This window comes from Microtus pennsylvanicus, chromosome 8 (assembly GCF_037038515.1).
Source record: "Microtus pennsylvanicus isolate mMicPen1 chromosome 8, mMicPen1.hap1, whole genome shotgun sequence".
NCBI lineage: Eukaryota > Metazoa > Chordata > Mammalia > Rodentia > Cricetidae > Microtus > Microtus pennsylvanicus.
In genome coordinates this window covers 56825632-56896091 of record NC_134586.1, presented here as the reverse complement: position 1 = coordinate 56896091, position 70460 = coordinate 56825632, and the positions used below count along the sequence as shown (strand labels likewise).

The following is a 70460-nucleotide window of genomic DNA, read 5'->3' as shown; positions in this document are numbered from 1 at the left end:
GAGCCCTGGATCCCCACCTACCAATCTAAGAGAAAAAGGAGCACGCAGACTCCCTCCCCTTGTGGGGCACTGGGGAAGGTCAGGGAGGTGCTGGGCCTGTGACCTCAGTGCCCTCAAGTCAGCCCAACCTGCTGGCATTCCCAAGGCCTTCCTCCCATCCTGAAGAATCAGGACATCACACGGTCTTCCTGCCCTACAACCACCGATCTGTGGAGGCCCACTGAAGAGATTACAGCTTGCCTTCTACAGACACCCTGGGCCTTGAGGCCAGCACCACTAATCCCGACAAAGGATAACAGCCACTAATTAATTCTCCGAATCTGATGGCGGCATAAACGCCAGCCAGGCTGCCCGCCTTAATGAGTTTAATCGACTGGACTTGATGATTTTATTTGAAACCTAGGGCCGCAAATTAAGCTCTTAAAAATGTACTTGAACTTGATTGGCAACTGTAATCCCAACAAAGTCAGTTTAATCCCTGGGCTGCTCGGGCAAGAGCAGCCTGCATGATGCTGCTGGCTCGGGAGCACCCACAGAAGCCTCTACCTCCTTAGTATAGCAGGCTGCCCTTGGCCTCAGCCCTAATCAGGCCTACTGACCACATGGCAAATCCGTCTGCCCTTCAAACCCCGGTCAGAGAGACTCCTGGAGCCTTCCTGAGTTCTCGAATAGCTCCAAGTGCCACCCCTCTATCTACAGCCACTTCCTCCTGACCCACTGCTCACTGGGAATTGGAGATGGCCAATTTGACCCCATTGGCCCCACACATGTATCCTGTGGCCTCATGTTCTTCTGGGGCAATCTCCCTCAGCTGCACCCACAAGGTCCCCGGGAAGTTCTGCCTACCCAGGATTCTTCCTTCAAGCTGGCCTTTCCTCACAAACAGCCTCTTGACACAGAAAGGCTGGTCCCAAGCTGCGGAAGGTCCAGCACATCCCAGCCCAGCTCAGCACAGCCCAGCTCAACCCACAGTATCTGTCCAGGTGGCTAGTCTTTTAAAGGTAGGCTTGGACCACTGTGTTTGGAGAGTGCTGATACACGGTCCAGCTTTTTGATCATCCCACCTCCATGGCCCACCTCTCCACACAGCTGTGCCATGTCCTTCCTTTGGTCTCTAAGGACTCGACATGTTTATCAGTGCCCAGCCTCAGCAGTAAACTTTCCAAGGCCAGCCCCTGACCACAGCCCTGGTGGCTCTGCCACCCTGCACCTACCCTAGTCAATTGTCCTGCTGTTGGCCTTTCCCCAGGTAGCCTTCACTCCAGACTTGTAGGAGGAGGTGACTGAGCAATCCAGAGGGCGCAGGACACTGTACTTATACTACACTGCTTTCTACGCACACACACATACACACACATGAACACATACATTCACACACAAATACATCATGCTAACACACATAAACTCACTTGCACACATACATGGACACACATCCACATATGTTTACAGGATCCTGTGCTCTGGCCATAGAACAGCCTGCCCATCTGCTTCTCTGGGTGGTTTTCCCATCCGATTGAACTGGCTCTTTTTGTTGGTGAGACCTAAAGCAATGCTACCTGCCCACAGCAGGCACACATGAGGACTAGCTGAGACCAGCTCAGACAAAGGAATGGCATCTCTGTCCTCACAGTAGGGGCACATGTCCCCCACAGACCACCTATCCCAGAGCCATCTAAGTCATAATTAGGCTCTTAAATAACCCCAAAGCTTCAGGCTGGGGAGTGAACCTGTGATTTGGAGTCATGGCAGTCACAGGCCTGGGGGACCCTAAATGTGCTGATCCCTGTGCCCACTGCATCCAGTACCCACATTGCCATCTGCATTGCCCTTCCACCCAGGAAGCTGGGGCTACATATTCTCTGCCCCTCCCAGCAGCATGCACACTAGCAGCATCTCCAGCTCCTACCCCACCTCATGCCTGCAACATTCCGGACAGTGTATGGGCCTGAGCAACAGCAGGATGCCTGGACCCCAGGGCTCCTCACGCCTGTTACCAGAGGCCAGGGTTTTGATGAAATTTTCAGATGCTATGCATCTTTCAGGAGCAGGGAGGCAGGAAGACAGTGTGTGTGGGGGGGGGGGGGGGGGGAGTCAGTGTGGAGAGGGAGAGTCAGTGTGGAGAGGGGGAGTGGGGAGTCAGTGTGGAGGGGGAGTCAGTGTGGAGGGGGAGTCAGTGTGGGGAGGGGGAGTCAGTGTGGAGAGGGGGAATCAGTGTGGGGAGGGGGAGTGGGGAGTCAGTGTGGAGGAGGGGAGTCAGTGTGGAGAGGAGGAGTCAGTGTGGGGAGGGGAAGTGGGGAGTCAGTGTGGAGTGGGAAGTCAGTGTGGAGGGGGAGTCAGTGTGGGGAGGGGGAGTCAGTGTAGAGGTGGGGAGACAGTGTGAGGGGGAGACAGTGTGGAGGGGGGAGACAGTGTGGTGATGGGGAGTCAGTGTGGAGGGGGGAGACAGCACAAAAATGGGTGCTCCCTGGACACTTTCCATTTGAGCATGTTTGAGCCCAGTAGCCGGGACAAGCCAAAGCAGAGAGGCTCACTCAGCCCTGCAGCCCTGGCTGTCTCTGTCCTAGACAGGGCAAGGCCTCTCCTGCCCATACCCTGCACTGAACAGCACAGAAGAGGGGCAGCTTCTAGCCACTGACTGCTGGGCCCATCCAAATCCTAACCTAAGATTCTGAATTTCAGAGGCTAACTCAAGACAGAAAAACAGAAAATTAAGGGGCACAAGGAAGGGAGGAAGCCCTTCACCCTGGGACCCAGTTGCCATCCTGATGACTGAGCATTAAGAAACTTCAACATAACCAAGACAATCAAATTGTCTATAGGGATAATGCCTGCTTTCCTTCAGGATAACTCAAGCACGGAGGTCAAAAATAGGTTCTGCTTACCTGGGGACAGAAAGTTTGTCACCTGGAGTTTGACTCTGAGCGTTCTCTTGTCCCCACACCTAAAGCAAAGCACACAGCCCTCGGATAATTCCACCCTTTAAGGAAAGAGGAAAAGTGAACCAGCTCTTGTTTCTACACTCAGTCTTAAACTTGGTTAATCTTTAAAGCCTTCTTGTAAATCACATCCTTTGAGCGAATGACTTAGAAAACCCCAGGATCAAATGAAACCATTTTAAATATACCTAAGTGAGCCTTCCAGCCTTGTAGGCTGTAGACTGTCCTTCTCCTATGCACCCTCTAAACACGGCTCTGCAGACTGAAGTGTGTCCTCTCGTCATCTCTTTTCCCTGCTTAACAAACTCACTGACTCGCTTCACTCTGGCTTATCCCCAAATTCTTTGCTCGGGTGTAGTCAAGCATCTGACTTCACCCCAGTGGAGGTCTCTAAGGTCCAAGGGGATTCAAATCACTTGCAGTCATGCTGGGCTGTGGACACTGGCCCATCAGCAGACTCACAGCCGGTCAGTTCCAGAAGCCCGTTGTGGTAGAGGATGCAGGTCATAGGGTCCAGCTGCCCAGAAGGGTCTGATTATTTCAGGAAGCTCCCCCCATTCACAGGAAGGAAGAACTAGAGCCCTGTGGCTTTCTGGCTCATTGCCTCTGCGTTGTCTTATTGATTGGTACCCCATCGATCTCCCGTAGTCTCACGGCAGTTGACCATTGGTCTGCTTTCCTTCCCTTGGCGGCTTAGCCCGAATCAGGCTGGGTTGCGGCTGTGTTCTTCAGAAGGAGGGGTGAGTTGAAAGCTCTGTGCTTGTGTTTCCTCTCCAGTTTGCAAACTCAATTTTACCCCTAGCATCTCAGTCCTCGTTCCTCCTTTTCAGTCTCCAGTTTCATCTCCTTAGCCCTTGGTCCTTTGCAGCCTTCCCCCGGCAGCTGTAGGCCGCATCCCTTCCATCGCTCCATCTTCAACCCCACTTTCCTATCCTTCCCATCTTCTACATGCGAAAGCTCCCCCCTTTCTTAAATCTTGAATCTCTTCTTTCTAAATCCATGTCAAACACAGCAATGTTCGATCCTAGGTCTTGCCGAGTTCTTAACTTCCATCTCTGCAGGGGCCTCCATGATTCCCCTCCCTGGCATCTTTCTCACATGGACCCACCTGTGGCTGCTTTGCACAATGGGAGGGTCAAGGGAAGCTGAAGGGGATGGTGGCACTGGATGCCCGGCCCAGGTAGACAGTGCCTGCAGCTTTAGGGAGTACTCAGGGAACGTCTCTGGAACTGTTATCCTCTGACCCTGCCTGGTGCATGGTTCATGGGACCCCAAAATCACCATATCACAGCGCACACGCAGGAGCTGTCCTTGGCCCAAGGCCCAGGCTCTCCTCCTGCAGGTCAGAGGTCACCAAGGACAGGAGATTGGTTCATGGAGCCTCTGACACTGCAGAAGGTGTCAGGGGTCCCAGAGGACCCCCTACCCATCACTGTACAGCCTCTGGCTTCCTCATAGGTTGTCCTTCAAAACCTCAGAGCAAAATTCACTCCAAATGAAACAGCCCTGAGCTCCACTTTCAAAGTACTTGGGAAAATAAAATAGAAATAAAGAGGACCCGATTCCACCTCTAGCTCATACTGCCGGAGAAGGACGGCACACCAGGCCCAGAGGAAGCCAGTCATCTGTGGTGGCGAAGTCATGACCAGAGCATGGCTTCCAGGCTACTTGCATGATAGTGTCTGTGTAGTCGTGCACATCTGAAGAGGGGGTGGAGGAAGTGAGTCATAGGGGTGGATCTTTGGTGGTGATAGCCACACCTCCGATTCTGTCATCCCTGTTTCCTGGGCCTTTGTGTAAACAGCTTCTGCCATACCTCCCATCATCCAGTCCAGCCGCTCCTGCTTCCCTGCCTCCATCATCCAGTCCAGCCGCTCCTGCTTCCCTGTCTCCATCATCCAGTCCAGCCGCTCCTGCTTCCCTGCCTCCATCATCCAGTCCAGCCGCTCCTGCTTCCCTGTCTCCATCATCCAGTCCAGCCGCTCCTGCTTCCCTGTCTCCATCATCCAGTCCAGCCGCTCCTGCTTCCCTGCCTCCATCATCCAGTCCAGCCGCTCTATTTACCTTCCCTGCCTCCATCATCCAGTCCAGCTGCTCCTGCTTCCCTGCCTCCATCATCCAGTCCAGCCGCCCCGGCTTCCTTGTCTCCATCATCCAGTCCAGCCGCCCCGGCTTCCCTGCCTCCATCATCCAGTCCAGCTGCTCCTGCTTCCCTGCCTCCATCATCCAGTCCAGCTGCTCCTGCTTCCCTGCCTCCATCATCCAGTCCAGCCTCTCCTGCTTCCCTGCCTCCATCATCCAGTCCAGCCGCTCCTGCTTCCCTGTCTCCATCATCCAGTCCAGCCGCTCCTGCTTCCCTGCCTCCATCATCCAGTCCAGCCTCTCCTGCTTCCCTGCCTCCATCATCCAGCACAGCCGCTCCTGCTTCCCTGCCTCCATCATCCAGTCCAGCCGCTCTATTTACCTTCCCTGCCTCCATCATCCAGTCCAGCCGCTCCTGCTTCCCTGCCACGTGGACTGTACCCCCGAAACTGTGGGTCCAAGTAAACCTTTTCTCCCTTCAGATGCTCTGTCAGACGTCATCACAGAGCACAGTAACTGATCGCATGGTGTGACCTCTTTCTGTTCCATTCCTTTTTGTTTTATGTTTTTTCTTAAGAAGAAATTGGTTCCAGGTATGGATGTAGAAGTGTGTATGTGGAGGTGTGTCTGGAGGAGGGTGTGCTTGTATGAGGGTGTATGTAAAAGTGTGAGTGTGTGTGTGTATAGGAAGGTATATACAGAGGTGTGGGGGGTGTATAAAGAGATGTATATGTAAGGTATGTATGTGACTATGTGCATGTGGGGTGTCTTAGTTAGGGTGTCTTAGTTAGGGCGTCTTAGTTAGGGTGTCTTAGTTAGGGCTACTGTTGCTGTGACGAAACACCAGGATCAAAAAGCAAGCAGGGGAGGAAAGGGTCAATTTGGTTTACTCTTCCTTATCACTGTTAATCACTAAAGGAAGTCAGGACAGGAACTCAGTCAGGAACCTGGAGGCAGGAGGTGATGCAGAGGCTATAGAGGGTGCTGCTTGCTGGCTTGCTCATCATGGCTTGATCAACCTGATTTCTTAGAGAACCCAGGACCACCCACAACTGACTGGGCCCTCCTCTGTCAATTACTAAGAAAATGTCCTGCAGGCTTGCCTGTAGCCTGATCTTATGCAGGCATTTTCTTAACTGAGGTTCCCTCCTCTCAGATGACTTTAGCTTGTGTCAAGTTGACATAAAACCATGTAGCACAAGGGGTACGTATGGGGATATATCTGTAGAAATTCATGTTTGTGTGAGGGTATATATGAGTATGTGTATATGAGGGTAGGTGGGGGATATGCAGAGGTGAGTGTGTGAATGTGTATGGGGGTTTATATGAAAAAGGTGTGTATGTGGGGTGTGTGAGAGATGTATGAGAGCATGTATATGTGGGGACATTGTGAGGATGTATGCAGAGATGTGGGGGTGCATGTGGAGGAATGTATGGGTATGTATGCGTGGGTGTTTAAGGGTCTATGCAGGGGTGTATGTGCGTGAGGGGGTGTATGTGACAGGGTACACCAGAGAACTCATGTCCACACACAGAAAGAGGCAGGAGAGAGCCGAAGCAGCCCCAGCCCTGGTTCCAGGAATGTGCAGATACATCTCTGCGTTTATTCTGGGCCTCTCGTTGCTGTACAAGGAGCATCTTCCTAGTTTTTAGTAACAGTCTTATTAAAATCGAATAAAGCCTAGGGGTCTCCGATACAGGTTCTCCCAGCTCCCCCAGGAAGCTGGGGAACCATCTGGGTTCTTCACCAATGGTCTTCACCCAGCTGGAGTGTGGGAGAGGGGACCTAGGGACCCAGCTAGAGTGTGAGGCATGGGAGAGGGGACCCTGGTTCATCTGCAGTGGATCACTTCAGCTAGAAGTAGCCAACCATCCAACTTTGGGTCCTAGAAAAGCAGAGACGAATTTTGTCAGTATCTGTCCCTAACCCCTCCTCAGGGGCTCAGGACCCCCTGCAGAGAACAGTCCAACCCTATGGCCAGCCTTGAGGGCCTTGTCCTGGTATACAGGAGAGTGGGTGGGACCGTGCCCTCAAGGCCAGAGACTGGGGTACCCACGTCTTCCAGGTTTCTAATGTCAGTGCCTTTCTCTTAGTGACCTCCTCTTCCAGGGCCTCATCCACTGAGCTGGGAAGACTGGGATGAGTGGCCTAGGGAGCTCCGCATTAGACATGCTTGAGCTGGCTACAGGCTGCCTCCTACGGTGTGAGCATGAAACTCGGCCATCGGTCATGAGAGTGGAGGGCACAGATATTTTGAAGGCAGAGGCCCAGAGTGGCCTAAGGGAAGGGCTGAGAGACAGGCCATTGGGTCCAAATCTTGGCTCCTCTCTTCTTTCCTAACTGTGTGACCTCGGGCGAGTTGCTCGGCTCTTAAAGACCTCAGCTTCCTTTTGTGTAAGCAGGTTGGTAATAGATCCACTGTGACCAAAGGACACAAAGGAAGTTCTCAAACATTTGCCCCTGTGGTCCATGTTTCTCTGAGGAATCCAGACCTGGCACAGGCCCCACAGGTTGAGGCTGCAGAGGACCCTCTCTGATACAGACACATGGACCCAGTAGGAACACGGCTGGCCCCAGTGTGTTTGTTTACTATGCTATTCTGTTATTTTTTCTCCTTGCCGTGGTCAAACATCTGACCAAAGCAACTTAAGGGAGGAAGGGCTTAATTCAGCTCGCGGTTATGGGGACAGTCCGTCATGGCTGGGAAGTCACAGCAGGAGCATGAGGTCACATTGCTTCTGCAGTCAAGAAGCAGAGAGAAATGAACACTGGGGCTCAGCTAGCTTTCCCCTTCCTAATGAATCCAGAACTTCTACCTGTGGAATGGTGCTGCCTGCATTTAGGGGGGTCTTCCCCCATCAATTAATCCAAACTAGAAACTGCCCTCACAAACATGCCCAGAAGTTCACCTCTTAGATCCTAGAGGCCGACAAGGCAATGGTCAGCCTTAACCATCGCAGCTGTATAGCAAGTACCCTTCACACAGTGATATCATGTCTGAAGACCTGGTGGTGTCTTCACAGGCAAGAGTCCATCGCTATGAGCTGGCTCCCCCTGTGTGTCTGCCAGCTGGGCTGCGCTCTTAGCCAAGCCTGGCTTCTCAGTTCCCCACCAGCCTATGGTTTGTTGACAGGATTTGGCTTCTTGGAGGGCCAGTACCAAATGTCCCCATGGTCTTGGTGGCAAGAAGGAGGCACCCTGATGAGTCTCTAGGGACTGGGAAGCTCAGGGCATACCAGCTGGGGAATCCCCTACGGCTGCCCTTCACCACCCTGGCTGCAGGTGGAGCCTGACCAGTATGTGAGTCCCACAGGCACAGAATACCCTGGGCCCTGTCAAAGGCAGGTCACGATAGCCTGCTATACCTTGGCATTCCTGGGGGCCTCTATCAGAGAGCCTTGACTCTTTACTCGTTGCAAATTTGCCTAGCAACTGTTGCCAAGCAACAACCTTCAGAAAGAGAGGCCAGAGAACTCAGCTCTGCTCAAGGTTGGAAGGAGGAAATATATAGGTCAGTGGGTGCTGGGCTCGGAGTCCACATGGATTCCTCTGTCCAGGCCATATTGGGTGCCAGGCCACGCCCTGCTGTGGGACCCTGACAAAGTCACACGGCCCCATTGGAATGTCAGGTTCCATCTGTTGTGGGGATAGATGGTGTCTGAGCAGGAGAGGATGGTGAGAGTGAGGGAGTGGGAGCCTCTAGGCCCTGGAATGCTGCGGCCACAGGGGGGAACTTGAATTTTATCAGGAGACCAGCTTGGCTGGAGTATCCCTACTTCTTTCTCATTCAGGGCTCTCAGTGACCCAGTGACGCTTAGGGTCCATCCTTGCCTGCACCCCCAAGACCCTTCACTCACTGGTGTATCAGTCACCCATGGGAGAGAGAAAACAAGAAACCGGATACATGAGATAGCACACATTACAAACAGAGTTGGACCAGAACAGGGAGATGGAACTATCCGGAGCATGAGCGTTATAACCTTAAATCAAGTAGTTGGGGCTGGAGAGACGGCTTGGCAGTTAAGAGCACCGGCCGCTCTTGTAGAGGACCTGGGTTCAGCCCTCATCACCCACCCAGCAGCAGGCTCACAACCACCTGTAACCCCAGGGCATCTGACACCATCCAAAGGCATCAGGCACACATGTGCTACACATACGTACACAGAGGCAAAGAACTCACATTTTAAAAAAAATACATTTTTTTAAATAAGTAGTCAGGGAAGGTCTTTTGTAATCGAGAGCCTTGAGGGATGCCAAAGGAAGGAAAGAAAGCAAAAGCCATGGGTATCTGGGGCAGGGGGCACAAGTAACAAACACTAAGGAGTACGTAAGGTTTTGCAAGAGAATTGGAAGGTGACTTCTAATTCATGCTTGCTAGGAAAGACTGCACAGCTGGCCAAAGGACAAGGCAGGTATAGATGAGCCCGCACGGGAGGTGTTCCTGGTAAGCACTAACTGCAGCAATCAGCATTCAGGACACAGCCGGTGTCCCCTAGAGAGTGGTGGCTGCAGCTGCCTTCTGATGGGGTGACAGGAGAGGCAGGGATAAGCAGGACTGGGCTGGCTGGAGCTAGCTGAGCAAGGGTCAGGGGGCGGGGGCGGGGGGGGGGCTCCTGTGACAGAGACGGGAGGGAGCACACTGGCAAGGAAGCCCTTGTCCCTAAGGGGGCTAGACAGGAACTCTGGAACCCAGTGTGAGGGAGAAGGGAATCTGGCTGGGTTCCTGACAGGGCTTGCCAGACTGACCATGACCCTGTCTTTGAATGAGATGCAAACCGAGCTGGTAGCTCGTGCCTGTAACCCCATTTACTCAGCACTGGAGAGGCTGAGGCGAGAGAATCTCTGTGAGCTGGAGACCAGTCTGTGCTGTACAGTGAGTCCAAACTTGGAAAAGAGAGGGATCTGAGACAAACTTCCTGTGCTGACAGCTCATGCGTGAGCCCCCTCCCCGCCCCTGGCTCTCCTTGCATTGGCAGGGATTCCCTTCCAGAAGAGCACATCCCTGTGGCTCCTGTGACTGCATGACCAGAGCAGCACAAGGGAAGCATGAACACACAGAATGCTATAATTGTCTTGGTGCAAGGAAAACTGTCTGATGGCTTGCTCCCAATGGCTATGACATGAGGGGAGTATGACAGTGGGGAGACACTGAGAAGCCTGTTTTCCTCTAGGTTGTTTTTTTTTAAATCAGGGTATTTTAGCACAGGCACAGAAATAAAACTAGGCCACCATAGTGTACGACTTAAGGAAGAAGGCAATGAAGCAATGGTGCCAAGCAGTGAAGAAATGCGAACTCCCAGCTAGAATGATATACCCAGCCAAACTGTCCCCTGCATGTTGCTCACACCAAGATTCTTAAATGCTCAAGTCCCTTGCAGTAAATAATCTCATATTTATACATAACCCATGCAAATCCCCTTTACACTTCAAATCACCTCAAGATCACTTATACTACCATCATATGCATTTACTTACATGAGATGTAGAGGAGCTCATATATGGAGTACTTATAATGGCTTGTGGTGTAGTATTTCTGCTGTGTGTGACCCTAGTGCTGTGGAGGTTGTCTCAGGTTGCACTGTTCCTTGCAGGTAGCACTATTTGAGGAGGTGTGAAACCTTTAGGAGGCCAGGCCCTGACTGGAGAGGGTGAGTTGTTTGGGGTAGGTCTTGTTCTTCAACCTGTCTCTGCTTCCTCATTCATTCAGAAGGGAGCAAGCAGCCTCAGGCTCCTCCAGCCAAATCTTCCCCACCCTGATGAACTGTGCTCTTAGACCGTGGGGAAAAAAAAAACGTTTTTCCTTCAATTGTTTCTTGTCAGATATTTGGTTGCAGCAAGGAACAAAGTAACTAATACAAAAGGCTGAGACTGAGGCAGGAGGATTGTGATGAGTCTGAGACCCATCTAAGAACAGCTGTATAGATGAAAAATAATATCCTAAAATGTAAGATAAAATACTTTGAGACACGCAAGGCTTCACCAATGCTGCCCCCAGCCACCATGCACACTCGTTAAGGAGCTCCTAGGAAATGTGCCTGGCCGACACAGGCACCATCCAGGAACTACAAGCATGGGGACCCCAGGCCCTGAGGCTAGAACATAGGAATGAGGTTAGCATCCTACCTAGGATGCTAAGGGAGACCCAAGACCACAACACAGTCAGCTAAGACACACGGGATCCAGGAGGGATGTAGGCAAGAACAAAGTTAGATGTGTGTTTGAGTAAGGGTGAAACAGAGCCAGCTCCCCATATGGGGCCAACCCAAAGGGGGAACAGTGTAAGAAAAGAAGGTGTGGCTTGAATGAGAAATGCCCCCATAGGCTCAGATACTTGAGCATCTTGTCCCCAGTAGGCAGTGATGTTTAGCAAGGTTTAGGAGGTGTGGCCTTGCTGGAGGAAATATGCCACTGGGGTGGGGTTTGGGAATACATAGTGTCTTCTTACTTCCTGTTCTCTCTCTCTCTCTCTCTCTCTCTCTCTCTCTCTCTCTCTCTCTCTCATTTTATGTGTATAGGTGTTTGTTTGCATGTATCTGTGTACCATGTGTATGCAGTGCCCTTAGAGGTCAGAAGAGGGCAACAGCCTCGGGACTGGAGTTACAGACAGTTGTGTGCCACCACGTGGGTACTGGGAATCAGATCCTGGTCCTTTGAAAGAGCGGCCAGTGCTCTTAACCACTGAGCCATCTGTTCAGTCCCCGAAGCTTTATTTTTTTGAAATTGTGTATGTTTCTTTTTTGTGTGTCCTCATGACTGTGTATAGGTCAGACAGCTTGCAAAAGCCAGTTCTCTCCTTACGTCACACAAGGCCAGTGATGGAACTGAGGTCCACCTTGACAGCTGCTTCACCTGCTGAGCGGCGGTGCCAGTCCTGATGCCAGGTTCCTCAAAGGAAAATTACAGCCCTGATGTTACTAAGAAGGGCTGGCAATAATTTGACCCCACTTCCAACTTAACAGAAGAACAGCACAACCCTGACGGTTCTTCAGGGCCTCCTGTGCATGAGCACATATCCGGAGAGCAGAACCCTCAGACGAACAGCCCTCTGAGATGGCAGCTCGACGCTTAGGTTTGCATTTCTGCAATCAAAATGGGCCAGATGGTCCTCCCAGGCTAAGTGGAGCTAACCTGTGCTATGACACATGCGACTTTCGAGGCTAGACCATAGCGGGCACTGGAGGCTTCCTCGAGCTTCCTCATGGGCCCCTGCCCTGGAGAAGGCAGCTGCTATTTACTTAGGATGCCTGAGCGGCTCCTGTGGGGATCGCCTACCAGCAGGAACAGTGTCCTGGGCATCAGCTACAGCAGAGTGAGGGACTAGATTTCAAGGAGAGACCTGGTGACCCAGACAATCAAGAATGGTGACAGCAGCCATGGTGGCTATGGGAGGGTGCAGACAGAATAAGGCCCAGCTGGACATGTCAGTAGGGATGGCAGCCCAGTTCTGTAGCCAGCCTGTGACATAACCTGACACCTGGAGACCTGGGAGGGGGCTGGGGTGTCCCCATTGCTCCCTTCTGCAAGCTCTGTACCGTCTAAATCAGAGCTCGCTCTCCTGGCCACTGGAAGTTCTGACCTCTGCAGCTGACTGATTCTGGCTGTGTTTAGCCAACACAGCTGAGCAAAGCCATGTATACCGAGGGGTCACATACCAAAGATAGCACAAGGGAACTGAGATGACCTGGACCCTCCTGAAGGACTGGGTCCAGGAGAGTGACAGGTCGCAGCTGAGATGACGACAAGGACTCACCCACCATTAGTCACTGGGTGTTCCAAAGCCAGACACAGCTGATGATGTCATTTTAGCCTTGAAGTATGGGCACACCTGGTCCCAACGGAGCAGGAGGGTTCTTTCAGAATTAAGATAAGCATGCATGACTGAGCCAAATAATGAGTTGGTTGTGGGTCCCTGGGAGCTCAGTATACACTGGGCAGGCGGGGGGGAGGGCTCAGTATCACTGGGCAGGCAGGGGTGGGGGGGAGCTCAGTATCACTGGGCAGGCAGGGGTGGGGGGGAGCTTAGTATCACTGCGCAGGCAGGGGTGGGGGTGGGGCAGGGGCCCACAGGTGCTATGTGCAAAGACTGGGTATTCCAGGGCAGAGCCTGAGGGTGGAGCACTCATTTTTGCCTTCTGGGATGTTTCTGGAACCCTATGTAGGTAGGGTGCAAATACCCGGGGTGCAGATGGAGGGGAGTGGCAGTTTGGGAGGGTATGCTGAGTTCTAGAGACTCATCAGGGAGGAAAAGCAAGCCACAGGTACAAGGTCACCTCGGGTGGGGAGGGCCCAGTCAACAGGCAGGGACCCAATCTGCTACCCTGGGGATGTATAGGGGCTCATTGTTTTCCGTCTATGTGTAGTCACAGACCCCTGCTTCCTGACCCTGCATTGATTGCCCAGCCGTGGGGATGGACATCCATGGCACATGGGAGGCATCCCATCCTGCTGGCCAGAGTCTCAGTATCACTCCAGGGCGCAGCAGACGCCTGGACCTGGAAGTCAAAGAGGAGCTGAGTGCAAGTCCCAGGGGCCATGCAAACTGACAGTCACTCACAGCTCTCCAAAGAGGCTGGGAAAATGTGAACAAGGCAGGAAAAGCCACTTCCAGGTCCACAGCCAATGTCACACCACATAACCAGGGGCTTCCAGAGTCGGCTGTCCTTGCTCAGCTGCCTCCCAGGAGCAGTTCCTGAAGGCCTGGGGGTCTTAGTGAGCTGACTCTGTGCTACCTGGTGGCCTGGCTGCCCAGGCGGAAGAAGGCGGTGCTTAGGCAGATAGCTGGTGAGATACACTGAAGAGAGTTGAGATCAGCAGCCTCACAGGAAGAATGCGGACACTCCAGGCCTTTCTAGCACAACAGTAGTCCACAGAGCAAGGGCGTTCGTCCTAGTCCCTAGGCCCTGATGCACATGCCACGTGCCCTGACAGGCTGGACCTTCAGGCAGTCGGTCCATGTCATGGCTTGAAAGCCAGGGCTAGGAGCATTTGGGATGCTGAGCATCACTCAAGCCTGGAAGACTCAGGCTGAAAAGAGAAACCTTAACTACTTTGGGACAAACTAAACATAAGCAAAAAAAGAAAAGAAAGAAAGAAAGAAAAGAAAAATGAAAAAAAGAAGAAAAAGAAAGGAGAATGAGTAAGGGAGGGAGGAAAGAGAAAGAAAGGAAAGAAAGAGAAAGGAAGGAAAGAAGGAAGGAAGGAAAGAAGGAAGGAAGGAAGGAAGGAAGGAAGGAAGGAAGGAAGGAAGGAAGGAAGGAAGGCAGGCAGGCAGGCAGTACCTTCAGTATAGTCTGGAAGGAATAGTGGAGACGCCTAGTTCTGTAGTGCCCCTGAAGCTTACAATTCCAGGGTGTGTGGCTCCTGGAGACCACTTAGGCTGACTCCCATAAGTGGGGCAGCATGGTGGCATTCCCCTGCCTCAGGAGGCCTCGGCCTGCATACTCTCAGCTGGTGCTGTTTGACAAGCACTGCCGGGGAAGCAAAAAGAACACTGTCCAGATAAAAGCGAATTTAAGCAAAAATAAAAAACAAACCCAAGAAACTCAAGTCCTTACTTCATGTAGTCAGACACCCATGAAGTGGCCCAGCAAGCCTCCTGCAACCCTGCATGGACAGTTCACAGCTCTGAGTGCTCACAGGACACAGCTGGCCTTTTGGCTCTCTGACTCTCCCATGTATGTTTAGGGACAGCCGGGGACAGCCGGTCACAGCACATCTTGGGTGGCCATGTCTGGTTGGGGTGGTAGGTCTCTTTGTAAGGTCTCATGTCCTCCAGCAGATTAGGGCCTCCTAGTGATCCCAGATAGACTAAAGCATCATCTCTGCCACACCTCAGAGGTCAAGTCAATGTGACCAGAGGTGGGTGTGAGGGACTGAGTCTCCATGCGAAGAGCAGTACAGGACAAGGTGGGGCGAAAAGATTAGGCCCTTCTGAGCTTGAGGAACAAAACCCTGAAGCCCATGGAGATTTCTGCATGGGAGGACCACCTGTAGTTTGTACCCAGAGCTGCCGGCAGGGTAGTGTTGGCAGCTGGTGTCATAGGGAAGAAGCCAGTCTTGTGAAAGGTGTGCCATTTCTCCAAAATGACCTCTTTAATGCCATGGTAGTGTTGACAAGTGATAAGAATTAGGAGGTAGGGCCTGGATGGAAGAGGTTGGTTGCTAGGGTCATGCCTATGCAGGGGCTACTCTGTGCCTGGCCTCTCCATTTTCCCTGTCTTTGCGTCTTGGCCGATATGAGGTGAGAAGCTGTGCTCTGCCGTGCTCTCCCTCTATGATTCTTGGCTCCATCCCAGCCTTGTAGCAGGAACAACTGGATCAAAATCTCCAAGACTGTAACCAAAATAACGTTTAAGTACTTACCCTCAGATAGTTGGTCACAGTGACAAAAACCTGACATACACAACAGCACATCGTAGTAGGAGCCTGCAAATCCTGAGCCCCATTGGAAAGGTCAAGCTTAAGGGACATGGCGATAGCTCGGTGCATTTGCCTGGTCACAAACGGGACACTGTCCACAAAGAGACTAGCATGTGGTAATTCTTCATGAATGTATTTGACAAGCATGTACTGAGTGGCTACTGTGTGCCAGATACCACCCTCAGAGCAGAGGACATCTGGGATGGAGACAGACTAGTCCCTGTCCCCACAGGCCAGCAAGATAAAACAATAGCAGTGTGCGGTGATGGGGGAAGATGGCGGTATGTCAAGGCTATTTGGAATACAGTGGCTGCCAAGAAGGTGACGCTGATGAGAAAGAAGAAACCTGATGTCCTTTCTAGAACCCAGTGGCAAGGCCAAGGATTGGAGACTTTTACCAGTCCTCAGCCACCCCCACCTCAACTCCTGTGGGTCAGTGAAGATCCTGCATTGAGTGAGGAAAATGCCCACCCCTCCCTACGGGAGATGCTGTGAACCAGTGACTGTGAGAAATGGGAGCTTGGAAGTTGGCAGGAACTCCAAAGTCATGACCACCCGCCCGAGCGTTGAGAGTCTCTGCCTGCAAGATTTAATGGGACCCTTTAGCAGCGTGCTGAGAGCATGCTGGAACCAAGTGGCTCTGTGCTGGCAGCTTCCTAATCCAGGATTAGCCCACCATGGGATAGAGCCATGGGTTTTCCCTTTGTGTTGATGTCTGCAAGTGAGTCTCGGTGGCCCCTGACTCGTGGGCAGAGGCCTGAGGGGACAGCCTCAGGTGTAGTGTAGTGCTGTGTGGTGTCTGTCTGTCTGAGCACGCTGAGGTCTCGAGGTGGGCCATATCAGCTCTGAGCAGACACTGAGGCCCAGGTGCTATGTCTGGGTACAGATTGTCATTTGCCTCTCGGGAGGGACAGCCACCCTCTGTAGACCAGCTTCAATAGTCAGCCGACTTCTCGGGCTGAGGTGACAGAGGGTGAGAAGCAGATGGGTGCTGGCCAATACATGGGCAGTGGAGATGGGACATGCCTCATGTCTTAGGTCCCAGCCCTTAGAATCAGCTTCCCAGCTGGACAGACCAAAGGGGCCCTACAAGTCTTTCTTCACAGACTCTGCCCCTGGTCACAAAGCAAAGCAAATCAAACCTGCCACCTCCTTTCCAGGGAAGAAAACTGTCTGCGGGTGACGCTGGTGAGCCCCACTGCGTGGAGCAACTTCTGTCTGCCGGATGTCACATGTCTGCTAGACATGTAGCCGGCCCTCAGAGGAGGGAAGATTGGGACCCTGGGTCTGTACCCTCGATTGCCCCTGCCTGTGGCATCCTGGGTTAAATGTGTACATAACCTGCTCAGATGGGTTTGCCAAGGTGGCTTCCTAATCAGCTGTCACTTCTCTGATGTTGTCCCACAGGGAAGCAGGGTCAAACCTCAGACTTAAAACTGCCTCAGTACCATACTAAACAAGCCCTTTTTTTTTTAACGGTCTCTGTTTTGAAAATGTGTTGGTTCCAGATCAGCTTCCCAGGAGGAATGTCTGCTACCTTCCTTTTCTTCTTCCCCAGATGGCTTAAGGTCATGGCAAAGCACATGGGTCTCCTGACACTAGGAAAGAGAGCTTAGGTCCCTTGTCAGCTCCAGAGGAAATGTCACCTTGCACAGCTAGACAGGCTGAGCACTGCACACCATGAGTGATGTGAGCTTAGACTGTTCTCTCGGGTGCCATGTTTCATGAAGCTTGGGTACTAGGACCCCAATTAGGAGCAGTGAGGGATTGAGGAAAGGATAGACACGCAGACATGTATACAGTAAAGCTGAGATCAAGTGGAATCCTGCTACCTGATCATATTTATTAGGTATGAGGGGGGCGGGGCTGCTAGTCTCTGTAGGTGTCTGTAGGGAGCAGTCTCAGGCTGCAAACCTCCCTGAGCGGGGAGCTGCAGTTGCTAGTCTGCACACACAGATATTCATTTATAAACACTCCTACTTGGGCTGCTGAGGAAAACTTTGTGCTCCCCTGGGGCCTGGTCCACATGGGTGATGACTCTGCTGACACCCACGGGCCTGAGCTTTGGAGTCCTTGGCATAGCCATGCCCATGTCAGCAGGCATTCAATCAGGGCTTCCTTGGCTCGGCTCTCTACACGGTAGGGTCACAGCTTTTCTGTCCCTCAGCTCCTAATGGTCCTGACTGTCAGTCACTTGTTCCTCAGCCCCCAGCAGCCTCCTCTCCTCTCCTCAGCCTCATCAGGAGAGGAAGGTCTCTCTTGCCTGACCTCTGTCCCTGCCCCTTGAGCTCAATCCATGAACTCTGCCCATGGCACCCAAGCAGCTTAAAGGGTTAGAAGCTCTTCCCTTGCACCCTTCACTAGGCTGCTTCAAACAGAAAGCAGCCTGTTGGACTTTTTCATAAGCTTTTCCCCCACTCCCACTCACACTAACCTTGAGTGGGGCTTAAGTCCATCCATTTTACTGTGTGAAAGAGGCCAGAGCCAAAGTGCAATAAGGGGATGGCTTGGTATTCCCACCAGGCTTGGCTATTTCCCCACCGCATCAGTGGACGGGAGTGCATCTAAGTTACTTATTAGAGAAAAAGGGTTCATTGGTCTTCTAAAATTAAATTCACTATTTATGTATGAGCAGGTTGGGGGGCACACAGGGATGGAACTTAGGTCATCATGTTAGGTAATAAGTGACTTCACCAGCTTATGGCTCTTTCTTGAACTAAAATTATTTGTTTGTCTTACCATTTCTATTGCTGTGGAGAGACACCATGATCATGACAAATTCTCATAGAGGAAAATACTTAACCAGAGCTAGCTTCCAGTTTTAGAGGTTTAGTCCATTATCATCATGGCAGGGGACATGGCAGGGTGCAGGCAGACATGGTGCTGGAGAAGGAGCTGAGAGTTCTACATCTTGATCAGCAGGCAATAGGAAGTGTGCTGTGTTCCACACTGGGTATAGCTTGAGCATATGAGACTTCAAAGCCCTCCCCCACAGTGACCTACTTCCTCCAACAAGACCACACCTACTTCAACAAGACCATACCCCCTAATAGTGCCACTCCCTATAGGCCAAGCATTCAAACACATGAGTCTATGGGGGCCATACCTATTCAAACCACCATAGTGTCCTTCCTCTGGTGGTCCTTTCAGCTGTGGCCAATGAACAAAAAGTGGGAGGAATATCTCAGTTCTTCATGGAGCCTTCCAGGGCCCCAGCCTGGACTTATGGGCTTCAGTTTGTATGGGCACCGGGTGTGTTCAGTTCTCTATCATGTACATATGACATGGAACCACAGTAGGCAGCCTGGCAAAAATGAGGGGATCAGGAAAGAGAAGCACACAGGGTCACAGAAGCAGTACGAAAGACAGCTTGAGCTCTGACTAAGGATGGCAGTCAGACCCAAGCTTCAGGTAAGCTAGCAGACTGATCCTGAAACCATGGTTCATGGACAGGAAGAGCCAGTTTCTGTTTCAGCCCAAAGATAGGAACATAGTCTCTTGACTACAGATAGTACAAGAGCTAGGAGTCCCTCCTGAAACAGAGAGCCCCATGGTGAGGAGCTGGGTGGGCTATGTTTGACAGTCGGGAGCCACAGCTGATTGGAGCAGGCCAGGGACAAACAAGAGACCCCGCTGCCACCATCTGACAGTCAGATGCCTTCTTACCTTCTTACCTCTCAGCTGCTCAGGTAGCAGGTGAATGAAACACACCCATACACACAGGTACGCACTCATGCACAAACTCTGGCTGGTGCAAACCCACACAAGAACCCTGGAATGCAGCAGGCTGTATTGGGCGGCCCCCAGGGAAAACAGTTCTGGGCTTTCGATTTGGTTCTAAGCCCCCAGTATCCTTGAACAAGCTCAAATGGCTGGCAGTGTACCAACGGTGAAAAGCTGCAGGGGGATTCCCACCTTTCCTGATTCCTTTGAAACATGAAGAGAAGGGGGAGAAGTGATAAGACATCCCTCAGCTTTTGGTGGGCTTTCTCTTTTCGGTTTGATAGCTCTTCTCTGATTGGTCCCATTTTATATCTTATTTGCAAGCATGCACAATCAACTAATCAGAGTTCACCTGGTCCAATATAAGAGTTAACCAAGCTCTGGACAATCTCCTTGCAGCATGTTTTGAAGAAAGAAGACAAGAAGGCTCCAGAGCCAGGTCCTGGCTTTTGGGTCCTCTGCGGAGAAAGAAGGAAGACTGCCCTCGAGATTCAGAGGAGACAGTCCTGTAAGAGGCTTTCATGTCTGAGGGCACCAAAAGCCCTCTGGAGTTGCAAGCTTGCTGACCATCTCCAGGCAGTATCTTCAAGCCTGCCAAGGACAGGGGAGGCCTGTAACCTCTCTTGGTTGGCACCCTGCTGTCACTGAGGGTCTCAGGGTTCCCACTATCCTATTACAAGAATCTTCTTTAAGCATCCTCGTTCCCCCCTCTGTCTTTGCCCCATTCTTGGAGGCAGGGTGGGACAAGAACTCAAATAAGAGAACCAACTGATCATCTCAGTTTGGCACCGATGACTGACCAGAGAAATGATTCCACCCAAGTCTCATTTAGTGCGCTGAGTTTAGTGGTGTTAATGACAGCTGAACCACTGAAAGGCCTGACCTGGAAGGGGCGCCCACCCTCAGAATTTGCATCCCTGGAGATCCCTGCACAACTTTCAGGAAGTTCCACTGGCGAGTTTCTTCCTCGGAAGTTGCCGCTGCTTGTTTGAGCTTGGGAAGGGGCCTCGGGGATATTATATTTTCACGAGTCTTAGGAGCCTCCCCTTTCTCTCCAGAAGGTAACGTCACAATGCCAAAGAAGTAAGGCTTAGGATTGTGCCAGCTAGGACCTGTGCATGGGCACAATTCTGAATGATTGCAAAACTCAGGCTCAAGTGCATTGACCATTCTCGTGGGCATGTGCCTATGCTCAACCAAGCAGAGTATCTCCTTGAGGCCAGATTGGTTCAAGCAGATGCAGCTGTCCTAAGGGTGTCTAATAAAATCTCCACTTGGACACCTGCTGACCAAAGGGGCCACTTTCCTACAACGCAGCAGCCACCAGAGGCCTGATTTGGGGAGATGTGGAAGACAGGAAGAAAAGGAAGAGGAGACATGAGGAGGTGCTTATGACCCCACAGATTCATCTGGATCCAGCCAAGAATGAGGTCAAATACTCTTGGACCTTGGTAAAAAGTCAACGAGCTTTCTCACCTACCCCACCATGTTACAAACAGAAGGGCATCTTTAAGAGACATGCCTGGGTGTCCTTGGGGTGGATTATGAACATCAGGCAAGTCTCCTAGGAACAGGTGGTAGCTTTAGTTACCTGCTTGGGTGGAAGCTTCCTTCCACCTTCCCAATGTTTGGGAGCTCTTGGGCACTGTCCTTGCAAAGCCCCAGGACAGTCTAAGAATGAGTACAGGCCCCACCTAGGTACCCTGGGTCTCTCGGAGCCAGTATCTCACCTTTGTCCCCACCTTTGTCCCTGATCTCCACCAACATCAGCAACACTGGCTGATTGCTACCAGCCTGGGCCACACTGAAGAAACACCCATCTCCAGGGTTTGGGCCATGACCAGATCTGTATTGTAGCTTGGGTCCAGCATATTGTCTGTGAGAATCTCACTTCAGGAGACCCAGATGTCCATCCAGATGTGGCCTGTCATCTCATGGATAATCAGAGAGCAAAGCAGCCACCTGCCAGAGATGTCGGCCACACAGCATCCCCAGGGGAGGTAGCTGTGCTATTTTGCAGGTGCTTCCCATCAGCCTCCAGTGATCAGTCCTGTGGCCACCAAGAGTAAACCAAGTCAGCTTCCTGCTCCCCAAGGGCTGGCATCCCCATTCCTCTGCAGGCAGCCTGTCTTCGCTCCTGCCTCATACAGGCTTCTCCTAGGTCTTCACATTGGCCCTGCTGCCTTGGTCACTCCTGCCTTCCTCATGCCTCCGGCCTGGTTTTCAACCCAGCTCATTGCTTTGTCCTCTGCTGGAGCCCCCAGGAGAGATACAGCAAAACACCCTCTTGATCCAGAGTTGAGGGCTGGCCTTGAGCCTCTGCCACCCAGACCCCTTGACAGCCCTGCTCAGAGCCACCACAGCTCTGCCTTCTATAAGATGCATGGCAATCAGACCTTGCTTGCCCTAATCATGCTTGATCACCCCGTGCAGGGGCACTGATTGCTGCTTTGAGAGGTTACCTCGCTCCTGGGTGGCAGGGCTGGAGCCCTTGGCAGCCTAACGAGGGTAATTGAGGCAGAGCTGATTGTGCCAGAAAGTCGGGAGGGCTCAAGAGACATAAACGGGCCATGTCACACCCCAAACAGGACCACATTTGCTAGATCTGGTTCCCATGCAATTTCATGGTGATTACATTGACACCCCGGCCCCCGCTTTAAAAAAAAAAACTGAACAGGCTGTCAGGACAGACCAGCTGGGAATGGAGGAGCACCGATTGTGATTTATGGAATGCCACTGGAGCCCAGAAAGGACTGGAATGAGAGAGAGAGAAGCAGGCAGGCGTGCTTCAGAGCCCATGGGGACCAGTGTGGCCTGAAACCTCTGCTCCTTGGCCTTGTGCAGTGGATGAACAGCACAGCAGGCATCAGACAGGAGTCCTAGGTATCAAGATCCTCCTACGGGGGTGGAGCACCTCCAGCGATGGAGAGCTGCCTCCTTCAGTGCTATTGCACCCAACTCCACACAGCATTCTTCCCTGGTGAGAAGGGCAAAGATTGGGCACCTGAACCAAGTCATCCAATCCCATAAAACTGAATGAGTTTGCCCATGGGCTGTCCCACCCAGGCTCCTTAGTGCAAGGCCATGGTGAAGAGAGACCCCTGGCACTAAGGAAATACTACCAACTCTGTGGGCAACTCAGGAACCTACAGCTCTGGGTTGTGCATGCACTTTTGGGTCATCCTGAACCCTGGGACAGAATCTGCATTGCAGGTGATCAGGGTCTCAGGGGTCCTGCCTCACAGATGGATCTGGTCCCAATGAGGATTTCCCATGGTCCTGCCACACAGACCACCAGGAGGTTCCCCCTGTCCTTGCCTGGGTTCAGATATGAGGGCATGCTGTTTGTGTTTTCAGCTTAGATGAAACTGATGTGGCACACGGGTCTATTAGGTTTTTGGGTGCACTGCCCGTGTGTTTATACCAAGCCCCCAGTCTGGAGCACAGACGTTCCAGAGTGCCTGCTGCCACCTATGAGGTACTGCCCTGAGGATGTGACAAGCTCCTATTTCTGTGGTACCTTTTAGGTCCCTGCCTCGCTAGAATAAGACCCAGAGCCACAAGCTTTAGCAAAAATGTTTAATCTCTCCTTAATGTGTGTTTATTTACAAGTACTAAATCTGAAGAACCGTAAAATAGGAAATAGCCGTATATTTACAATCTGATGGCTGAGCATGTCGGCTCTGCCGCTTCCTGGTCTACTCAGACCGTCCAAATGACCATTTTTTTGGGTGGGGGGTAAAGGGAGTGTTCTGCGGCATTAAAGGACAGCTAATCATGGGCTTCACCTTAAAAATAGCTTTCTCTCTCTAAATATATCTACTCTAGCTTGTGTAGCACCGATGTGAGCCACCAGATCCAAACTGGGGGAACTGGAGTAGGGGGTGGTGGTCAGGCCCCTCTGTGCCAACAGAGGGAGCTGGCCTGTGCCTGGAACTCAATGCTGTGCCTCTTGGGGACACATCAAGGCCCTAATCCCTGCTGCCCTCGTCAGCTGTCCAACCATAAGAGGGTGGGCTAGCAGGAGAGCACAGGGCCAGCCCAAGGCATGTGGAAGCCAGGCACCCAGGCTCAGCTTTTAACAGCCTAGGCACTCCTGAGTCTGGGTTCAAAGGGGGAAAACCAGGCAGGAGGTTAGGGCTTTGAGGGACAGAGCCCACGGCAGGACGGCAGTACCAAGAATGTTAGGGCCAGGCTGGCTGGAGTAGTGCTTGGCCACCCCCTTGGGCCTAGGACTGTAGAGGTTGGCTCTGAGCATCTACCACCCAGTGCACAGTGGGCTCCAAACCCAGGCTATATCTAAGCTGGAATGGCGCCCTTTGCAGGGTGCCACAGAGATGGGTGGCTCTTGAACACCAAGGCCAGCAGATGTCAGAGTCCAGTCCAGGAGTGTCAGAGTCCAGTCCAGGGAGGTGAGGCCTGGCCCTGATGGCTGTGCCGAGAAGAGGCCTGGCGAGACCAGCTAGGGCAGCTCGCATGTAAACAGATACGCTAAAGTGCTTGCGAACAGATGCCCTGGGGAGGCTGCTCCAGGTGACCTCACCACCCACCTATGACACCCACAGAGGTGTGGTGGCCTGGTAGGGTAGAGTGAGGCTGGCCCATTCTAAGGGAGCCTGGGGGCCTTGGGCAGGGTGGTAGGGCTGGATAGTGAAGGCGTTGAGCCTAGAAGCTGTGCGTGGTCCAGGCAGAGCTGGAAGAACTAGGGGCTTCTATTTGAAGCCCACATCCAGGGAAGACTTTAGGGGAAATTGAGACTCCCACCCAGGCACAGCCCAGAGGCATCAGAAGGAAGAGGGTTATATCCAAGGGAAAAACCCCAGGCAACAGGGGCTACTGAGAAACGTTATATCCAGGTTGGCTAGACTTGGCTCTGACCCCAGTATCAGCCCAAAGAGTGAGCCACAGAGACACTTGACCAGAGCTCAAGGCCTAGGGTACCCAGGCCCCTTGACAACCATGGAGGAGGAGCTCCCTGAGTCCTTGCACCTGCCCCATAGCAACCTAAAGGCGCAGCTCTAATCTGACGTCCAACCTGTCCCATCTGGCTCCCCAGCTTGGAATGTGAGGGAGTACAAGGCTAGCAGCCCATGGACATGGGGTACGTTGTCCCCAGCACTGAGGCTGGGCCTGGCCACATTTAGCTGTCCCTTAAAATCCATTATAATCTTTAGTACCATCGAAAAAGTGAACTTGAAAAGAGGATAGGCCGCTCGCTTGCTTTTCCATTGACTAATTAATTTAAAAAACATTAAAAAAAAAGGGTCTAACCACCTCTAGTATTCAACACTTGCAGTTCGAAAAGATCAACTCAGACTAAACGCTAGCACAGTCATGCAGGTCCACAGCCTCTGTACCCGAAGTTGGGGCACCCGGTAGCTTGGGCAGGGGTTTCTTCCGTCTGTGGGAAGCAGAGGCCACATCAGATGGCAGCTCCAGGACCCTTGGCTTTGCTCTCTTCCACCCGGGTTCCTCCTGAATTGCCTTTCTGTGTCTCCTCCCTCAAGTAACTGTACAGCACCCCACTGGGGCTGGGGCCACATATATATATATACATATACATATATATATATATATGTACAGGGTCCATTAAAAATGTGTTCTGTTGCTCGTTGTGGGCAAAGGTGGACACAGCTGACCTCCGGTCCCTTGGGTCACTGTCCATGGCCAGCAGGATAGCAGAAGTACCCTGCCCTACCCCTAGGGCAGAATGCAGCAGGATTTCTTGTTCCCTTAAAAAGCAGTACCCAGATGTCCCACTGCGGGGGGCCAGGACACTGCTGAGATGCCGGACTGGAAGCCACTGGGGAGTGTCAGGAGCAGGAAGGAGAGAGGGTGGTGGGACAGCGGTCTGCTACCCTCCTGAGCTCCACAATGGGCAGAGCAAGGAGCAGGAGCGGGGAATAAATAATGGGAACATGCACTCTGACTGGAGCCCCAGGCCCAGAGGCTCCCAGAGGCACAGCCCTGAGGACAGAGAAGGGTTTGCCTAGCCGTTGTCCGCATGTCACTCAGGAGTGGGGTCTGCAGACCCTCCATAGGAGGGGAGTAGAGCCTCTCCCCAACAGAAGGACGTGGCACTCCAGCCTTGGCCCGCGCAGAGCACGCGGTGAATCTGAGGGTGGTGGCAAGCACGGGGTGCTGGAGTAGAGGCTAGTGGGACAGCCCCAGGCTGTGGCTCTCTTTGCCCAGCCCTGGGTATCTCACCTCTCCCTCAGACTCTGCTCGCTGGTAGCAGCTGGAGAAGCCAGGAACTGCAAACTGGTCCAGTCCCTTGTCTTGGTGCCCTCCTTCGGGAGGGCCTGGCCTTCTATCTCGGCCCCTCAGAGGCCACCTCTCTCCCAGGAAGGCCACCAGCAGCTCTTGCCAAGCAGCAAATATCCTTGGGCAGAACCAGCCCTGCTTTGCAATCCTTGCCCCAGGGCAGCAAGCCCTAGGCACAGAGGTGGCTCGGCAGGGCCCTCACATCCACAGCAATAAAAGTCAACCCTGCACGGCAGGGAGAGGAAGGCGAGGGCCAGGACCCAACTGCAGCCCCCACACCTGGCACTCGGTATAGGTGAGCCAAGGGCTGTCTCCTGGGTCCCCCTTGCTGCCCTCCTGCTCTGCCTCCTGCTGGGTGGTCACTTCTAGGGCTCAGCTGCTCAGGGCCATCGTGTCCACCACCTGCTCCAGTTTGCTCCGAAGCCGCTGCCTTCGTGCCTGCTCATCTTTTTCCAGCGCTACCAGAATCTGTGGAGGACCAGGGTGGGACAGGATCAGGATTAGGGCTGACTACCCACACACATGGGCTGAAAGCTCTAGGAAAGCCTGCCTGGGTACTGCAAATGACATGCTATGCCTAGTGGGGATTTGGGGATCAGTCAAGACCTGACTCTATCAGTTCCTAGCTGTGAAAACATTTCTGATCCTGAGTCCTACAGCATTCCAGGGTGAGCCCCCGAGATCATCACTTTTACCCGTATCCGCTAGGCTCTGATTCCTGACTATGGCCTCTCCCACCCCACCCCGCCTTCCTGGGCTTCTATAGGAGTGCCCCACTCCCTGCCATCGGTTGTGGCATGGTCACTGCTCTCTCCTGTTGCTGGATTTCTTACGGCCTTAGGTTGTCTTCTTGAGGATCACACCTCTACCTAGTCATCAGGCTTCCCAAACCCCAGTCTATGTGGGAGCCCAGGCTCAGTGTCCCATCCTATGCTCTCAATCACTACAGCCTATGAGCCCTTCCATGCCTGGTTTGGTGCCTAGAGCCCTTCTGAGCCCATAGGTGGCTACCCACCTCCAGAAAGGCTACCAGGCTATCCACCTCACTGGCTCAGCCCAGACAGCAGACCTCCCTGCTTCTAGACCTATAACAATCCATCTAGCTCAGGAACATAGCCAAGTCCAAAGCCTCCACACCCAGGTTACCCAGGCGTGTCTACATCTCCTGTCTGTCCCCAGATGGGCCCTAAGTTTAGCCATGTGGACCCTAGTGATCTTAGCCAGCCAGGTCCATTCTGCCTTAGCCTTGGCACTGTCCACACATGCCCAGTCCTTAGCCATTTGCACCCATATGCTCTAGCCCAGAGTAGAGACAAGTCACCTCAGAGATGAGCCAGGGACCTATTCCTTGGTAAAGGACAGGAGCTTCCTAGAAGACCACTCCAAGTCCGACAACACTGACAGCTTCTGCCTAGCCCCAGAGATATTACCTAGCCCAGTAAACTGTTATAGACCCACAGCAGTCCACCCTTAGAAGGTACTGTCACCTTAACTCCCCACCCTGCTCCCAGAGACTCTTCTGTGTACTCATAATCTCTGCTCTCCTTATAGTCCCAGACACAGCTGGATGGTCAGGTACAGAAGCCAAAGCAAGTATTGGGCCAGTTCTGAGATATAGGTGGAGCCAGGAGTTGGGGTGGGGGTGGGGGCTCACCTCGTCCTTGTACTTGGCAATGTAGGAATAGATCTCATGCAGGGCACTCATGCTGTTGAACTGGCTAAGATGCAGTCGGGACTGCTCTGCTAGGTAGGCGCTCATGTCTTGATCACTGATGGCGGGCATCTTGGCAATGTCAGCATAGTACCTGACAGTAGGTGGCAGGGTCAACATGTGTGGGGTTACAGGGCCTACCCACCCACCAACCTCTGGCCTGAGCCTGCACAACCTCTGCTGGCCACCCACCTTTCGACCCAGCTCTTGTAGTTGGGGATGTCCTTAGCATAAAGCAACTTGTTGGAGGGTGAGTCTTTGCCCAGCTTGTGCTCTGACGTGGAACAGGAGTCCATGAAGGTCTGTGCCACCACGGAGAGACAGGCATCCGTTATGCTGTTCTTGTGGATGTCAAACACAAACTGTGGGTTCTTGATCACGTTCACCCAGAAGCGCAGGGGCAGGCTGTGGACAAGCAGGCCCAAGACTGCTTAGAGGGACCCCTCTGCACCCCACTTTCCTTCTGTACAGCAGGTAGAAGCATGGCCAACCATCCCATAGGCCTGACCCTGTCCTCCAGAGAATGAGTAGATGTCCACATATCCAAGTGGGGCAGGGGAAGCCCCTTACCCCACAGGCCAGACAGGACAAGCTGCCTACAACCTGGCAACTCCCAGAGCATCATTCCACATGTCTAGCTTACGTGCAGGGGGCATTGCTGACATCTGCACACTGGCTTATATCCCTGCTTCTGTGCTCAGCCCCTGACTGAGGACCGTCTTAATACCTACCCTCTATGCCCCACAACACCTTAGACAGCCTTGGTCAAGCACCCAATTATCACACGTGCTGTTCAAACAGAAACTAGAAGTGAAGACTGAGGTTGTTGGTGACCATAGGCATGTGCCAAAAAAGTGGTAATTCCACATGGCTGAGGCAGCTGCTCTAGAGTAAATCTAGAGGATTCCATACAGCAGAGCGATCCCGGCCAGTGCTGCCACACAGCAGTCCCTCCTGTGCTGGTCCCTGACAGGCAGCACTGATGGAGCTGAGGTTTAAGCTCCCACAGTCCTGGAGGGAGGCAGCAGATAAAAGCCAAAAGGAATTGTGAGAGGGAAGAGAAGGGGCACAGGGCTCTGTGCTGAGGCCAGAGCCATCCAGCATAGCATGCTGAGGGACAGGAGACTAGGGAAGCCGATGACTGACTGGACTTAGAGGCCAGAGCACAGCTCCAGGGAATAAGGAGTTGACAAGGTATGGGTATGCTCTGGTGGGAATCCTCCAGTAGGGTAGGGTCCTAAAGAAGGAAGGGTCTGGAGATAGCATACCACCTTGCTGGGGAGGAAAGCCAAGGGACCAGTCTTCAGGCTAAGTGGCCTTCCTCTAAACTTGTGAGTTATGGGGGTGACAAGACCGCACATGGGCAGAGCCAGCAGGGTCAGGGCTGCACACAGAAGCCTATAACTATGCCTGTAGGCCAAAACCAAAGAATATTGAGCGGCAAGAGGCTGTGGGGCCCATGGCTAGGCTGCAGGCAGCTAAGACTGGTTCACAAGCGTAGGTGGTCTATGCTAGGAAAAGGTAGGTCAGGGATGACACAACAGTAGCCATGGGAAGCACAGAAGTGAACCCACTGGAGTCCGGGGTGGCCTCAACTCTTACCTGCTGTATAGAGCTCCACACTTAATGCCACATGATCTCAGAGTGGTCTTTTAGAGCCATCTCTATCCCCAGATGCAGCATTACACATCACTGAGTAGAGGCTTATGCTAGGAATATCATTTCCTCTATGTTATCAATTGGCTCGAGCTCACTAAGCTGTTTCTTGTATGGCAGCCCCTCACCCAAGCAATTCCTGTAGACTTAGAGTTGTAGGGTTGTGACAGGATGCAGGGCGATCCTGGCACTGTAGGGCCTGGCCCACTCTGCCTTGCCCATAGCAGTCCCATCCCTGGTGCATGCCCATCACCAGTCGCACCAATTGCTCTTCCAGGTATGGCGCACATCAGAGTCATGGATCTGGTGTTTGTCGGCCTGCTCATCCAAGAAGTCAAACATGTACTTGATGGCCAGAGGCAGGGCAGAGCCACGGTGCGCTGTGCTGAAGATGGTCTCAAACAGGTCATCCACGAACTTCTGCAGTGTCCCCTGCAGGGTGAGGTACTGAGTTTCAGAGCTGTCCAGGGCACCAACCTCCTAGATGACCTTGACAGGTCTGCAGGAACTCTGAATTTGGCCTACCTCCATACACCTACCTTGGTGGCCAGCAGCCTTGTCAGGTAGATTTCAGAGACCATCTTGCTGCCACGATCACCCTCGCGTTGGTCCAGGTGGTCATGGTTCTTTACCAGGTGCCACAGTTTTGTGCCACTTTCCAGGTCTGGCGTGATCATGGGTGTTCGTGAGCGTAGGCTGTCGGGGCTACTGGCTGTACGCAGCATGCTCTCTGCAGGAATAGCCTGTCAGCTGGCAGGGCCATTTCCCTTACCCGTGGCCAGACCTGCCCCACCCAAACAGTTTTCCCTCGGGTTCTGGGGCACCAAGCCTCCTTCCAGGCATGTTGGGAATAACCACTGTGGCCACATGAGCAGCAGGAGGCTGCCTGGTTACAGTCTATGGGGAAAGACACTGCTTCAGAATTGAAGGGAAGGCCAAGAGTCCAGTGACAGGCCACAGCACGTTAATCCTGACATCCAACACACTATGGCAGAACATTAGGAAGAAGGCATCCAATCCAGGTCCACCGCCCACCACCTGGCCGCAACCCTGCTAGACCCTCACCGTATCTGCTGAGAGACTTAGTGAAGGTAGAGGAGTTGGAGATGTTGTAGGCAGATGTCTGCTTGGGTACTAGTGCCACCGATGAGCCATCTGTCACCTGTGAGCAGATGTCAAAGATATGAGTTACCAGGGTGCCAAGATGTCCTGCCTAACATGGGGGACCTGAAGACACCCTTCGTTCTGCCCCTGGAGGCAAATCATGCCACCACTCTGAGTCTCCCATCAAGACAGTTCCAGAGCATATAATCCCTTAGGCAAGGCACAGTCCACACCTGGCTGGGCATGTTCCAGTTTAAGGGAAGTTTTCCCTCAAAAAACTTCCAGAGTTGGGTGGCCTGGTCCCTGGACGGTAGGGTCACCTGATAGTGAGCCAGTGTGTTCAGAGTTGGGTGGCCTGGTCCCTGGACAGTAGGGTCACCTGATAGTGAGCCAGTGTGTTCAGAGTTGGGTGGCCTGGTCCCTGGACAGTAGGGTCACCTGATAGTGAGCCAGTGTGTTCAGCCTCTTCCAGTCGTTGTCAATCTTGGTGGTGACGTCCTCGTCCTGAAGGATGATGCGTGCCATGCGGCCCTGGCGCCACTCTACAGGAAGTAGGGTATTGGAGGTGGCCTTCCTTCCTTCCCTCCCTCCCACCCAAGCTCCTCATTCTGCTGGTACACAGAACGAAGGAGTGGGGAAGCCATGACAGCAGGGAGGGGCATGCTCTGCACTTGGGGGAAGAGCCTGCATAGAGTAACAAGCTGAGGCCCCTCCATCCACTGAGAGCTCCATTCACTGGCTCAGAGGTGGTACAGTCATGGGCTGGCCTTTCATCTGCTACCTGGATGAGCCTAAGAGGTAGACCTTGTTTCACCCAGATCCAGGTTCAGCCTTTCCAGCCAAGTCTGCCACAGGATCCCCTCTCTCAACTTCCCCCAATGCAAAGGCCTGTCCCCTCATCTCTGACAGCCCTGACTTCACAGAGAATATCAAACTCATGGCTTGCCTCTTTTCCTCCATCACTTTACCCTGGCCTGCAGACCCCAGTTTACCCTGTCATCTCCCTTGCAGACTTTCTGTTGGATGCCTTCTGGTAAGCATCCCCTACCAACAGGACAACTGGCACTAGGGGATTGGCTTCTGATCTGAATGCACAGGGACACTTGGCCTGCTACTCACCCAGGTCCATGTCCCCAGCCTTGGGCCGCTGTGAGTAAGGCACACCCTTGTATACAGCATCCAGTAGTTTCTCCTTGACCTGTGTCACGGTGTCGCAGTTCAGCCCCTTCACAGGAACCTCAGGCGCATTCTCATTCTCGGGGTTCACACAGTTCAGGGTCTGTGTGTGAGGAGGGTGGTATGGCAGCCTTAGCCCCACCCCTTGCTTCTGCCAGTCCTGCTCACTCAATTCAGTGTCATTCGAAGGGGAAGACCCAGGACTGGGGGCTCACCAGGGTCTTGTAGTCAATCTGCTGCCGGATGAGCTTATCCTCACTCAGAGAGTAGCGGGCCTCCCCTGTGATGGCATCAATGGGGCCCTTCTCCATCTGCTGCTTGATGGCACAGTACAGCATGAAGAGCGGCTCCCCAGCACACTCCTGTGTAGATGGTAGGGTGTGAGCTGGGGCCAGGACCTAGTCAGCCCTTTAAGGGCTATTGAGTTGCTTCCAACAGCTCCATCTCTCCTCTCATGAGGCAAGCCTGTCTCTGAAGCCAACACCGGGTGAGGCAATCTAGTGAGCAACAACCCCAGTGTCCTTGTGACACAGATATGGAAATCTTTGATAAGGATGAGGTACCAGTTAAGGGCAGGCATGCATGGACAACACGCTCATGGAAGGAAGAGCAAGGCAGGTGGACCCCTGCTCTCGGTACACACCAGGTGTGATCAGGATCTCCTGGATGTCTAGACACCCACCTAGATACAAGTCCAGCACCCCACTAACACCCTGCTTCACATGATCATTGACAGAAACACACTGACTCCTGAGGCTCCACACCACCAAGGGGCAAAGGAACCCACAGCCTTATGCCAAGAATAAATGGGGGCTACTGGGGTGCCTCTGGACACTTGGTAAAGACCCGGCACTGTCCCTGCCTCCAGCAACTGTCATCTGGCTCCCCTCACTACAAGTGTGAATCATATCTAGGCCCCACCCCGGAGCCTTTGCCCATCACTAAACCCCCTTTAGGTTCTCCCAAGTCCTGGATTGAGGCAGGCAGTTTTGAGAGCCGCAGCACAGTGTTGGGAGTTAATTACTGCTGAGTGAGCTGAATGAAGGAGAAGCTATCACAGGAAAAGCTCACATCACTCAGCAAGGGGAGGGGAGCAGCTGGCTGGAACTCAGGGTGGTCCCATGGCCCTGAATGCCCACCCCTGCCTGCTGGCATCACTCGTCACAGTGGCCACTGGGTGGCTGAGAATGCCCAGGCAGGAGGTGGCCCAGGTGGGTCCTTGGCAAGCCCACAGTGACTCTGCTCCTGGACCCAGATGCTCTAGACCCTTGTTAGCATCTGAGGTAATTAAAGAGACAGCTGCTAAGGACCGGCCAGGAGCATAGATCATCCGAGACCTTCCGACAACACTCCTGTCTTTGAAATTATGTTTCATTTGCAAACTTGGCTTCATTAAGTCAGCCAGGGAGGAGGAGGGAGGGGGAGCAGGTTGGGATTCAGAGCCATCAAAGCTGCCTCTTTCAGCAAACACTACCTCATAACATTCCCCAGATTAGATGTCTGCCCTAAGGTTCCTAAGCACAGTAAAAAGAGCAGAGGAGGCAGGCAAGATGCCCGAAGCCTTGAATGTAGACCCACCCAACCCTAATGCATCTGCCCTGGAAAAGCCAGGGCTTCTTAGCAAAACTCCGTCTCAGCCAGGCAGTTCACCAGACCCTGAAGGCAGCCATTCCCCCCTGCCAGCCCACACCATCGCTTTCACCAGGCCTGCCAAGACTGTGAAAGAGCAATCAGAGATGAGAGCCCAGAAAGGAGGTGGGCCCAGAAAGAAGCTGTCCTAAGCCCAAGGCCTTCCTCTCTCTGGCCCTATTTCCCTGTCCCATGACAAGGAGAATGTGGGGCCTCAGCTTCCTCTCAACCCTGTTGAGGTGGAGAGAATGGCCCTTTCATACAGAGAGGCAACAGAGCAGCAGCTTGCCCATCTGCAAGGAAGGCAAGGCAGATCGCTACCTCATGCATCTCTAGCCTAGGAGCTGCAAACAATGGGATGCTGTTATTTAAAACAAGACCAACACAACAACAAACCTACCATATACTAAAGAAAATAACTCTAGAAAACATGCAAATGTTGCTTCAAAGAAGATGAAAGTGGCCGATCAAGAGGAGGTTTAACTTGCTAATAAATGCTGCTGAAGCAGCTTGCTATCCATCCACATGTGCTCATCTATGGTGGAGTCAGTGGCCCCCAGGCCAGGAAGGAGTCTTGGAGTATGCCTGGTCACCTATGGTCACTCTGGAAGCCCACCACAGCAGACAGCTACACCAGAAGCTGGCTGTGTTGGGGAAGAATTCGGATTCTCCTAACACCTGCCAATGTGACAGAGGACAGTGAAGCTGACAACACAGTGGTCACACTGTGGAACACTACGCACCTACCAAAAGGGCAAATACCAGGTGCCAACTTACCTGCAAACGTGGGCCTAGCCCTACCTGGGGGGGGGGTGACAGAGAAGAAAGCCCTGAGGAGCGAGGTGCCCCCGCACCAGACCTTATTGGGAAAAGCACTCAGGACGGGTGAGGCTACTCACAGCATGGGAAGCTGAGGCAGGAGGATCACTTAAGCCAGAACTGCAGACCAGAGTGACAACGCAGCCAGAACGCAAACAAACATTTGAACAAAACCTGTTCCTCTACCTATGGACATTTGCTTCATTTCAGAAACCTGCCTAGGATGACGCACACTGAATATGGCTGTGACCACCAGAGCCGAGCGCTGCCCCTTTACCCACAGATGTTGTTGACAGCGTAGTGACAGGCAGAGCAAACTACCTGGCTCATGCGTTCTCATCACCAGTGATCTGTGGGGCAGGTGCTGGGCTCAGACCCTGCCCATTGCAAACTCATAAAGCCTGAGACCAAACCCCCATGCATTTCCTCCCTAGTACAAACTGAGCTGTGTGTGTGGTGCGGTTATGCAGGCCAGAGGCGGACATCCCAGCTGTACGAAGAAACCATTCATACTTTTCAGAGTGGCTTATGACCTGCACTTCTCCAATGGTTTTCTACTGCGTACTGTGGACTGTAGCTAACCACAAGCAACTGACCCAAAGGCAAGCCCGGTGGCTGCGCAGGGTCATATAGACCTGTCCACAGACAGGTCTGCAGCCACGTGGGTGGATTTAGCCAGCCATGCAAGGCTGCAATGGACGATTCCACTTGCTTCAGAGGCAGAAACTACAAAGGGGTACAGTGGAGGGAAGGAGAGGGATAGGAAACATTTCATGATGGCAGAGTTCAGGTTTACAAGACAAACAGTGCAGATGGCAGGTACCTGTACACATAGACACTCAGGAGACTGAGGCACGAAGGGCATGAGTTTGAGGCCAGCCTGGGCTATTTAGGGAGGCCTTACCTCAAATAATAAGACAAGGGTTGGTGAGATGATTCAGTAAGTAAAGGAACCTGCTGCCAACTCTGACAACAGAGATCACTCCCTGGGACCCCCAGGGTGGAAGGAAAGAACCAACTCCTGCATGCTGTCCTCTGACTGCACATACACACGGTGGTATACACCCGCAGAATGAAGAAATAGAAATGTCATTTAAAAAAGTTTAAAAGGTGGTGAATTTTTTAATTATGTGTATTTTAATCCAATAAAACAGTTTTTAAGTCTTAGCATGTTAAAGAGAGACCAGCCGTTGAGCCATGGAAGGGTGGAGGGACTTGTCTCATGACTGAGAGCAACAGCTCTGGAAAGCTATGCAGTATGTGCCACAAGCCTTAGAGGCCAGAGAAGGCAGAACTATGGCAGCAGGAGGGTCTGGTGCCAGCTCAGGGAGGGAGGCACTGAGGGCATCCTCTCGCAGCACCACACAGCAAAGCCTGGTAAGAGGCCTATGTGTGGCTCAGTGGCCACAGACAGAGACGGAACAGGCCTAGGCCAACTGGGCCTACTCCTGGGGCAGGTCAGTCTCCAGGAGCAAGGCTCCAGCATGGCCGCCTGTGGCCTGGCCTTGGTATGTGGAGTTTCAGTTCCCACAGCCCAGCAAAACCCAGAGCTGAGAGGAAACCCCAAGCTCCCGGCCCAGGGCCTAAGAGTAGACTTGGGGCAGGGTGGCCCACTGTTTCCCTTAAGCTCTGCTTCCTCCCTTTTGTACCCCTCTTCCTGCTGCTCCCTCAGCTGTCATGTCCCCCACCCCCAACATCATTCCCACATGCCTGAGTGCCCTGTGAGGCCAATGCTCCTCCATGAGGCTGTCCCAGACATCTGACAGGCTCAGCTCCCTCTGCCCCACAGTGACAGCTGCAGGGCCAGCTCCACCAGAGGCAGCTGGCCTCCCCACATTGTAGCAGTCGGCACTCCAGAGCTGGCTCAGGATCTGAGACTCAGTGGGGTAGACTGCACCCGCTCCTTGGTGTGGAAAATGAGGGTCAAACAGGGCCAGCACGCGTCAAGACCCAGCACAGGCACAGCTGCTGGAATGCCTTAGCCTTTGCTCTGCCTTGCTTCTTCTGGTCCACAGAGTCTACTTTAACAAGCATGTAAATAACTGTCCACAGGGCAGCAGTGTCATAGGAGATATGCCCATTAACTATCACGGGGCTGCTGTGCACAGAGACTCCCTTCTCCCCAGCTGCCCCTGTACCTCCAGGTCACTTTGCTGCATCTCTGGTCCTTCAGGCCTCCTGACTCACTCCTCACAACCACTGCTGTCTCTTACTACCATCTCTTACCTACTTCCCCCTCAGCCCCCCCCCCCCCCCCCGCCAGCAGGCAAAGACATCCCACCAGGGAGGAATCATGTGCCGACCCTTCTGGGTCAGCCAGTCAGAGATCAGCAGCAGCCTACTGGGAGAGGACTGTCCAGGGACTGGCACCAGTCCATCTCTGCCCAGCTGCGCTGCTAGTTACTGTATCCAGAGTACTGGCCAGGGCTGATTGCACAGGTTATGCTACCTGGGTGACAGACTGTCACCATCTGCGGCATCTATCCCATTGGCCATGAGGTTAGGGGAAACCAGAAAGCTTCTCAAGACTATGATAATGCAGTTCAGCAACCAACCCACCCTGGCACCTGATGGGCTTTGAGGGCTTTAGGGAGCCAGAAGCCTAGTGTGGACTCACACTCTACCACAGACTGCACACAGAGCTCTTGAGGGCCAGTGTCAGACCCTCAGAAGCCCGTTTAGGTGCAGTCCCCATCCTGAGCCTGGCAGCTCGCTCCAGGCATCAAACAGAGATCCAAGCTCATTTCCAAACTCCAGCCTGCGCACTAACTTCAGAGTGTAAATGCCTACCCTACTTCTGGAGGAGGCAAGGGTCAGCACGGGAAACAGGAGCAAGGGATCTGGGTTGCTGGGCTGGGACATTCACACCTGGGCTCTGGCCTTTGTACCACGTGGACATTTGGCTTCTGCCCCACTCCACCCCTGCTCTCCATTCACTGGGCCCGAGGCTTAGCTGGCCCTACGTGGAGCCACCTACCTTGAGGAACTTATACAAAAGGAAGGTGAACCAGTTGGTTAGCATCTTCTCTGCCACTGATTCAGTCCTGCGGGAAAAGCAGCAGATAGGAGAATGGAGTCACTTCTACCATCCAGCAGGCACAGGTCCCGACTCCCATAGTGACCATACCCACAGGCCAGGCTTCTGTCATTGTACCTCCGCAACAGCAGTTTGGGGTGGTTCTTGCTTTCCAGGTTCTTCTCAATGAGGTCAGAAAGCAACTGCTTAAGCACGCCCGTGGCATACTCCATCTCACCCTGCAGGGCTGTCATGATGAGGGAGGCCACGTTCCCACGGTCACGCATGGAGAAGCTACGCTGGGCCTCCAGTGTACGGATGAAGGTCAACAGGAAGTGCTTCTTGGTCAACAGCTGTCCGAACAGTGTCAGCGACTTCTCCACATTGGCCTGCACCTGGGGGGCACACGGTCCTGACAGCTAAGGCAGGGAAAAGGCCAGGTTGCCCACACTGCACAGTGGAGCTCAGCACCTAGATCCTCCAAGAGACCCGGGCAGGTGAACTGTAGAAAGTACCACAGAGCCTAGGCATGGAGAGGAACCACGATCCCAGGCTAACGGGCAGTTAGCTTGGGTGAGGCCTGGGGCACTGCCCTATGCCTAGAATCTCCTTTCTGCCTCCTGAAGCACTACAGATACTAGTGTCACCCAGAGGAAGCCACCTGTCCAGAAATCAGGCCCCTGCCTCAGAGCTTAGGGTCCCAATCCTGAGCAGGCATCAATGTGTGTCTGACCCCATACTCCCTAACCTTCTCTGGAAGGCCATACCAGCCCGCATTCCCTTGGCTGTCCACCGGTCATGCCCTTGGCTGCCCAGCAGCCCCCAGAACCTCTGAGCTAGCAGTCCTACCTCCATCTCCTTCAGTACAGGATGGTCCTCAATGCCAGGGAACAGCACTCGCATGGCATAAGTACGGTAGTCAAGGAATGGTATGCCGGCACCATCTAGGTCGCTGGTCAGCTCATGGATGTCCGTCTGTAGCTCTGCAAAGGCTGTGGCCAGGTGTGGGGTCAGGGGCAATGTGGGGTAAGGGCAGCATTCCTGAGACTCCCCTTACCCTTCGCTGTTCCAGCCTTCCTGCTGTCTGACTAGAATCACTGGTCCTGACCTTAAGAAACCAACCAATGTACTTTTCTGTGCCTCAGTTTCCCTAGTTTAGGACAAAATTCTCTCAACACCACTATCTCAGCCTCTGCCACCTTCCTGGGACTGAGCCAGAGCCAGTTAGTAGGACAAGATAGGGTCAGTGGTGGTGACTGCCTCAGCAATACCTCCTGCCCCAAGCTTCGGTCTCACCCCCCTGCTGACCTTCCTTGCACTCAAGGGCCACACGTGACTCCAGGTTGTCCATTTGGAGCTGCAGTCTCTTGAGGGTACGGTCAGCATCCCGGGACTTGCGTTTGTAGGCAATGAGCACGGCCACGATGACCAGAAGCAAGAGGCCACCACCCCCACCGATACCCACGATGGCTGGCAGTGTAAGCAGGCTATCCGAGTACACCTGCAGCATCCCAGGCGAGAACTCGAAGCCGCCGGCCCGCACCTGCCAGAAGGGATATGCGTGCTCAGAGGGTATCAGTCCCTCAGAGCTTGAGGCCTCTGTCCAGCGGCCCTTAAGGCCCTTAAGCACCTGCCTGTGGGTAACATCTCTCCAGCAGGTGACCTGAATGGCTAACATGCCCAGGTAGCTAGTGCACGAGCACTCAGTAGTGGAACATTAGTGAGCAGGACTCACATTGGTGAAGATGGTGAGGGCTGAATGGGGCCTGCATTTGAGCTCAGAGGTAGGATTGCTTTAGTGGGGGCAGGGTTAGTAGGTCAGGAGGTTGGTTCCAGGAGACCACAGCTAGGCTGTGACAGGGATTTTCTGGCTCTCTGCATAAGGCGAGATGGGGAACACACCGTGACTTTGTGCTGCCCTGTGAGATTGGGTGCTTCACACAGCAGCTGGGTCTCAGACACGGTGAGGATACAGGGAGTGGAGCCGATGAGCACCGTGTAGTTGAGCCTGGAATTGCCAGGAGCCGGTGGCAGGAGATTCCGTCCCTGCAGGGAACAGGGTATAGTGAAGGCAGTCCTGGGGCCTGTCCCCTGGCCCCAGCTGCCTATCTCAGCACAGCTTCTGCAGCAGGAGGCCACAGTGGCTGAGACCCACCTTGAGGATGAGTGGGGAGCTGGGCTTCAGCTCCAAGAGCCCAGTAGGACTGAGCGGCTCCAGTACAGGGTCCGGGTAGTAGAGGAATGTGGAGCTGTTGAGTACCAGCAGCGTGCGTACATTGTCCATGATGAAGCCAAGCTCATCTGGCCGCTCTCCCAGTTCTGGTGGGCTGCGCGTTGGGTTGTGTATAGACGGCGCCCGGCACACCATGGTGGTGTCATTGTACACCATGCAGCTCTGGGACATAGGCACCAGGACCTCAGGCCAGCCCTCCCATTGTGGGCCAGCTACCCAATGACAGCCCACCCTGGGAATAGTGGCTCCCTGTGAGGATGCTCTAGGCATCAAGGGAACACATGTTCAAGATGTCCACTCTCTGATGGCTGAGGGCCCGACATGTCAGAGCCCAAGGCTCACCCCTAGCTGACCACTTCGTCCTCAAGGCCTCAGCACAGACAAGTAGGCATGGGGAGGCAGAAGCAGGGGTGTTAGCAGCAGTAGTTCTGGTCTAGGCAATACCCACATGGACAGGGTGAGGTAGGGGACCAGAGGCATGGGGCATTCACTCACATTCTCCCTCTCAACACCTCCGTACTTGGCCCGGATTCGAGGTTCACGGACGGTAGCCAGATTGGTGCCTGTGACTGTTAGGAGGGTCCCACCACTAAAGGAAGGAGTGAAGAATCAGACAATGCCCTAGGCCTAAAAGTACAAAAGAGACACAGCCTCTTCCTGTGGGAGCAGGTGGTTCAAAGCTCAGCCAGAGCACTTCTTGCCAGGATTAACCACTGACTTAGGAAGCTACCAGAGCAAGCCACCATGGAACATCCAGGAGAGGCACTCCCTGACCTACAGCTGGGAATGGGGAGGTGCCCCCAGCTCCACAGTAGGAACGGAGAAGGGCTTCTAGCTCTGCAATGGGAAAAAGGGACCGGTTCCTGGATCCGCAGCAGGTCTCCCACCTGTTGATGCTCCACTCGGGGTCAATCCTCAGGATAGTGGGGTCTTCAGTATAGTTGTACTTCACTTCAGGGTTGGAGAGCTGGGCACGGTTGATGTTGATGACAATAGGGGCACTGCCAGGGGTCTGTCCGGGTGGTGTCAGGCAGCGGATCTCTCGAGAATTCCTCCTGGGATGGAGTCAGGATGGGTGAGGGCATGGTGAGGCGGCATGTAACACACCAGCAGTTCTTCATGGTGGCTGAGCACTGGCTCCCAGGGAAAGGCATGGGCCTCACTCAGATGGCTACTGGGATGACAGCTATGACCCGAGAGTGGCCACCAGTGTCTAATCCTACCCTGAACCCTGGCTGGCCTCCCTATCTTGGGTCTTACCTATACTTGGCTTTAGAACCTCCCTCGGGCATGAACTCCACCCTATTTTCCTAATGACACAACCTGTAATGCAGATGGATGAAATGGACCCTGCCTGCTGCTGGCTATTCAGGAGACCCTGGCCAAGCCTCGAAAGCGTCAGTCAGCCATCTTAGTCCACCCTGCCAGGCTTGGGATAAACACACCTTGCAGATGATAGGCTGCTGCTCAGGTCAGAGACACTAAACTACACACCTGACCCTTTCCACTTGCCAGCACTGCCTTCTCAGACCTCTGTACACAGAGATCTACCACCACCAAGGGGCCTTGAACAAAACAGCCCCTCCTTCCCTCTGCACACACACCTGGAAAATGCCCTGCCCCTAGCAATAGTACGTTGTCCTGGGGAATGGGGTCACAGGTCACCTTCATTAACAGTCAGCAAGGCAATACCTGTTCTGAGGCCCTGTCCCTTGGCTGTATTACCTCAGGCTGGAGGCCCCACAGCCGCCAGGCTGCAAACACCAATGATTAGCCTGATAACGGGTAATTACCACAGGAAAATATTTAAAGGACCGTTCCATTATCATCTTTAATCTAAAATTATCCACTTCAAGCCTCAAGGCTTTTGTTAAGATGTCTATTTTCTCTATTAAACTTTTAAAAAATACTTTTTATTTTGCTTGCAAGAGAGTTGTCTCCCTTCTCCTTAGGAGGGACTAGGGTCGTGGCAGTAAGTAGTACCCACTGAGGCCAGGCCACACCCCTTCCCACTCTGGAGGCTGGCCCTCTATCTCCATGGCAACCTTTTCTGCCTCTAGGTTTCCATAGAGATCACCCCACCAGGTTTTCCATACCCGTTACCCAGGCAACAGGAGGGGACAGCAGAGCCAGGAAGGAAAGCTCTGTGGCCCCTGACTCCTCTCACCCCGTACCAGGAGAAGGAGCAGGGCCGGCCACCAATGGACACAGCCACATCACTGCCTGCATTCAGATGGCTTCCTTCGATGCCAATCCATGTTCCTCCGGACAGAGGCCCGCGGGAGGGGCTCACGCGGTAGAAGGTTGGTGTCTGCAGGAAGATGATTTGTTGGAGGGAATTCCCTCTTGGGTGCATACCCTAGCATCTGGGTCCCTTACTCTGTGTCCCCAGATAGTCAGACAGCCCAGGGGGCAAGGGTAACCACTCCCTTGTGGCTGGGCTCAGTCTAGGTATGGGCAACAGGAGCTATACTAGACATGAATCCAGGCCGACTTCTGCAGCACCCCTCGACACTTTCTGTGGTAACAAGAAGTAGAGGGCAGCAGGGTGGAGCTTACCACAAAGGTGAAGCGCTTGGGTGACAGGGCTCGGTAGTGGGGGGAACAGTCCCGCACACACACTTCCACCAGGGCATCATGGGCCCGCAATGTGCTGGCATCTCCGATCTCACAGACAATCCTGTGGGCATGGTGGGGCTCAGCACTGCAGAATGGCTCCCCAGGCCACCCAGGCCGCTCACCACCCACTGTAGTCTGCCTTACTGCTCTGCGCTGATGTACTCGCTCTCCACAGGGCTGCACAGCACCTTGCCCACGTGCACTCCTAGCCGCACATCCTCGAACCGCAGGCCCAGATTCTCGCCAGTGATGGTGAGCCTTGTCCCTCCCTGCCGAGGGCCTGTCTCTGGGGACAGCTGCAGGAAGGTAGAGGCTGGGGCGGACACAGCAAGGTCTACCGTGCCAGGTGAGAGGAGGTGGTGGGTGGGCTTACAAGGGTGGGGCTAGGCAGGTATTGGACCGGGTTTCCAGATCCTACCTTGAGAATCTTGGGGTCTGTGCAGCGGCTGCTGCCATGGTGGGCATGCATCCAGGAGGTTGGTGAGTCAGCTGGGCAGTGGTGACGGAGGGAACAGCGACGCTCAGCTACACACCAGCCACACTCAAAGCGTGGGTCTGCCTTGAGGCAGAGGCCACAACTCTGGCGCAGGGCTGGGCACTTGTAGAGGTGGGCTGTGACAGGAAGGCTGGTCAGCATGGACCCATATGCCATCCATTCACCCAGGCCACCAGCCCTGCTACTCACCCTGTATGTTCTGGGGGTTGTCAATGACAAAGTTGCCATTCCACACAACTGATAGGTTCACAGGCAGGTCACTGATATCATTCCCCTCATAGGAGTACTGTTGGAAGAAGGCATAGTGGTCATGCTTGAGGTAATGGGTCACTACCTCTATGCCACATAGAGGATCAAGGGCGCCTATGGGGACCCTCACCATCTCTGAAATTGACTACATGTAAGATGAACTAGAACACATACAGCTCTTCTGCCCATCTCTTCACACAGGGCTTCTCTTCTGGCTCCATGGCCCTGTTCCCTCCTACCAAACTCTATCTCCAGCAGCCATGAAGAAACCACACCCATCACCAGCCTCCAGTCCTATCCTCCAAGGCTGCCTCAGACACCACTTCCAACACCAGGGCAGTCTTGGCTGAGAGCTTCAGTCAGCCATCTGGGAAAGTAGGGCTAGCTGGGCCCTTGAGCATCAGGAAAGCTCTGTAAACACCAGTCTTTGTCTACTAAGCAGGACAGGACTTCTGAGGTGTGAGGTATTTGGGACCCCACAGCCTGAGCATAGATCAAAAGACCACTGTCCTGAGCAAAGATTGCTGCACCCACTTTACCTAGGTTGGCCTGCGCTTAGGGTAACAGCCTCAAGGGCTGGGCCTAAGCTTAGCTGCCTCCCACTTTCTGCAGCTGATGACCTCGGCTCTGTCTTGTGTTCGGGCTGAGGCAGGCAGCTTGACGTCTCTGAGGGGTGGCTCAGCAATTCATCACTATTTTATCTGAAGGAATTTAATTGGATCCTATCAAATTCCCTGATACTCTCTCTTCCCTTTAAACACTGCTGAAGGGAAGATAAATGGGGGTCTACAGAGAAGGGGACAGCGGAGATGAAGGGTGAAGAGACACAGGAAGCAGAAGCAAGAGAAAAGGGGTGATAAGAGTCAGAGGGTGTTTGGGGGGTACAGGTTATGTGAGGAGCCAGTAGGAGAAGGAAGGGAGGTGACCAACAGCATGGGAAATGGGGGAGTGCAGCCTTCCCTGCTGGGCAGAGAGCTGTGCTTCCACTAACCTGTGGCCCATGCTACCCTGGCAGCCGATTTAACCCCAACCACTGCCCTGTTTGACCACTATCAGCTAAGGGCTGCTGGAACCAGGGTGTGGGACAACTAAAGCCTTGTCAATCATCCATTGTACACATGCCTTGCCAACCTGATCATAAACCTATCCCAAAAAATTCATTGCCCTCCTGACTATAAGCTTCCTGGGCAGAGGGGAAAATGAGGCCTCAGTAATCAGTGAGGAAAGTTTGAACCTGAGCTTGGGCCCCTGTGCACCAAAAGGGTTTGTTCCATAGAGAACCACAGTCAAACACCAGATTTACTGAGCTCAATGACAACTTTGGGAATGTCACTGTGAGGTATGAGTCTTCCACCAAGGGTTTTTCCCTGACACCCAGCAAGGCTACCTGCTGATGTTCAGATAGCTGTGGTGTGGACACGTTCCTTAGTGGTCACTGTATCTGGCTACTTCACTAAGGAACTCAGAGCCACCATGAGCCCACTTCCCTACACCACTCATACTCACCCAAGGGCTCAGTGGTGGGCCAGGAGCCAGCAGAGTCCCCTGAACCTCCCGAGGCACACCTGGCCTCATACGTCATTCTGGCCTATTTTCCCTAACAAACCAGGTCTGGGACTGGGTGGGCAATGGCCCACTCCAGAGCATGGCACACCCCCACCTTGCCTACCCGCCTACTGTTCCCTCACCGAGGAGTTCTGGCATTGCAGGCTGGAGCTGTTGAAGCGCAGTGCAGTGACGCGGGCCGGGCTGCCTGGGATGTGGAAAAGGCACTCGTACCCTCGCTGGCCTGACTGTGGCTGTGGCAGGTTCCGTGCGGCCAGGGTGATGGGCTTCACCACACCCACTGGCACATAGATGTGGGTAGAAGGCAGGATCTGTGGGCAATCCTGGGGATAGCAAAGCTCTGGTTGAGCTGGGTCTGGTGGCCAGCAAGAAGTGAAAGTTCCACTGTGTCCCAGGCTGTGGTGGCTCACAAAGCCCAGGCTCCTTGTGTCATTTTGTAGCTGAGCACCACAGGGACAGTGGTCTTTAGGTCCTGCTCCCACCAGGCTGTAGCTTCACAGAGGTCAGCCTATTCACCCTGGCCATAACATAAACCCCGCTACTCTCTGGGGCCACAGGTACCCCATCTGGTCCACAGCTGCACAGACCCAAAGCAGGAGCCAAGAATGGAGTACTGGGGTAGCAGGCTCTCAGCTGGGGGTCTGGGAGCATATAAAAATAGCCTGGGCCCTGCAGAAAAACAGGCACCCCCAGGGCCAGGGTTTCAGCAACAATAACTGATGCAACGCCTGGCTTGCTTGCAGCATGGCTGGCAGCAGCCTCAGGAGGAGGTGCCCCGTGGGAGCCCATGGAGCAGCTTTAAATAGGGATGCTGAAAACAGGCCTGATCCCTGGGGGCTGCCTTGGCTCCCCCAGGATATAGGCCCAGGATCTGCTCCGCAGGGCCCATAAAGGCCTGAGCTTTGACCCAGCCTCTCAGTTTGACCCCAGAAGATCTGAAAAGGCTCACCGAGCAAGTCTGTGGCATGCCCCTGTATCCATCCATTGGGCACTAGCCCCAATTTAGGTGGCAGTCCTGGTGGAGACACTGTATGCAGGGCCACATAAACACTGCTGCTACCATCAGAGGCGCATCTGCTAACTGTAGCCCAAGACTTGGTCTGTGATGGGACCCAGCTGAGAGAACAACCAACTTAGCTCAGCCTGTCCTAGAGCCCCTAACATCCCTGCTGAGCTGGGTTTACCATCCACCTACTAAAACACACCAGGTTGAGTCCAGCATTGCTCACTATCCCCTGTGTGAGTACAGCAGGCAGAGAGCAGACATGGACCCTGGCCAGATGCTGCTGCCTGCCCATTATCCCAACAATCCCTTCCAGCTATCAATCCCCTGGCCACACCGAGGACGGAAGGCCTCCCTGGTGTAACTTCTCCTCACCTAGACTCCGGTATTCTTCCCAAGCCCAGCAGCATATCTTCTAATTATGAATTCCAGAACTCACAGGCCAGGCTAAGTGGGGCCCCCTGGGGGCACACAGAGTCTAGCTGAATTAATCCTACCAGCCACTTGTACCTCAGGCCCTGCTGATAGGTCATAGATCCCTTTTGATCTATTGGTTCAGGGCCAGGGACCAGCAGCCCTGGAAAGTCTACACCAATTCCTTGTTTCTCAGCAGCTCAAGGAGAGACTGGCAGACACCTGGGTACTGGAGTAAGGCCCACCAGGCCACTGGGGAGGTCACATGACGGGTTTCTTGTGGAAGGCCAGTTGCACCTCTCCACTCCTACAGTGAATGCGGTACTAAGAGGACATCCCAGGTCTCCGGGATTGTCAGCATGAGCTCTGCTGACCAAGCCTCTGCGAGGTTCCTTCTAGGGCCAACCACTCCATCCTGGCTGCCCATCTCACTAGCTGCTCAGTAAGCCCTGAGTGAAGCGAGGGCGGCCAGGTGAGTGCCTACAGGTCTCTCTCCATCTCCAGGCCAGTATCTGGGTATACAGAAAAGCACCTGGGGCTAGAAAGTCACAGGAATATGTGAGCCTGCATGAAGTCCCCCAGAGCCAGAGGCAGGGAGATGGGGGCTGCTGCTTGCCACTGTCTATTCCGGGGTTTCCAAAGACTTTCATTTGCTAAGTCTGTGGTTAAACAACACTCCTGATAATCCATACAAAGCTGCAAAGAAGAGTGAGCACCCATGGGATCAACCCATTCCCCAAAAGAGCCCTGTCTGACCCCAGCCCTATACAGACAAACCAGGTGTCTATGCTTCCCATCCTACTCAGCACACATGGTTTCGCTGAGGACCTGAGCAGGTTACCACTCCAGGACGACATTTCCTCTGTTTAATAAAACTTCCTGGAGGTAATGGGCTAGTCAGGGCAGGATCAGAGGAACATCAGAGAAGAAACCTGGGCCACCTTGGCCTCAGGACCAACAGGGTCCCCCACATTCTACTAGCACTTTGCTTTTTCCAGGGCACTGCGCAGGCCTCTCTGGAAGCGGCCTCAGTCCAACCCTGGCCAGCTCCCAAGGCCCCTGGTTTGGCTCCTGCTGCCTACCCTGGATACTGTGATCCAGTTCCCCGGATGCCACTTTCCCAGAAAACCCACCCCACCCCTCCACTGTGTTCCTGGCTCTCAGTCACTGTCACAGCCCCTATCCCCATTAGGTTCAGAATCCTGCCTTCTACTACTACCTTATCCTAGCAGAATGTTAGGCCAGCAACTAGGGGAAGGGGGAAAGTCCAGAGGAGGGCAGGCTCATGGAGCCCCACTCATACATAATGACCTCCAGCCAAGGTTTCTAGACCAGTCCAGCTGGACTGCAGCCCCCACAGACCCAAGTGGGAGTATTCATGGCCTCTTCCTTCCCATCCCCATGACAGTAAGATGAATGGGTCCTGCTTCAAGTCCTGTCCCCACACCAACATGGACCCTAATCCCTTCCCAGCTTCCCATCCACGCAGGCCTGCATGCCCAAGGTGTCACAGGTTCCAGGAGGAGTGGCCTGCCATGCATACAGTCAGATTCAGCAGCAATTACCATGTGGAGCTTAAGAAACCCGCACAGCTCTGCTGTTAGCTTTCCTTGCTGTCTGGAAGAGGACTGTCACGAGACCTGCTGGTCAGGCTGCTCCAGCCCAGGCTTCTACAGGGCTCTTAATCTCTAGTCAGTCTCCCAAGGATTACAAAGGACACCCAAGGACACCAGCAAATGTTCCCAGTTTGCCCTCAGGCTATGACATTTAGGAAGTTGTTCCCACCTTGGTCACACCTCATAGGGTACAACAGGTATCCTGGCCACCTATGGGAATTGTTGGGTAACACCCTGAGGGTCACTGGTACTTCTGAAGTCTTATCCAGTCTTACCTCAGACACATTGACACGGCCTTCCAGAAAGGCACAGTCGGCCGCATTGTTGGTGCACACATGACGATATTTGCACCAGTGGCAGGGGAAGGAGCCGTTGACACAGGCCAGGCAGCTGCAGGGGGAGAATGGACAGTTAGGTCTAGGGGCATAGTAGCTTTTATTTCCATCATGGGTCCTGGTGTGCTGTTACTCTTTGGAGTGCCAGCGCCTCTGCAAAGGCTGTTCCTGGCAGAGAAGATAACCAGACCCTCTGCCTGCTGCACAGGTCTTGGCTACTCTGGCTCTCTTCCTCTTCATTAAGCACTGGTCACTACAGTGACCACTGGCCCTTATGACTGAGAACCAGAATGTGTTTCGAAGACAACAGAAGCACATGCCGCAAGCCCACTCCAATGGGCTCGGGTAGCAAGTGGTTCCCCCAGCTACTCAGAGCCTCAGTCTACCTCCACCTGTCCTATCCAAATCAGCTCCACCTGGACAGGTGCTGCTCAATCTGCATCTCATAATCCTGGGAGTTTGTAAAGACGGCCTTGTGGCCTCTGGAAAACACCTTTTCCCTTCCCTCCAGGATCACCCTACCAGTTCTGGTCAGACTTGCTCCTGAAGACAAACAACTCCAAGGGTGCCTGGCTACAACAGTCTCCTGCTCTGAAGACAATCTACCCTTCCTGGACAAGAGAAAGCCAAAAATAAAAGCAGGACAGAGAAGCCAACCAATCCCACCTCCCAGGTCAAACCTGTTCAAGTTCTAAAATCCCCACCCTTGCCCTGACCTTCTAAGGACCCTGTCTTGACCAGTGCCCTGGCTAGTGAATGGACTATAGTTTGCCCTCAGCTCCCTTGTACCCGAAGAGAGGTGCTCACAGCCAAGGTGGAAAGCAGCAAACAGAGCTGATTCCATCTAACAGCCAGAAGTCCCAGGACTAGGCGGAAGCCATTGCCTGGCTGTCCTACTGTGTGCAGCAGCTATAGCCAGGCCAAGTTGGCACTGAGTTGCCATGTCTGAGCTCCACAATGGCCCAGATCATAGTCTCCCTCAGAGGTCCTGGCCCCACTCTGGTGACCAGCGGGCCTTTTCATAGGTCACATCTCACTCTTTGACCAAGTTTCTAAAACAGCTCTCCACAGCCACAGCCTTCCTCCATGCTACCCTCAAGGCCCTGCCCAGCCAGCTCTTCTACTGGCAGGCTGCTTTTGTGGGGACCGCTTATCCTGCCTGCTTGACTGGATGTTAGCCACAGGAGGGCAGGCCTGCAAAGTATCTGCCACAAGACCACAGGGATGGAACTGTAGCAAGGGCACGGTCTGGGGACACTCACGACTGATGAACACTGCAGTTATAGAAGACAAAGTCCACAGATGCGAACTTCTTCCCAGTCTCCTTGGACTTGAGGTAGAGCTTCACAACCCGCTGGTCTCCTGCAGAATACAAAGGCTAAGGTACCAGGGCCATAGACCACAGAGCCAGACACCCATGAAGAGTGCCCAGATGGAAGCCAGCCCATTACACCTCTGGCCTAGGCCCCAGGAAGCTGATATCCCTTCCTCAGGTGGCCAGCAAGGAGTCAGAATATAACTTCCTCATGAAGGCTGGGCGAAGTGGGTTCACTGGGCTACTTACTTGCCAGGTATTGAGTGACTAACTGGACCATAGCAGGCAGAAAGGTGCTGTGTTTGAACCCCCACCAGGGTTTCATCACACACAGAGCAAATGTCCCCACCTCCACTCTGACCTCTCCTCCTGTGTCTGTACTGCTGAGCAGGAAGTGAATCCACTCACCTTGGCCCTGTGTGATAGGTGCTACTTCCCGGGCAGAGGGTGAGCGGCAGTGGATGCGGCCATCTTCCAGGATGCTCTCAGTTTCTGTGAAGTCCTCAAAGGAGCAGTTGACACCAGCTGAGAGGTCAGGCACATTCCAGGCCTGCAGCACAAGCTGGCGGGTGGCAGAAGGCCTAGGTGAGTGGCTGACTGCCCCACTTGCTCTACCCCCTGCTCCCTCCCAGTCACTTCCAGCAGCCATACTCACCGGCACCTGGGACATGGTGACTGACACATTACGTGGCTGGACAGTCAACTGCACACACTGCAGCAGGTCAGAGGCGAACCGCTGGGGCTCATCTGCCCGCTCACAGGCATCCTGCCTAGAGCAGCTGTAGGTAGAATGTGCTCAGGTTGGGCCCATAGAGATTCAGAGTCCCCAGGGCCACCAGAGAGGGGTCCCTGGGTTGAGGACATGGCTTCCTCTGCCCCCACCTTATGACATTCCCATCACTTGTCATGGGGTCAAAGGAGACCTCAGGTGACTCCAGGGCAGCTATGACTATTGAGAGACACACAGACGGTTTCCAGGGCCACCAGGCCAAATGTCACCCACCCCTTCAACCCAGACCTCCCAGACTCACACACTGTGCAGGACACACCAGCCACAGTGGGGGTCCCGAGACCCCAGGCACAGCTCACAGGAAGTATACTGCACACAGCTTTCCACAGGTACCCGTGTCACCTGGAGAGGAATCATAGTGTGAGGCCTGGCTAGGCCCATCCCAGCCTCCCAGCAGGTCCCTGCAGTCCCCATCCTGTAGGAGCACAGTGTACTCAAGTCAGGCTGTATCACCCTGCCTCAGTTAAGTGGATCCAAGGGACAACAGATTCAGGACAGATAGCCAGATGAGGCCTACAGCTGTGACCACTCTGTCTCCCACCTGTCTGGGCTCCTTCCTGGTCTGTGCTTCTGAGGGAGAGAGACTTGTCAGTGGAAGAAGACTGGGGCCAGCCCCAGCAGTGCTCAGAGGGGTGGGGCCAGTCCCAGCGGGGCTTAGAGGAGCAGACAGACTCTGGGTCTCCCCAGCTCTCAAGACTCCAGAGGCAGAACCAAGTATGCTCAGAAGAATTGTTGAGAAGCAAGAGCTAGTCAGCAAGCCTGGCATCCTGCCTGCTCCTTCCAACTAGTGCCTGTTATGGGGACACCAGTGTGCATGGAATAGGCACCACACTGGTAAGGCTGGGCGCATAAGAACACAGCCTTGAAAAACTAGGCAGGCCAGGTTGGCCATAGCCCCACAAAGAACACAGCCGTAACTCATTATAGACAGCTAGAGTACGAGTCAGATCAAGCCTCCAATGGCACCTGTGCTTGGACAGTGCTGCCATTCAGGCACCAACTTCCATGGTTAGAGGTCACAGGGAGAGGACAAGGGCCTTCCTGAGCAGGTCCTAGGGAGTCCGAGGCTACATGGATGGCATGAAGCCCTTACATACACACTTCCTAGAACAGGCCATCACTCATCTGTCTGCTGAGTGATATGTCAGGGTTTATAGCCAATAGGGCACCTCCAGAAAAGAAGCAGCCTCATGACACCAGGCAAGCTATTCCTCAGTTTCCTTATGATGGGGTTCTCTGGTTGGGGATCCCAACCCAGCCACCCTGACAGCCTATGGCTGAGCAGTTAGCGGCACCCACCTGCTTTTCCGTCATAGCATAGAGGTACTGGCGGTTGGGGCTGAGGACGAGGTCACGCAGGATAGGGCTGCCCTCCTGAGCCACCACACTCTCATAAGCCAGGGCTGGCCTGCCACTGGGGTTTGCGAGGTCCACCAGTATCTGTGGTAGCAAGGGTGGTCAGTGAAGCAGGCCAACAATACTTTTAGACCCACCTCACCCTCTAACAAGCGCCTCCCCACAGAGCCCTGCAAGAACCAGTGTTTGGTCAGACTGAGCCAAGGCTGATCCAGCTCACTGTTACTGACCCAGCTCAGCCCAAGGACAAAGAAATAGGACAAGACAACCTGGGCAGGTGGGTGTCTTGGTTCCTCTATTAGTCCAGACACCAAAACTTAGTGGTAGGGTACATGTGGGATACAGTGCCCACCACCAAGCTGCAGGACTTTGGGACTCTTTCATGGATCACCTGAGGTCTGTGAAGGTGAGGTGAGGGGGCACACAGAAACCTGAGGATCAGTGTAGCTGAGGAACAAGACCAGGGGTTCATACACAGGGTGGCCAAGGCTATCCCTGGTGTCTTGGGGTGAGGGACACCCCAGCAAGAAGGTGTTAGGAAGAAGGGCGTCTCACTGGTATGGAAATATAGTTAAGATCCCAAACAAGCCAGGAGCTAATTAGCCTGCTCCTCTCCTGCAGCCTTGGTGCTGCAAGTATTTTTAGTTGCTTTTACCAAACAAATGTATTTAATTAACAGAGAGACCCATGGGGGCTTTCAGGATGGGACTCATGGGGCATGTCTGCCTGCTTCAGCTGGGCCCAGGCACAGTCTCCTGGGCATAGGACTTGCAGTTTGCTTCTACCTGCCTAACACCCATGGCTAGTCTTTAACCCATCTGGTCTACCACTCTACCTCAGGGTAGGGGGCTGGAGTGAGCCTGGCCTTCTCTGTACCCCATAGAGAGGGGACAGGGCAGACCTGGGGGCAGCAGGGTCAGGCAAAAACAGCACCCTGTGTAGGCCAGTTCTGTCAGGAGCCGGGCGAGGGGCCAGCCAGGGTGGGGCCTTGTGTCTCTGGGCCAAGAGACTGCTGGCTGAGAGAGAGGGGGAGGGTCACATTCCTGAGAGCCTGGGCCACCCCCCACATCCGCTCAGCTGCCTCTCCGCTAAGACAGGCTTAAGTCAAACCAGGCCCGGAAGAGCAGGGTAAGGGAGGATGTCCTGGGAGACCTGCTGGGGCTGGGCCCATAGTTGCCCAAACTTGTTCCTAGGCCTGTAAATGGACAAGCAAGAGCAGCTGGCTAAGGTGGTAAGGGGCCACAGCAGCCCAGTGCCCCTGGAGCTGGAGAGGACACTAGCCTTAACCCAAACCTATACTGCCCAGCCATGTCATATGTCAGAGCAGGGGCGGGAGTCAGGTCCTTGAGGACTGTGCCAGAGCTGCTGACACTGATGTACTGTGGGCACAGCAGTCATGGCAAGGCTAGACCCACACTGCACAGGCCCAAACTTGGCTTGGCTGTCTCTCATGTGAAAGGACTCATGTGGAGTGCTGAAGTTCTCCATGGTAGTTTCTCTACCCAAGGAAAGGGAAGGAAACACCAGCTTCACCACCCCAACAGAGGCAGGTGCCAGGAAACAAGGCTGTGCAGTGTGCAGGGGACTGAGAGCTCCAGACCATGCCCCTTAAGCCTCTAAGACCATAACCAGGACTCTACTCCCCGCACGCTGGGCTTCACCCACCTCCACATCTCAGGAAAATCCTACCCTCTTCACTCCCGGCTGACAGCTCTGTACCCAGCATGTCGGGTGCTCTGGACAGGGACCCAGGGAGTTTCTTCTTGCCACACTGACCACCACTGGCAAAGTAAGGCTGGGGACATGACCCAGTCCTATCCCACCTGCCACCACCCGCCATTACTCTTTCCAGCCTGGGTAGACACACTAGCTCTAGACATGCACGGAATGGGCAGGCCAGGGCCAGGGCAGTAAGGAAAGAGCTGCAGGCCACCCAGGCTCAGGAGGCCCTGCCCCCTGCCTGCTGCTTAATTGACTGGAACAGGTGGTCCCAACAGACAGCTGCAGTTGGGGGTGTGTGAGTCCAGCTGTCCATCCACCTGCCCAGCAATGGGCCATATCCACAATCAGGTCCCAGGGATACAGCCCCAGTAGAGGAACTCTGAGGAGGGACCACTCCTAAGCTGGAGGAAGACGGGACATCAGGGGGTTATAGACATGACTGAGCCAAGCCATGTTCAGGCCTGACAGGATCTCTGTACATAGCAGTGTGATGTGGCTATCACATGTGTTACAGTGTCCCTTGAGTGCCTGTGTGATAATGGGGCTTATGTTTCGAATATGAAATGTCGTGCGTGTGTTTACTTAATTCCCAGCTGGTGGACTGTGTAGGAAGCTCATGGGACCTGCTGGAGGTGGGAGTCTTAGTAAAGATGTCATCACTGGAGTGGGCCTTGAGGGTTATAGCCTGGCCCTGCCTGCTGCCATGTCCTGCCCTGCTGTGAAGGACTCTACCCCTCTAGGACAGTGAGCTAAACAAACCCTTTCTCCTTTAGGTTGTTTATGTCAGGGTATTTTATCACAGAATTAGGAAACACAAGGCCATGTGAGAACACGTGTGTGATGGAGTTCCCAAGGTACAGGCATGATGGGGTCCCTGTGAGAACATGTGTGTGTGTGTGTGGAATTCTCTAAGTGCATACTGATGGGTCCCTGTGTGTACAGTGAGTGATGGAGTTCCTTAAATGCATACATGATGGAGTCTCTGTGTACATGTGGGTGATGAGGCACCTTTGTATACATATGATGAGGTCCCTGTGTACACACATGAAACAGATTCCTATATGTACACATATGGTGTCCCTGTGATCAAATGTGCAATGGGTATATCTATGACAGGTCTGTGTGTACATACCAGTTGGGACAAGGGTCACGGACACATATGCGATTATGAATTCCTGTGTGCACATGTGTGATAGGGCCTTGATGTGCATATGAGTGGAGGGGGTCTCGGTGTATACATGTGACACATGTGACACATGTGATAGGGACTCTGTGTATATATGTATGACCTTTGCATATACAAGTATAATGGGGTATTTGTGTGCACAGGCATGTTCTAATCTCTGAAAATAAAGATGTATGATATCCCTCTGTACATACATGATGGATCCTTGTGTGAGCATATGGAGAGGAGCCCTGTATACATGTGTAGGAAGGACTATTCACAAACATGTGATGGGGTCTCAGTGGAGATGTATGTGATGGGTCCCTGTGTACATGTATATGTAGTCCCTGGATCTATGCATAATAGAATACACGTGTATGTGTATAATAAAGAACATGTGTACCACATAGGATGTGGTCCATATGCACATATGTATGATGAGGTTCCTGTATCTATGTGTTTAATAGGACCTTCATATGTACATGTAGTGGGATTCCCATATACATACATATAGACTCCCCATGTGTACCTGTAGATGGAATCCCCTTGTACACATGTAATAGGGACTCTGTCTATGCATGTGTAATGGGGTCCCTTATATACATATGCATGGTGGGGTCCCCATGTATATACCTATGTAATATGTATATATACATAAATTTGTATGTATATATGCATTTGATGGGGTTCCCATGTGCACTTTTACACATGAACAATGAGGCCCACATGTGCAAACATTAGGGAAATACCTGACTGAAGTAATGGTCCCCAGGTCATGCTGCATCCCACTAAGTTACAGTCACTACAGTATAGCTTCATTAGACTACATTGATAAGAGGTAAACTGAGACTCACACAAAACCTGTGAGAAGAACCAAGCCATAGACCCACGACTGCAACTGGGGACATAGTCTACCCAGAAGTTCTGGGGAGGCATCCAGGAGGGCATCCCAGGAGGGCAAAAGCAAGAGCTTCAGAAGGCAGAGTGGGCCCAGGGCCAGGGCATTAGCAGGGCAGCAGAGCCCACGTGCCAATGTCTCAGCCCACAGCTGTCCACTCCAGGGCCACCCACCTGGAGACAGCTGGTCTAGTAGCCCTTTGAAAAGCAGCTGGGTAGCTGGCAGAGCACGGGAAGGCACAGACTGGGGCATCCCAGGCATCCTTACCACCTCCAGCTGTTGCCTTCTTACTTCTCATACTTTTCCCCAGGCACCAGAATCTTCCATAACTGTCCTCAATAGCCCATTGCTCCCAGAGGCTGTGGAGGAGCCACCTAGCCTCCTTGGACACAGTCTCAAGCAACACCAGCACCTATTCACCCCAGTTTGGTGACACAGGCTTCCCCCACCCTGTCCCTGTGCCTATCAAGCCTTAGGCCTCTGTCCTATTTGTTGAGGGTGAACCTGAAATCTGAGCTGACCAAGGAAAGAAGCCAGGTCAGACTGATCTCCCCAATGGACAGAGCACCAACCACGATATGGTAGACCAGGGAACACCCTACCCATGGTTCCCAGAATACCTCAGGAGAGATCAGAGAGAGTCTTGTTAAATTTGCCACTAGTGGAGAAGGCCAGAGCTCCAGGCTAGCCAGGCTGCTTGCTGGGCTCCAATCACCTCTAAGGCCCTGGCCAACTGCTGCAGGCGGGTGGGCAGGCAGCTGACAGCCTGGCCAGGTCAGCTGTCTGTCCGGTCCAGAGCCAACAATAGGGCCATTATCCAGACCAAGGGCAGGCGGGGTTGCTGAAGAGGATGTCTGGGCCATCCAGGCTGTATGCCAAGGCCGGCACGCGCCCTAGCTGCCCGGAGGCAGGGGGCTGCCCAGTTTTGCCTAACCCAAGAAAGGAGAGGTCCCTTGCTCTGCTCACCCCAAGAAAGCAGCTTGGGCTGACCCTACAAAGTATTCAGCCCTGGCCTCCCTGCTTGTGGGAGTGTACTGAACGAGCAGATCTCACTCTGCAGGACAGGGTCTCAGGGAGAACAGACCAGGGGCAGCAGCCCATGAGTATATTAGCTTCTGGAGACACAACTGCCAAGCCTGTCTTCCTTGGGAGGTCGTCATAGAAGGAGGTACATAAGGCAGTCTCCATTCCCTTAAAGGTCTTTCTTCTAGCCCCTTGCTGGATCCCCACCACTCTCAAAGGGCAAGCAGTTGGATAGCCTAAGAGTAGCTGGCACTTATGCTGCCCATAACTGAATGACAAAACACGCTCTGAAGGTGCCCAATAGCTATAATCGGACCAGGTGTAGGCAGGGGTTCCAGGAGTCACACCTCTCAAGCCTCTCCCTTCACCACACATAAAAGTGGGGGGCAAGGAGGCTAGAGCTCTAACAGAGGACAGCCAGGGCTGTGAGGACCAGCTGCAGCCTGCTCCTGCACTGACCTCTTCCATGCGGTAGATTGCTCTGGTCCACTCACTTCTTAGGACTGTGAGAACTCACGGGTTTATAGTCCTACAGGAGACAGCATCTTACCAGAGGTTGAGGGGAGACTCTGGGCTCGGATTACACTGTTCTCTACTCATGAAACACTTTCCCGAGGAGAGCCCTGGGTTGGGGGCTATTCTGGCCTCCCCTGCCATAGATGCACCCTGACTGCTACCACGGGGAAAGACTGCCGAGGGTGGGTACTGACAGCAGGGCACAATGTCAGCTGATTGTTCTAAGGGTGACTGTCATGTGCATCTCGGTGACCTCTTGCCCACTAGGAGCTTATGTGCTTTCAGACTGGAGCTAGTAGTTAGCTAGCACTGATAAAGTCTGTGTCTTGACTCGGCCCCTGGTTGCACGCCTCCTTTAGCACCAGCAAGAGGGTGGTAGTGCTCCCAGGAGTACTTAGGTTCCATAGGGGCAAATCTACTCCAGAAAAGGCAGGCAGCCTGGGCCCCTCTATTCCCTACTCACAACAAGCAGAGGGAGAAATCAGAAATAGGTCCTGCCAAGCAGAGCCATGGGTCTCCCAGAGTGCTTAGAACAAGATATCAGAGGTTGGATGAGAAGATCAAGAAGGAGCCTAGCAGCTCCTCCCAACACAGTCAGAACCTATCCCTCAAAGGTCGGGTCTTTGGAGCAGCATTGCATGAAACACTGCATGCCAAGCAGAGGGCTGCATGCTTGACCTGCATGTGGCCAACACTGTGTAGTTCATGGACCTAGAGCAGGCCACAGCTTGGCACTGCGGTCAGGATGAACCTCACAGCAACTGAGCAAAGGACACAAAGGAAATGTACATGACTCAATCCATTCCCAGCATGACAGCCGCAGGAGGTCAGCCAGGGCATCCCTGCGATGGCAGAGCCTGGGAGGGGGTCAGAGGAAGGTAATGTGTCCCCCAGGGATCCTTCACTGTGGGCACCATTATGGGTGCCTCCAGACACAGGGTCTCAAGCAGGGCTGGGTGCAGAGGCAAAGAGAGCAAGCTGGAGGCATCCAAGGTCAAGGGCTTTTGGTGGCAGGCGGGGCTATTTGTCCCCAGGCTGCTGGGCTGCAGTGGTACAGATTCTACAAACAGCAGAAACAGCTGTAAATGAAGAAGGCCTCTGGCACACTTGAACTGCACAGCAAGCCGGCTGGAGGTTTCACATCTGCTTCAGGCTTCAGATGTGCTGAGCAGAGCTGTGCCCACTTCTCAGAACATCATGTGAAGATACTGATAAACACCCTGGGGAGAACCAGGCATCTATGCCTGGTTAAATGGGCAGCACAGGATAAAGGGTTAGGTCTTCCAGGCCTGTGAGCACGGATCTAGCAGGGCACTGAGCCTGCAGCCACATCCCTGTTCCAGAGGCTCACAGTAGCAAATAGATAAGAGAATGTGATGGTCCTGGATCATAAGGAATACCACTGGCCCTGCCCTTATCCACACCCTAGTCCTGTCTTCCACCTTCTCCAAGACCCTGGACAGCTCATAGGGAGGTTTAGGCTCATGCAAGTCCAGGAAAGGAAAGAGATTTCAGGAGAGCCAGGGTAGACCTCCTCAATGGCTGGCCCCTAAAGTGGCCCAAGAAGATGAGTGCTTCCTCAGGCCCCTCCTTCAGCCTTGGCACCCCCAGTGGTCTGCGATGCCTTTACTCAGCTGTATAATGCCATAGCATGAATCTCTGGCAAAGCACACTAGGTGGCTCATAGAACTTTCTGAAAACATAGGTTAATTCCAACATTAAGCAAACTTTCACACAAAAAAATAGACATCCAGATTCTTCTGGGGGTGGGGGGGAGGCAGCAAGGGCAGCTACCCCGGCAGAAGAAGTAATATTCTATCTGGCATGCTTACCAGAGGACCTGGCTGAACCTCAGCATGCAGAGTCCCTTGGCCCTGAAGTATAAATGGACAAGGTGACTGGCCTGGGGTACCCCTTTCTTCCCAGCTCAGCAGTAGCCTGGAGCAAGTACTTGGCAGGAGTCCAGAGCCTATTTTCGCAGAGGTACCTGGGTCATCTTGCAGGACCAAACAAGGGCTGCAATTGGGAACTCTGGCCAGAAATGGCTCTTTGGAGGCTGCAGGGGGAGCTATTCACAGGACTGGGACTCTGGGGACCCAGGAAGATGCTGGGAGGGGCATTCCAGAGAGATGGCCTTTATGGGGGGGGGGGTCATGTTGGCAGGCAGGACTCTGGGGAAGAAGGGGGAGGTAGGAGCACCCTAGCCAGCCTTGAGCAGCTGAAGTTGGCAGGTCTTAAATTAATCGCTACAATTTTACACAACAACACGTTTGGCAGGGCCTGGCCTAGGGCCAGCCAAGTCTCTGGAGCTCCCTAGATGCTTTTTAAAGCCCTGGAAGTCCCAGGCCTGGGAAAGATAGGAGGGGCCAGCCCAGCCTGCCTGCCCTAGGTCAGGCAATGGCCTGGGGTCCCCAGAGTCCAGGCTCCAACACTCAGGGCTGAGAGTGGGGCCACAGGCACCCCTGTGTACTGTTGGTCAACCAGCAGAGCCAAGACCAGAAGCCTCAGGAGTGGGAGGAGCATGGTTAAAAACAAGAGGGCTCAGGAGGCCACTCTAAAGCCCAGATGCAGGAGGTAGCCGGCAGCCCAGGCAAAAGGCTAGTACTGGCTTGAACAGGGGACCATAGAAAGTTGCCCATCTGTCAGGGCCATGACCTGGGGAGGTACAGGCTGTGGGAATCTTGTAGCCTGGAGGTGGCCCAGGCCCCAGGCCCAGCAGTGGGAACTACAGGCATTTCCAAGCCAAGGACAACGTAAAGATACTGCAGGGAGGCTACTCCAATCTCAAAGGCCACCAAAGCAACTCTGAATGCAGTCCTGGGGGCCAGCAACTGAGAAAAAGGGGCTCCTCAGAGTCACTAAAGCATAGCCTAAGTCTCAGAGCCCTACTAGGTTCCAGTCATCCTCCAAGGACCCACTGAAGAGGGGAGGGAAGGAATAAGGGCCCTTGATTCATGTGACAGGACTGCTCTGTGCCTCAGTTTCCCAATCTGTGGAACAGGTGCTGGGATGGCTGTGAGGCTTTGGGTGAGTCAGTCACGAGTACTCAGTGCATGCTCACAGGAAGGGCGCCTGTTAGGCTCTGCAGAAGTGCTGAAAAGAGGGCTTAGAAAGGCTCACACAGCCAGCAGAGAGCGGACAAAACTTCAGAAACACCTCATTTGCACAACATTAGCAACAAAAGATGATCGATAAGACAGGAACACCTGTTGAACTATTTCAGGAAATCCCACGACTGGGACAGGTGGATTGGGTGAAAAGGGCCAGACAGCAGGGGCCCCATGGTGTAATTATATCCACGTCCTGAGTGGCACAGCATGCACCCAGTTCAAACACAGACATCTAAATGAAATGTTGGTTCAACTTTGCGCCCCCTGCCCCTGCAGATGATTCCATATGCCCCAGACAAGGCCCCATCCACTCAAGCGCTGTACTTAGCCATCTGTACCCAGGGATGGGAGGAGCCTAAGTCACAGGCCAGGCTCTGGCAGGCGGGAAGGGAGGCCCTTGGCCTGATGAGGACACTGGCTGGGGGCAAAGAACCAGCTCCTCAGTGGGACTGTCCAGTGGCTGTACAAACAGAATCTCAAGGGGGTAACCTGGCCGAGGCAGCAGAGAGGACTTCATTCCTACCTGCCCTCTTGGGCATGGGGACGAGGGGAGGCAGGAGTGAGGAATGGGGGAGGGTTAGCAATTCAACCTCTGACACAGATATCACCACAGTGCAGCCTCTGCTCATAGACAGTCTCCAAGGTCCCATAACCGGACTCAGTTCCCTCTCTGTGGGAGCACTGCCAACCAAGACTCAAGGGAACATGTATGCTCTGAGTTTGCCAGTCAGCCGTAACCAAAGGGGCCCCTGGGGCCCAGGAGGCAGGAAGGAGACAGGACTGGAGGGACCTGTTCTCCCAGCCTCACTTGGGTCTGTCTGCCACCCCTAGTCCACAGGACATCAAAAGGGACACTCCCAACCACAGAAGCCCATCTCCAGCTGGGAGGCAGGTACTAGGGAACCCCAAGAGAAGTCTCTAGGTATACTGCACCCTAGCTTCTATGACCCTTCTCAACACATATTCAACAACCTCTCTCAGTGGCTTCCCAGTCCCATGTGCCTCCTTGAGGCACTTGTAGGTTACAGAAGAGGCCACAATGGAGCTCAGAGCACACCTACACCACCTGGGAGTCACAATGAACAGGACAGGGCTCCATGGGCAGCAGGGGCCTGGTCTGAGCCATTCAACCTCCCACCTCCACTGGCCAAGCACCAGGACTCTAAAGTAGAAAATCCATGGGATTCCTTGTTTACCCTGGAGGCCCCTCAATTATCAGCTCGGATCGCAAGGCCTCAAGACTACCAGCAGCACCCAGCCCAGGATACGGACACTGAGAATGAAGACTTCCCAGAGATTCCTTAACGGGCAAGGCTGGGATGTGGTTTCCACATGCAAGGTTAGGGGGCTGAGAGCAGACAGGTCTTCCTGGCTCTGGGCCTAGTCTTTACCCACGGGCATGCGAGCAGGCAGGCCAGAGGGATGGGGGGGGGGGTGTCAAAAGAGCTCTCAGCTGTTATTTCATCTCTTGGCCCTACTTGATGGTTCTCAAGGTACCCAGGCAACTCCACCTTTCAGTGTTACTGGAAGCTCCTTCCACCCAGGTGGAACCCTACCCACCCACTGCCCATGCAGTGACAGGCAGACCCACAGCTTCTCCTGGAAGCCCTCCCTGTCTAACTAGTTCTGGAGAGGAAGAGAGCCTAGAAATCAAACCGGCCAGTACGCAGAGCCAGCCTCATCCCAAGGCCTGAGCTGGTCCATGGGTCACTCAAGTCACCTGCTCCCTGGATACCAGGCTGTGGTGTGATGGGGCGGGGCACTCCCCTTGCCCTGCCCTTGGCCTTGGCATTGCTTTGCTGCAGGGTGGATGGGAGTGGGGCTAGCTGACATAGAGAGTGCTGCTTCAGCAGACACCAGATCTCCCAGGGCTGAAAGCAGGGCCCAGTGGGGAGGGGGCCCGCATAGTCCTGCTAAGCCCAACATCGACACAAGCTTCCTCTCCAGTCTCTTGACACCCAAGCCACCCTCCAGGATTTAGACTTCTGTACAATGATCCTGAAAATCTTGTGCAGCAAAACAGAGCCAACCTCAAGCCCTGTCACAAGCCCCTTGGGCCCCCAGATACACAACAGGACAGAAAAAAAAAACAACTTCCCATGGGAAGCCCAAAAAGAAGGAGGCCCTTCAGGGGCTCCTGGAGATTTGAGCCCCTCAAGGTCACTGGGCCTGGCACAGAGGCATGCACCTACCCACCTCATGCACAGACCCAGGTCCCTGTCAGAGAAAATCTGCTTCTCTCCTTTGGATGGGACCTGTACACACACACGCACACACACACACACACACACACACACACTACCCAGGGGTGGCCCCTCCAAGCCCACACAGGCCTGACCTTGCGGATGCGGCCGCTGCGAGTGCCAGCGAAAACCACGGTGCGGCCCTGGTAGTCATAGGCAGCCACAGCAGTCAGGCCATCATCCTTGTCCACAAAAAGGGGTGTGCCCTCGATGGTGACCGTGCCCCCCAGTGGCTGGTTGAAGTCCTGCCCGCAGAAGTCGTCATCAATCTGCAGGGGCTGTAAGAAGTGGCAAGGTAAGCATTTAGCAGCCCTCGGAACCTTCACCTTGAGCACAGCGGGGGACAGAGGCCTAGGGTGGGAGTGAGAAGCCATAGAGCTACCCAGACCCAAACAAGGCCTACAAAATTCTGGAGGAGAAACAGGGTCTGTGAAATAGCCCAGATCCGGTGAATGTGTCCAAAGTGACAAAAAGACCCAGAGAGGGTGACCCCTGGGAAGGGCGGTGAGCTATAGGGCCCACAACCACGGAATCAGGCTAGCCACTACAGGAATGGTCATGGTGGACAAAGGAAGGATGGCTTAGAATTGGGGGACAGCCAATAGAATTATTCCTCCAGCAAATCTTACATTTGCACCTTGCTTGTAGACAAAGACGATGTTTAAGGCAGGAGGGAGTGGGCACACCCAGAAAGCACAGAGAGGGACCTGCTGTGCTGGCGGCAGGAAGCAATCAATACCTCAAGGTTCCTGAGTTGGTTTAGAGTAGAGGCACAGGAGGGGGGTGGATAGACAGGACAGGAATTTGGGGAGAAGGAAGAGGAGAGCTGGTTCTCTTCTGGAGTCTGGCATTAGCTGGGGTAGAGGCCACTGATATAAATGCAGAGGGAGGCCAGTGAGGCTGGGGATTCCTGGGAAATAATCAGGGCAGGTCTGAGGCTAGGAGCAGGGTATCCAGAGTACACATGGGGACACAATGCCTGCCTGAGGAGCCAACTGCATTTAGAGCCCCAGCCATGCCCACAGCCACCCTTTGAGAAGGCAGGGACTCTTGCTGCTCCACGCTACTCCAAGTAGCAGCCTCTGGCTCCAGTTCTGAGATGGGAAACCTGCAGCCTCCTGGAGGAAAAGCCGGCTTTGGGGGCAGAGAACAATGGCTGCAGAGCATCCAGCAGGGTAGCTGGGCTGCCTCTATGTCAAGGCCTCTCTCGGAGGGTATCCCATGGTGCATTCAGCATCCAGCGTTGGGCACGGTGGGGTTCCAGGAGGCAGGCAGCCTGCCAGGAGGCTATGGGGATTATAAGCTCCACAGAAACAGTGTGTGGGATCCTTGTACTAATCGTATGACCCTGGGTCAGTCAATCTACCTCTTAGCCTTTATAACCTCATCTGTAAAAGGGGAGCAATCTAAAAGTGGTCATCACCATCCAAAGTCCCCGAGGGCTTTGGAGCTGTATGGACAGGTGCTATCACCCACTTCCTAAGGCACACGGTGATGTCATGGCTAGGAGCAGACTTTCGGGGCTGGTATGCTGGGTTCAGGTTCTGCCTCAGGGCTGGGGAAAAAGCAGAAAGTAGACCCAGCATAGAGCAAGGACACCAACGTGTAGCTAAGATGTGACCCCAGGAAGGGTGACAGGAGCCCCCACCCATACTTCCCTACCCCTGCTCACCGAGTTGATGCAGCCCAGCTCCTTGTTGAGCAGCCAAGGCAGTGAAAGCTTGCCCTCACCACGGTAGCATGACTGGATGCGCTCTTTGATTTTCTCCTTAATGGCCCGCAGTGTGAATAGGCACAGCGCCGACTCCTTGGGCGGCTTCACACGGTTCTTCTGGCCCTGTGCGAACACGGTGAACAACACGTCCTCATCCTCAGCAAGGCCCAGCTGCTTGGCCAGGACCTGACCTGGCCGGCTCAGGTAGGCATCCTGCACCAGGCGGTACTCCACGCCAGCCTGTTCGCAGCCAATGGGAAACTCCACATAGGAGTAGAACTTGGGGTCATCCACACACAGCCGCACAATCTTGGAGGTGAAGAAGTGCTCACCAGCGGCATCAGGCGAGGTAAGTTGCGTGTCCAGCTGCAGGGTGAGGTAGTATACGAACTGCTCGCTGCGGAAACTGTACACATAGTAGATGTCAAAGGCTGGGAACTTGGACAGTGTGTCTGATGGGATCTTGAGCTGAGATGACACAAACTCATCCTGGTACACGAAACCAAACATGTCAGCATCTTCCTCATTGGCCATGAGCCGGCGACTGGACAATGTGGGGAAGTATTCTGATTTGCCATCGATGGGTGTCCCTACGAAGAGCTTGGCCTGGCCCTGGCCAGGAGTCCCAGCAATAAGTACTCCTGCCATGCTGCTGGCCTCTCGGACACTGGACAGGTAGTGCTCCTTGCGGTGGTGTGGCTCGCCCAGCTTGAAGAGATCGTCCAACCTCAGGAACTGGCAGATGCCCTGTGAGGCACTGCCACAGGCCAACAGGCGGTTGGCAGCATAGTCCAGCAGTAGAAGCTTGTTGACGTTGTCTGTGCTGCCCAGGCCATGTGGGCATGACTGGACACTGGGGGGTGGGTAGCATTTCTCGTTGTCTTCTACGGGGCCTGTCACATGGGCCCGAAGCAGGGTCAGGTTCCCTGACAGCTTGTAGATGCGGTTCACTGCGCCAACATATACCTCTCCTGTCTGCTCGTGAACCACCAGGTGGGTGAGGCCCCAGTCATTGGCCACAAAGGTGCGGAAGGCAGGCTGTGGACCCACACCAGCTGGGGGTGAGCTGATGGCCATCCACACACCCCTCAGCAGCAACAGTAGCAGCAGCAACAGTGGTGTCCGAGGGCTCAGGGTTGGCAGTGGCATGGTGGGCTGGGGCCTCAAGTCAAGGTATTCAGGTCCTGTAGGGGTGAGTATCATGGGACTGGGTTTCCTGGCCCTGGAAAGAACAGGCAAGAGAGGGTATGAGTGTGGTGATGCCCACATGTGCACAGGGCATCCAGGCATGGCCTCCTCATTCTCTGAGTTCTCCACATGAGTGTGTGCTTTAAAGATACCTCCAAAAAGACCTCCGACCACTACCCAGACAGACCAGAACAAAGAAGGCACTTCCGTGTCCTGAGGCATGCAGGCAGCAAGGGCAAGCAAGTGTCACAGGGAACACACTACAGCTAGCAGCAGCAAAACAGGATACCTGCCTGGCAGCAGGGTGCTCCACTAGAGCCTGAGCCCTGCCACTCCTGGCAAGATAAGAATGGGCCCAGGAACACAGAGCATCTTTCAAGAGTCTGGGGTCTACATGACCCTAACGCAGAGCCCGTCCATGCCCTGGGGATCAAGATCCCTCAAGATCCTCAATCTCAAATGAGTGACATGTTTCCTGTATCAGTGTCCCCCACCAAAGCCAAGCAGAGACAAGCTATGGAACACACACCCTCCTCCACACAGTGTCAGCTGCCTTGGTGACTCCCAGCACCATTTGGCTCAGGGCAGCCACGTCCCACACTATTAGGCACTCTCTGATGTGTGGACTGCTCCCCTGAGATTCCAAAACAACTCCCAGCACAGCATCCCTACCCACCACCAGAAAGAGTCCCCCGCTCCCCAGTTCCACAGCCACATGGCAATAGTTCCAAGCTTGGCTTAGGATATTCTGTAAAACCTTCTGTGGGATCTTGACTCTGGCATTGCTCCCTGGTTGACCTTGGCCCAGCATCTTACAAACCTCAAGGCTGGCACTCTAAGGACAAATCTAGAGGCAGCAGCTCCCCCAGAAACCCCACATCTCCAGGCAGAGAGCACTCCCCAGCCCTCAATAGTGTCCTCTGCCCACTCCTGCCTGGTTCCTCCACCGTATCTACCCCCAGCCAGGACTCCATGAGGCAGTTTGGGCCACGTTTTGGACCCCCACTGACTTTCAAACCTTTGCACAACACCTCAAATCCAGCTGTGTACCCACAGCCCCTGCAAAGTGCCACCTTCCACGATTAAGTAGTGTTGGTCAAATGTAACGGCCCTAATGGAGACAATACCTTTTCCTCAGTTTCCCTAGCCATCAAAGGGATTGCAACACTTTTTTCCAGGTGGCTAAAACAGTTTGAAGTCCATGTCCTGGTGGACAGATGCCACACTCTTGAAGACAGCACGGTCACAGAACCTGTCCTGTGGGCTTGGTGTGTGTGTGGGGGGAGGGGGGTCCTCTTACCCGACTCCTTGGCTGATGTCTGACCATAGAAGTGTTTAGTGTGGTGAGTGGGCAGTCAGCCAGCATACACAGCTTCTTTAGACTCCTGCATACTGCACTCCCCAACAGCCTCATTCACAGCTGGGGACAACTGAGACTTATAGATGGTACCCTCATCAAGTCCAGGTGTGGAGCTAGCCAGAGGCAGGAAGCTAGTTACAGGTGCTCAGCCCTTAATCTTCCACGCCCTACCCTAGAGCACAAGGCACCTCGCTCTCTGCTCTGCCACCAAGGCTGCTCAGGGAAGCCAGAGATGCCTCCAGACCTGCTCATGCAGGCAGTAGCTGCTAGCTTTCAGTTGTCTTGATCCATGGCATAGGTCTGGTTAGTGGCTCTGGCTACTTACTGCTCAAATGTTCTCCCAAAAGGACATAAGCTGGGTGCAAAACCTTTCTCTCCAGAGCCACTGGGCCCAAGCAGATTCAGCAAACACTTGCGACTGAGAGAACAAGTGAGCCAAGGCACTAGGAGTGGTCAGCCAGGCCTGGACAAAAGCTACCCTCAGCATCAATCCAGATGGGGAAATTAAGGCTCAGGAAAGCAAAAAGTGTTGACTAAATCCCAGAGCAGATGCAGGGTGGTAGCACCTTGCAGGAAACCTCCCAGCAGGCTATCTTCAGCTGCCTTATGCCCCAAGACCAGCAGCCACCAGGGGCCTCCACAGGCAGCCAAGAAGAGAGAACACCCACAACAAGTCCCCTACCCCCCAAACCAAAGCAGACTAGAGAGCAGGTTGCTTGCCGACAAAACGGGCCTGGGCTGAGCACTGAGTCCATGTGAACTCCAAAGAAAACATGAATCACTCACCATTTATCAGTTCAAAGCAGGCCTGCAATTACCAGGGGCTGGGCTCTCCCCTCCTCCGGGATAATTATACACGTCTTAATGCAATTACGGGCCCTACTTTTTATATTAAACAGGAGGGACCTGGCTGAAGAAGCTACCATCCAAACTCCAGCCTGGCTCTGGGCCCACTCCCCTGCCTCCCAACAGGAGTTGCTGAGAAGGGATTGGCCTGGGGGGCACAGGGCTGCCGGCCAGGAAAAGAGGGGACTCCAAGCCCACACCTACCACGCACAAAGACTAGCAAGGACGCCTGGGCTACTTTCTCTAGTTTAAAGAGAGGAGACTCAGGACTCCAACAGATCCAAGGTCACACAGCCAGCCCTGTCAGAAAGGGAAAAGCTAGAGCTTCTAGAGACCCCAGGTAGGAAAAGGAGCCAGGTTCACTGAGAAAACCCTGTGTGCCCACAAAGTAGGGCCTGATACTGGGTGCTGGGCCAGGCTGGGGGAAGGGAACAGACAGGCTCTGGGTTCTGTGAGTTGCCTGGCCAACTTAGACTACAGAAGCCCCCAGAGGGCCTCTCTATGTGTTCCAGGAGAACCAGGTCCAGGGGATACTGGCAGGGTGGAGGTGTTCTGGAAGGATGGCGTGGAGAACACACCTGCTGGAAACGCTAACGGGGCAGCACGAACAGCCACAGCTCCCCAACACCAACAAGTGCAGACAGGGACCCAGGGAGAGAGGCCAGGCTTGGAGGTGGGGGCCTCAGTCAGGGGCCACTCTGGAACAGGCCTCCAGTGGAGTGCACTGAGCTGGTATCCTGTCCTCTCCTAAGCTGGGATGACACCATGGTTCTTGCTCAGAAACAAAGACCCCAGAGCCCTCACACGGGTACAGCTTGCTCCCTGGGTCCTGATGCTCTGGAGCCTAATGGGTGTGGACAGGCTGGTCTTGCTGTCATTTCACCCAGTGGTTTCCCCCTCAGCAGCCAGAGGACTGCTTTGCCTTGTCACCCTGCCCCACCCTATGGGAGGTCAGAGGAGATGGTCTCCAGTGGCCTACTCTCTACCTGGAGGCTTTGGAGTCCTGCTGTCCAGAAAAGGTGCCAGCTTCTGGCCTTCCCTGGGGTCCCATACTCCTGGCCAGAGGTTCCATGGGATGTGGCTTTGTCCATGACATCTTGTCTGGCCCCAAACCCAAGAACATATACCAGCCAACCTTGCACACAGACCTCAAGCCTCCACCCATACTGTCCTCTGTGCCTGAAGACACCTTGGGTGGGCTCCAAGCTGCCACCTCCCCACTACCTGACTGCTTAGTCCTGAAGCAGAATCCCTGGTTTGCGCCTCTGCCTAGGGCACAAGCTGAGTGTTTCCCAGACCCACCAGACTCTTGGCCAGCCCAACGTAGCACCACTATCTCCTCCTGCTCACCCTCAACAAGCAAAGGACTTGGAAAATTGGGGGTGCTCCCGAAGGGCTGGAGACACACAAGATAGTACCACCACTACAGGACTGAAGACCCCCAGGACCTGCTGGAGGGGGTAGGCAGCACCAGGGGACAGTGAGCCAGAGGTAGGAGCCTGGCTGAGGGGCAGAGGCTCAGTTCCTTCCCATCCCCCCAACACACCCCTTTCTTTCAAGGGGCGTGGCCCCAGCACCCCACAGATGAGCCTGAGACAGCTCCTGGCACCTAGTAGCCCCTCAGAAGCCTTCTCATCCCCTTCGGGGCTGCACCTGGGGTCTCTGTAGACAGAAGGGCCTCCCTGGAGTCTACGCTCGCCCTTCACCGCTGCAGTCAGAGTAAGCCCACCACCGCCACCGTCCTCGACACACACCAGGCCTGGGACCGTCCAGGAAGCAAGGGGCTAAGCCTCCACAGAAGGAATGACCCCGTGGAGGCCCTGCGCAGGGGGAGGCCGAGGAGGCCCGAGCCGGCGGCCTCTCCGGTGGCACCGCACCGCCCCTTGCAGCCGCCGGGTGGAGGGCCTGCGGGCCGGGGATGGCCGCGGAGCCCACTCGCGCGCCGGGGCCGGAGGGGGCGGGAGTCCTCACGAATCCTTGCAACTTCCACCCCATGGCCCGAGGCCGGCCCAGGGCGCAGCCTGGGACCTCCCCAAATCTGGCGGCCCTGCCCGGGCCTGCCCAGCGCGGCGCTCGCCTGCGGCCCACGTCCCCACCCGCGGCCCGGTCCGACCCGGCGCTACACGGGCCGACATGGGCACCCGCAGGGCCCTCCTCGCGGGTACACTGCAAACTTTCTATTCTGCCTGAAGGAGGGGGCAGCGACTACGACCATAGACATTGCGCCGCCCGGATCGTAGGGGCCCTTACGCGATGCGACCCGCCGGGACGCGGCAGCCTTTCGCGGAGACCGCGCCCGGACACACGCGGGCGCCCGGCCGGAGCCGCAGGACACGCCAGCCGCGGACACGCGCGCCGCAGTCCCCGCGCACACCCCCTGGCCACCGCCAGCGCCCCCCACGGCCACTCGGGACCCCGGGCCGCGATGAGGCTCCCGCTGCCCGCGGGGAAAGTTGCGCCCCGACTCACCCGACAACCCCGGGCGCGCCCCGCCGCCGGCCATCGCCGCGCCCTGCCGCTTGCCCCTCCGCGGGGCCGCCCACGCCGCGCAGGCCGCCGAGGCCGCTGCGCCCGGGCTCCGCTCCGCTGCGTGGCTGCGTCGCCGCTGCCCAGCATGAATGGGGCGCTGAGCGCCGCGCGGCTGCGGACCGGCCTCGCTCTCGCCGCCCCGCGGAGCGCTGTGCCGCGCGCATGCGCCAACCGAAGCCGGGGGGCGGGGCCGGGAGGCGGGGCGGGACCCCCGATGTCCTGCAGGGGGCGCTCGGCCCCGCGCCGACAGCGCGCGCATCGGGCCCCACCGCTTGCCTTCAAAGGGCGATGTCACCTCAGCCTTAAAACTCTGGGTTGGTGTGTGTGTGTGTTGGGGGGGTGCATGAGGTGGTTGGGGTAGTCCCAGGACTTGGCGCACTCTATAACGAGCACGGGCTGGAAGCCGAGCTTTCGTCCACCAAAGGGTAAACTGAGGCTGAAGGGAGTACTTGCCCTCATCTTGGCTTTTGCGCCCAATCTGTTAGGTGGGACGGCCACTGCACCTCGCAGGCCCCAGGCGGTGGCCAGTGCCAAGATAACCAAGCTCAGGGATGACTGACCCGTCCGGTATGCGTTCCTGCAGCGGGGCGTGTTAAGACCACCCCAGCAGGAGAGAGACAGTGCCAGGCGGACCGTGGGCGCGGGGCTGGCCTGCAGAGCTGGGTGCGCCGGGTCTTGGGCGCAAAGAGAACCTTTCTCTCTCGGGAAGGCAATCAGGTGCAAGGCAGCTGGACCAAAGCAAGGCAGGCAGCCGCGCGCGCAGCACGGAACAGAGCAACCACAAAAGGTGGTCGTGGGAGGGGAAGCGCTGGCAGGGCACAGCCTGGGGGACTCAGTGCACTTACCCGGTAAGGACCGTTGTCCCTACTTCTTTCTCTCCCAGGCAGCCATCACCCTCTTTCCCTCTGCTCATCCTTGCCTGGCTTTTCTCTGGGTGTGACCATTTATATTTGTCCCCCTGAATGACATATTCTTTTGTGTGGCTTATTTGGGATGTTATAGAAATGGGGTCCCACTATCCTCTCTGAGAGGAAAGAAGGGGCTCTAGGACAGTCTTTGCTCTCACTGTGTGGTATAGGCCACCCTGGACAGTTAACCCTCCTCTCTGTTGATGCCTTAGGATTCCCCACCATGGAGAGCAGGGCCATAGGTAGGTGTGTGTTTAGCTTCAGCAGACACTGCAAACTGGTTTTCCCCAGTGAAGTCCCACCCCTCCGCACGGTGGAGAACTGTCAGCAACAGTGGGAAAGGCTGTGCTTTGACTTTGCCAGGCTGAGGGGGAGATAGCTCTCCATGCCCCTGAATAGTGGCGAGGCTCTTCTCTCACACTTGCAGTCTGATCTCACAGGCACTCCACGCTGAAGGTACAAATCTCTGCTGTGCTGTACGGATGGCGTAGACTGAGACTGCTTAGTCCACATGATTTTTCCAAGCTCCCTAGCTGGTTGGTAGCAGAGCCTGGAGCCCAGCCCAGAGGTCCAGCTCAACACATGAGCTTCCCAGCTGCACACCTGGTCCAGAGCTGACATGGCTGCTTTTTATGTTTGACTGTGCTGTCCACTCCACAGCTTTACCTGCCTCACAGACTCCGTAGCTTACTTGCAGCACTTTGGGGAGG

At 54.3% G+C, this 70460-nt stretch overlaps 1 protein-coding gene across 1 annotated transcript; it reads right to left on the bottom strand.

Annotated features, from left to right (window-relative positions):
* Positions 1 to 22726: 22726 nt before the first annotated feature.
* Positions 22727 to 68975, bottom strand: Plxna1 (plexin A1). The gene is made up of 32 exons (XM_075983529.1): positions 68783 to 68975; positions 62878 to 64141; positions 61301 to 61483; positions 50472 to 50612; positions 49414 to 49514; positions 49038 to 49161; positions 48791 to 48944; positions 48330 to 48429; positions 47008 to 47122; positions 43822 to 44022; positions 42074 to 42170; positions 41807 to 42000; positions 41533 to 41684; positions 41329 to 41449; positions 40944 to 41080; positions 39657 to 39824; positions 39265 to 39358; positions 38692 to 38931; positions 38439 to 38582; positions 37845 to 38079; positions 37386 to 37528; positions 36675 to 36931; positions 36498 to 36564; positions 31288 to 31434; positions 31016 to 31175; positions 30335 to 30438; positions 29858 to 29954; positions 29332 to 29522; positions 29055 to 29224; positions 27329 to 27541; positions 27080 to 27230; positions 22727 to 25893 (listed from the first exon to the last, which is right to left on the bottom strand). The coding sequence occupies exons 2-32, from the start codon at positions 64120 to 64122 to the stop codon at positions 25798 to 25800; spliced, it is 5742 nt and encodes a 1913-aa protein (XP_075839644.1). The 5' UTR covers positions 64123 to 64141; positions 68783 to 68975; the 3' UTR covers positions 22727 to 25797.
* Positions 68976 to 70460: the final 1485 nt, after the last annotated feature.

Bases quoted from the DNA above. Each gene is read 5' to 3' on its own strand.
- Plxna1 (XM_075983529.1), bottom strand. From the start codon at position 64,122: ATGATACTCACCCCTACAGGACCTGAATACCTTGACTTGAGGCCCCAG. The intron at 48,430-48,790 runs GTGAGTGGATTC...TGTATTCTGCAG, and splicing joins ACCTATCACACAGGGCCAAG to GAGACCAGCGGGTTGTGAAG. The intron at 29,523-29,857 runs GTGAGGGTCTAG...CTATTCCTGCAG, and splicing joins TAAGTCTCTCAGCAGATACG to AGAGCATGCTGCGTACAGCC.